The sequence below is a fragment of the Ipomoea nil genome, unplaced genomic scaffold (assembly GCF_001879475.1).
Source record: "Ipomoea nil cultivar Tokyo-kokei standard unplaced genomic scaffold, Asagao_1.1 scaffold1125, whole genome shotgun sequence".
In the NCBI taxonomy this organism is placed as follows: Eukaryota; Viridiplantae; Streptophyta; class Magnoliopsida; order Solanales; family Convolvulaceae; genus Ipomoea; species Ipomoea nil.
In genome coordinates, this window is record NW_017617553.1 from 977,384 (window position 1) to 1,049,244 (window position 71,861).

At 34.7% G+C, this 71,861-nt stretch overlaps 6 protein-coding genes and 1 long non-coding RNA gene across 7 annotated transcripts; 3 read left to right on the forward strand and 4 right to left on the reverse strand.

Moving 5' to 3' along the window:
- The first annotated feature begins 1,555 nt into the window (after positions 1-1,555).
- LOC109183396 lies at positions 1,556-5,133 on the forward strand. The gene is made up of 14 exons (XM_019333475.1): positions 1,556-1,577; positions 1,953-1,976; positions 2,051-2,106; positions 2,254-2,337; positions 2,838-2,910; positions 3,107-3,162; positions 3,243-3,348; positions 3,434-3,502; positions 3,613-3,699; positions 3,791-4,015; positions 4,123-4,251; positions 4,521-4,583; positions 4,687-4,756; positions 4,868-5,133. Exons 4-14 carry the CDS (start codon positions 2,303-2,305, stop codon positions 5,131-5,133), a joined length of 1,179 nt encoding a protein of 392 aa, XP_019189020.1. The 5' UTR covers positions 1,556-1,577; positions 1,953-1,976; positions 2,051-2,106; positions 2,254-2,302.
- Positions 5,134-5,330: 197 nt separating this feature from the next.
- Positions 5,331-6,147, forward strand: LOC109183436. The gene is made up of 3 exons (XR_002054545.1): positions 5,331-5,367; positions 5,472-5,493; positions 6,030-6,147. It is a non-coding gene; the product is annotated as an uncharacterized LOC109183436 (long non-coding RNA).
- Positions 6,148-6,490: 343 nt separating this feature from the next.
- LOC109183397 lies at positions 6,491-10,523 on the forward strand. Its single transcript, XM_019333476.1, has 14 exons — positions 6,491-6,666; positions 6,805-6,982; positions 7,081-7,189; positions 7,278-7,372; positions 7,503-7,601; positions 7,761-7,827; positions 7,987-8,072; positions 8,173-8,454; positions 8,546-8,749; positions 8,844-8,958; positions 9,143-9,353; positions 9,441-9,626; positions 9,709-10,029; positions 10,128-10,523. Exons 2-14 carry the CDS (start codon positions 6,854-6,856, stop codon positions 10,357-10,359), a joined length of 2,136 nt encoding a protein of 711 aa, XP_019189021.1. The 5' UTR covers positions 6,491-6,666; positions 6,805-6,853; the 3' UTR covers positions 10,360-10,523.
- Positions 10,524-14,550: 4,027 nt separating this feature from the next.
- LOC109183398 lies at positions 14,551-15,858 on the reverse strand. Its single transcript, XM_019333478.1, has one exon. It carries the CDS (start codon positions 15,856-15,858, stop codon positions 14,551-14,553), a length of 1,308 nt encoding a protein of 435 aa, XP_019189023.1.
- An 11,571-nt stretch (positions 15,859-27,429) lies between these two features.
- LOC109183435 lies at positions 27,430-37,632 on the reverse strand. Its single transcript, XM_019333527.1, has 25 exons — positions 37,556-37,632; positions 37,308-37,436; positions 36,837-36,918; positions 36,719-36,753; positions 35,887-35,956; positions 35,597-35,779; positions 35,287-35,445; positions 35,113-35,134; positions 34,920-35,034; positions 34,720-34,839; positions 34,218-34,538; positions 34,012-34,118; positions 33,279-33,456; positions 33,066-33,174; positions 32,848-32,942; positions 31,545-31,643; positions 31,005-31,071; positions 30,596-30,681; positions 30,219-30,500; positions 29,957-30,146; positions 29,308-29,424; positions 28,615-28,825; positions 28,340-28,525; positions 27,873-28,193; positions 27,430-27,763 (listed from the first exon to the last, which is right to left on the reverse strand). The coding sequence occupies exons 3-25, from the start codon at positions 36,901-36,903 to the stop codon at positions 27,526-27,528; spliced, it is 3,378 nt and encodes a 1,125-aa protein (XP_019189072.1). The 5' UTR covers positions 36,904-36,918; positions 37,308-37,436; positions 37,556-37,632; the 3' UTR covers positions 27,430-27,525.
- LOC109183399 lies at positions 37,147-45,551 on the reverse strand. Its single transcript, XM_019333479.1, has 16 exons — positions 45,440-45,551; positions 44,777-45,247; positions 44,645-44,674; positions 44,438-44,524; positions 44,306-44,361; positions 43,289-43,372; positions 42,298-42,370; positions 39,695-39,750; positions 39,509-39,614; positions 39,355-39,423; positions 38,750-38,836; positions 38,457-38,507; positions 37,721-37,844; positions 37,556-37,608; positions 37,291-37,436; positions 37,147-37,153 (listed from the first exon to the last, which is right to left on the reverse strand). Exons 2-16 carry the CDS (start codon positions 45,245-45,247, stop codon positions 37,147-37,149), a joined length of 1,500 nt encoding a protein of 499 aa, XP_019189024.1. The 5' UTR covers positions 45,440-45,551.
- Positions 45,552-69,123: 23,572 nt separating this feature from the next.
- Positions 69,124-70,376, reverse strand: LOC109183400 (protein RKD2-like). The gene is made up of 3 exons (XM_019333480.1): positions 70,255-70,376; positions 69,704-70,172; positions 69,124-69,282 (listed from the first exon to the last, which is right to left on the reverse strand). The coding sequence occupies exons 1-3, from the start codon at positions 70,374-70,376 to the stop codon at positions 69,124-69,126; spliced, it is 750 nt and encodes a 249-aa protein (XP_019189025.1).
- Positions 70,377-71,861: the final 1,485 nt, after the last annotated feature.

The following is a 71,861-nucleotide window of genomic DNA, read 5'->3' on the forward strand; positions in this document are numbered from 1 at the left end:
TAATAAAGAGAACTAACATGTAATTTTATTATTCAAGCATCTATTCCAACATATAATTTCTCTCCCTCTTATAAACTTTTTTAATTGAATGATTAAATTACATATTAGTCATATTTATTAAATGATAGAATAATAAAATCTTAAAAAGAGCACTAATTGTGAGTTTGTGAAAAATTAATAAAAGTTAAGAATGTAATGTGAAAAAAATTTAAAAAGCATGATTAAATATTAGGTGGCATACTGTAATAAGTAACGACTAATTGTAAACACACAAAAAAGAGAAGAAAAAATGGTCAAATAAGTCATCGAATTTACCTAAGAAGTCAATTAGGTTCTTAAACTTTTTAAAGTAGTAATTAAACAATCAACATTGTATTTTGATGCAATAAGGTCCAAAAACCAATCAGTGACCTGCTATGCCGGAGTTGACTAAAATGTTGACCAAAACCCTAATGACCGGTGATAACAGATCACTAACCGATTTTTGGATTTTATTATACCAAAATATTGATAACATCAGAAAACATAATCGGTGTAACTCAATTTTTCAATTATATTATATAATATTCGATGTTATAATTTATACAATTGTATATCAATTTAAATATTTTAAAAATTTTATAACAAATTCATTCCGTGCAACGCACGTGCACAAATACTAGTTGTAGATAAAAATACAATGTTGATAAGTTTAATTGTTACTTTAAAAATTTTAGTAGCTTAATTAATTTTTTTAGATAAAGTCGGATGGTTTAATGGACCCTTTTTCCCAAAAAAAGAAAAAATCACCAACATATACACAACACATTACACCCCGCACCCGATGCATTTACGATACCGGCGCACAATAGCCTGAGCCGTAATATATATATATATCTCATGCATGTCTGTCCATTTTCCACCATTCCCCTCTCCCTCTTCTCTGCTAAAATAGCAAACTCAGAACTCCAAAAAAAGCCCTTTCGATCCTCTCCAGCAACAAAAACCTCTCTTGTTTTAGCACTCCACCAGTTTCATTACCGTTGAAAGTTGGAAAATTTTTCTTCACATTTTATACCGAAGCATAAAAGGTAAAAATGGTCTCGCATTTATATGCTTTCTTATTTCTTAAGCTGTATATATATATATATATGTATGTATGTATTTTCTCGTTTTTTCTTGTGTTGTTCAGAGAGGAAACTGGAGGTTTAGTTGAAGTTACTGGTTTTTGAACGCGCAGATGGACTTAAGAACTCCTTCTCCAAATGGAGCCCGCAAAAGGCCTTTCTCAGATGTTTACTCTGAACCACCGCCCAAAAAGAGGATTAGCGATGAAGATGGAGGTGCGAGTGGTGGTTATAAGAAACAAGTTTACTCAGAAATGGACAAAAGGAAGCAACACATGGAGGATACGAGCGGTGTTCAGAAAGGTCAAACATTTAGTTTCCGAGTTCTTCTTCCAAACGGTACCACTTTGGAGATGAAAATCCGCGAACCCGGTAGTGCTATGTCCTTTGATCAGCTTCTGGAAGCTATACAGGGAGAGTATTTAGCCTTGAAGTGCAGAACTGAGTCGCACAGGAAGCAGATTAATTGGAAGAGCCCCAACTTGTATATTTTGGATCCTTTTGACAAGAAGGTTTTTGACTTGGATTTCAGCAAGTACAATCCCAGAGAATCCTATTTGTTAAGGCTTCGGGTCAGTTTTTTGCCTTTCTGTTTACATATTTCTGTTCTTTTCGTTTTGCTCATTTTGATAAATTCCATTTCAATACAGGATGGCACAGTTGAAGCAAAAACATTTGAGGTTTGTTGCTATTTTATTTTATTTTGCTATTTTAAGAATGTGAATCTTTGCTCAGTCTGCCTGATTCAAATAGCAAGTGACTTCTCCTTTTTGGGTTTTGTAGAATATGTGGGATCTTACTCCAGATACTGATTTGTTAAAGGAGTTACCTGAAGAATACTCATTTGAATCTGCCCTTGCTGACTTAATTGTAAGCATTTCACTTTCGGTTCATATACAATATAATAATTTTGTAGTGACTCACTTTATGTATGTGCTTATCAGGATAATTCATTGCAAGCTGTATGGTCTAATCATGAGAATGAGAGGAGATTAATCAGGTATGAACTTTTGAAGTTGATTAATTTGTTGGTTTTTCAAGTGAACTATCAAATTTTTGGTGGCATTTTCCATTTTCGCTTAAACTGTCACTTGATTATTTGCTTCAATAAATTTTAAAATTGACCTATACTTCACTCTATTTGCAGTGTGAAGTTGTTCAAGGACAGGATTAGAATATTTGATTCAGGCCCTGGAATGGATGGGAGTGCTGAAAATTCTATAGCAAAGTGGTATAAGTTATTTGGTTTGTTGATTTTACTTGGAATGTAAAGAATTTTATTGAAGTGGTGTCTTCCAAGGTGGTTAATACAATTTTCTAGTTACTGTCTCAAGGAAATGAAGTTACTCAAATAAACTACTTAAGTGGTTTAAAGAGTCTTAATTGTGTTGTAAAGTGCCATAGTGAGTGATAGCAAATGAAAAAAATGTCATTTCCATTTAATGTTAGGGTTAACTCTTAGGGTTTCCTTAATAAGTGATAAATTTATTAGGTGCTAGGAAATTTATGGATCTCTGAAAGTTAGTGGTTGGTTCTTTTTACTGTTTACTCCCCTTATAAGGGAATATATAGACAACATTGCTTTGTATTAATATTGTACCTTAAACGCTTTTGCATTGCATAGTAATCTTGACAGTTCATTATTATAGTACTTCTTAAGTGCTCATTACTATACCTTCATGACAGATTTATCTTCTTTTGTCTCTTTATATGTTTTCGTTTACTTTTCAGGGGAAAAATGGGGGCATCTCTACACCGGTCATCAAAAGGAAAGGCCATAGGATGCAAACCTCCTTACCTTAAGGTGATTGATTTTATTTTATGGTAGCATCTTATCAGATTATACAAATGTATTAACGAATTAACATTATGGGAGGATAAAGACTTACATTTTGAAACTTTTAAGATTATCGAAATGTGGCATCTAGAGAATGTGTTCAGGTTTTGTGGCCAAGTGATATTCACTATGTTACCTCTAATATACTTAATTGCGATTGCAGCCTTGTTTCGGGATGTTTGGGTATGGAGGGCCTATTGCATCTATGCATTTGGGAAGGTATGAATTGTTAAAGAAATTCTGTGTCTTATCTTCAGCTAAATAAGGGAATAATACTCATGTATGCTGTGGTATTACAGGCGAGCTGTTGTTTCCTCAAAGACAAAAGCATCGAAGAAAGTGTATATATTACATCTAGAGAGAGAGGATTTACTCAGCTGTTCCTCTTCTGACAAAACTTGGAGGGTGTGGATTATTCTTCTCTCTCTCCCCCCTCGTCTCATCCCTATCATTGTCTCATGTTTTTGTGTTTTCCATCTTACTATTGCAGACTAGAGGTGGTCTTAGAGACCCCTTGGATTCTGAAATTCAAGAATCACCCCATGGAAGTTTTACCAAAGTAACATTTTTTCCATTCTCTTCAGTTTAAATCACTTCTTTCATATGCTCTTTTATTTTTATATGACTTTATAAAGCATTAGTGTGGCTTTGAATTTTTTATACTGACAGGTTGAGATTTTTGAACCAAAAATGAGGTTTCAAGAAATAAAGAAACTACAAGGCAAACTGAAAGACATTTACTTTCCTTACATTCAGGTATGTTGGAAGTTTTCATACATAAAAATCGATTCTTGTGATTACTTCTAACCCTTTCTCATCTACTGATTGCTTCCATTTCCATGGGCAGTGTGATGAAATATCTGAAACAGGACGAACGACAATGCCTACTGAATTTCAGGTCAATGAAACTAATTTGGCTGAAGTCTTGGGAGGAGAAGTGGCGATTACAAACCTATTCTCTTGTAATGGTCCAGACTTCACATTGCAACTGCGTTTCACTTCAGATTCTTCAGGAATAGGAAATCAAGAAGCAAATGCTCGCCTTAAATGTGTTTATTTTCCAGTTACTCAGGTATTATCTTATTGTTTTTCTCCATCTTCTTTGCCAAATGGAATTTGGAAATGCTTTTTTAATGAAAACTAACATTCATGTCTCTGCTCCAATGCTGTTGAGAGTAGGGTAAAGAAAACATTGAAAGGATAATTGAGAACTTAAAGGATGATGGTTATGAGAAGCTAGAGAACTTTGAAAGTTTTAGCCGTGTTACTGTCCGACGCTTGGGTCGCTTGCTTCCAGATGATCACTGGGTTTGTCAATTTGAACTGTTCTTTAATTAATACTAATTATTAATTGTAGATTTTTTTTTTTAAATTTATTTGGAGCCAATCACACAATCTTGTTTTCATTTTAGCCTTGGCTTCCGTTTATGGAACCCAAACAAAGAAAAGGAGAAACCCTTAAAAGATGCTGCTTTAGAGTAAAGTGTTTTGTAGGTACGACCATTGTTTATTAACAACTAGTACCACAGCGTTAGTGTAACAATTATTTGCTTCCTAAAATGATGTTTAATTTGCAGATACTGATGCTGGTTTCAACCCAACGCGAGCAAAGGTATGAATTATTGGCACTTATCGTTTTGGTTTCAAATTGTTCCAATAATGCAAATGCAATTAATATGGATCAGATTTTTCATGCTACGTATTTCTTCTCGCTTTGACTGATCTCTAAATTTCATTACCTAGACAAATTTAGCGCATTGCAGTCCTTTTACCGTTGCGCTAAAGAACTTTGGCAACAAAACCCCCGAGAAAGGTACTAGATTTTCATCTATCAATTGTTCAATTTTTTTTTTTTTTTTAAATAAAATAAATTAAACGGTAAATTGTTTTGTTGCTCATTGTGGTGGACAATACTTCTCTGTAGATGTACATGTTGAAATTTACAAGGATGGAAATGAGTTGCCTTTTTCACAACTAGAAAAGCAATATCATGAATGGATCTTTAAGATGCATGAAAAATATGATTTGGAAATTGAATCAGGCGACGATCAACCTACCCTTGTACTAGGCTGTGAGAACAGAAAAGAGCTTGGTACATCATCTGATGGTAAGCATTGCAATTTGCATACATATTTAGTGGAGGTTATTCCTTATATCATTTGTCTTGTTTTGTATCACACAACTGCTTGACATATATTCTCACATTAAAATCATTTATTTTCAATACTAATGTTGTTTTTTGTTCCTATGGTTCGACTTTTTTAGTTTTGAGGGTTCATAAAACTCTCAAGAGGAAAGGGATTACCTGGAAATCAGGTCAGAAAATCAAAATTCTGAAGGGAGCATGTGCAGGCTTTCACCGGGCACACACTTTTGCCACTCTAGAGTTTATCATCCTTGAAGGATGTGAAGGCGATGTTGGTGGTAGGTTCAGAACTTAATGGTTAATATATTAGTGTTTAAGTATTAGCTCCATTAACATTCTTGTTCTTTTGCTAAACTAATAAGTTTTCTTTAATTATATGTAGGTAATGCTAGGATTATCTGCAGGTAAGTTTGTTACTTGAAGTTTCAATATATTTCTACCAGGATCTAAAGCTTCTTTCTTTCATTTGTGTTGCACGTTTAGGCCACTGGGAGTCCCCACTGAGGATGGTTGCAAACTTTCTTTTGATAAAGGAATTGCTAACATAGATCTACGTGGGTCTAAATCTTTACCATTTAGTGTCATTGATTCCAAGAAGGTAATTTTACTTCATTTTCTGAAGATTGATGGTTCAGTGTTGAGCATATAGCCATTAATGTGCAATCCAACTATTAGCTTAAGCTTTTACACAACTGAAAATTATGGAATTTCAGACCACATGAAAGTGATCTTAAATCAAGTTGATACCAAAAAGTGGTCGAAAATAGCAACAAAGGTTTTTCCGGATACCAAAAGTGGTCGGAACAAGGCTTTCAACTTGATTTAACATCACTTTTAGGTGGTCGGAAATTCCATAATTTCCAGTAGTGTTAGTTGAGATGGAGTACATGCTTCAATTGTCATGAGAAGTTATTAAATAATTATGTGTCACTTAATGCAGTGTATACCAGTTAACGATGCTGAGTGGGAATCCCAGCTTCAGAAACGCCGTCATGAAACCACCCCATCGTCAATTGAATTATTGGATGCCAATCATTCTCTAGACTTATCACAGATGTTACCTGGTGATATAGTTAATGCTGGACATAACCCTCCAAAAGAAATCCTTGCCGTTGTTCGTCCTGCTTCATACAATTCTGCTGTGGCTTCTATGAAATTGGACCAGAAGTACATACTCAAAGAAAGTTTTGAAATGAGTCTGAACATCAAATTTTCGGCTTCAGATGGAAATGCCAATCATGTTTATTCGAATACAATAAAACCATCATTGCATAAAGGGTTAGTTGGGGTTTACATATTCCCATTGAGAAGTAAGTTGCCGAAGCTATTTCACAAAGCTGGAGTATATTCTTTCCTATTTTCACTTGTAAGTAGCATTATATTAACTCGTGTTTGGTGTTTGTAACTGCATTCCTAGTAAGCTGTATAACCCATTTCTAACCATTGATTTCATAAAATATAATTCTATAGAAACAAACTTCTTGTGCAACTTACGAAAAAAAAGTGCGTGTACAAGCTTTGTCTGAGGCAGTGAGTTGGGGACTTTCAAGTGAAAACAGCATAGAGTATAGAACACGGTAAGGCTTCTTCTGTTTCATACATATTTTTTGCTTCCATGTAAGTTAATTTTCTCTGTTAACTTGTTAGAAATACCAGTTTTTCTCTAGTTTCACATATAAATAGCTAATATGGTATACATTTAATTGTTTGGACAGGGTTGGTGAACCTCTTCCATGTATCAATATTGGCTGTTATGATAGATACATGAACCGCATACCGTTCAAATCTATTGATGATGTTGTAATCAAGATTCGTTCTGAAAGTGTTGGTTTTTCTTACGACCATGCTATGGGTGCAAATACATCACAAGATAAATTTTCTTTACGTATTAAGGTCTATTTTATATATATATATACATATGGTAATACACTGATGACTATTCTTTGCTTCCCATATAAACAGTTTACCTCTTGAAATATCAAATTCTGTAGGGCCTCGTTATTGAAACCAGTGAACTAGACAAGATTGGACCAAACTATGAAACTACTTTGTCTATATGTTCAGATGACGAATTATTTTCTGTAGCCATTCCAGTTCAAGGTACATTTTTTTAGCACTGGAATGCAAACAAATTTCTATTGTATAGCTTCTTGAAAGAATTTCTTAATTTTCTTTTTCCTTTACTTAGTTTTGCCTGGACCACTGCACCATATCAGTGTTCATCCACTAAATTATGGACAGAAATTGTTACCTGGACTTGTGGTTAAGGAGCTTAAATTGGAGGTATGTAATAAAATATATCTATGGTATGTTTGATGTTTTCCATAAGAAAAGAAGGGAGTTAGATGAAATGAATCAATAAAAGATATTTCCTGTTATTCAACAGTTTCTTACATTAATTATATCTCTATAGATGTTGGATGCATATAATAATCATATCCAAAAAGATGAGAAAATCAAACTGCAGATGGATGGATTCTGTGCTTATGATCAAGGTTGCCTTATGTGTAAGGTATTTACCTTTTCTAGATCTTATCAAATTCTCCTTTCGTTTTCAATTTGTTGGCATTTAGAATATAGCAATTGCTTGTGAATGGACCGAAAGCAATGCTCATTGTTCTCCAAGCCAAGCATGAGTAAGAGTTTCTAATCAGTGCTTGTTCCAACACAGGTAGATGAAAATGGTTTTGTAAACCTTGGTGGAGTACTGAAAGTTACAGCAGGATATGGTAAAAAAGGTGCGTTTTTCATACAATTTATCCATTCTGTCACGTATGTGCTTTTCCATGGAAAAAAATAAAAGAAAAAAATAGAAAATATCCATGGCCCTTCATATCCCTACTTTATTCACTTCTAACATTGATTTTCCAGTAACTACTTATTTTTATCATCTACAGCTTCCCTCTCTGTTTTTTCTGGTGATAAAGCCGTTTTCAAACAAGAATTTCAAATTGAGGCAAGAGAGCTGCGAATTGTATCAGAGGTATGTAACTATGTCTCTATTTTATTTTTTTATTTTTGAAAATACAAGGAATTTAAATTGCCTTAAATTGTTGATCCATTATTTTATTGATTGATATCAGATACCTGAAGATTGTGTTCCTGGTTCTCATTTGGAGAACATCATCTTTGAGGTCATAAATTGTGAAGGAGAGGTTGATGAAAGTATCCATGATGATGAAAAAAGTGGTCAGCCCCACACTCTTACTATAAAATCTGAGTTGTTGAAGATAGATGAGAGTGTGAGATACAGCTTCTGTCACGGTCGCTGCACTGTTCGTAGCATCACTCTCCCAGAAGATGAAGGGAAGTTCCATTTTGTAGCACTTCATTCCCGTTACATGGAGTTGCAGTTGCGTATAGAGGTTAGTTGTCATTTCCCCGATATTTCCTTTTTGGTTTTTTTTTTTTTTTGATGTGTATGATGCTAACCATATAATTCTAATTCATATATAGGTGAATACAAAAAAAGCTGTAGAACCAGACTCTGGATATTTCCAATCTCAAAGTCCAGAGAGGCAGATATTAAACCAAGAGGTTGACAATTTCCAATACCCAAGTGCACAGAAGCAGATCTTTCCGTATGAGAATTCACCCCCCTACAAAGTTCCAAAATTGGAGCATGATGAAAGCGAAGCTGATCATATAGTTAATCATAAGGTGAGCTATTTGGACCTTCTTCTAATAATCCAGCTGGTTTATACTGCTTTTGCTAATATTTAATTTAATATATTTGGAATGTTTTTCTGCCCAGATTTTGGAGGATGAAGTTTTCCATTATTCTCAACTCCGTCATCAGTGTGAAATCCAACTGAAAATTCTTGATTCCAAGAAATCAAACATTCAGACAGAAATTTTCAACTTGGAAGGTCAGATATTAATAAGTGTTGTTTGTTGAGCATATAACCATTAATGTGCAGTCTAACTATCAGCTTAGGCTTTTAGTTGAGATGGAGCACATGTTTCAATTTGGTATCAGAGCCATGTCAAAGGTCATCTTTTGAGTTAGTGAGTTTATACCCCAATGACAACTCTTTTTCATTCATGGTGCAGACTCTATTGGACTTTCTTCTTCTCAGAATCGTTGCTGCACTCAAGAATCAATTATGGGGCAGATTAGTGGCATGGGTCACTCAGCAGCTGCCATTGCCTGCAAACTGATCGAAACACCTTCATCATCTGTAGAGCTACATCATGAATTTGCCAAAGAGATACTAGGTGTGGTTGCACTACTTGGATTTGCTGAAAGCATTGAGCTTAGCAGGTTAACACTCTCTTTTCTTTATTTGATGCTTATTTTAAAAACATGTAAATTTTGATTTCACTAGAATTTGGTATATTCTTGGTTTAGGATTTTAGCGGAGTACCTTGGTGAGAAACAAATGCTCGCTGTGGTTTGCAATGCCCATGCATCATCTGTTGGTGCCTCAAAAATGCATGGACACTTGAGCAGTGCAGATGCTCTTAGTACATTGGCTAATAATCTTGGAACCTCTATTAATGGAGGATATGATATGATATGCCTCAATGATATAAGGTAAACTATAATATACACAGACGAGTAGTGAGTACCATTTCTACATGCATTCAAGATTCTTGAAGTGTTAGTTGTTTTGCAGGCCTTACACAGGTGAGTTGAGCATTGGTCCCCAAAGAAGGCTAGCACTAATGAATCCTGCTTTACCAAATGGGGAGAGCCCTCCAGGGTTTTTGGGCTATGCTGTCAATATGATTCACATATCTGCAAAACATTTGCAATATAGAACGGCCTCGGGTCATGGTCTTCGCGAGACTCTATTTTATCGTCTTCTGGGAGAGCTCCAAGTCTACGCAAACAGAGATTGCATGAGCATGGCTAGTTCCTGCTTTAACAACAACCCCGCTGTTTCTTTGGATGGTGTCATCATGAGAGGAAATGGTGTCACAACCCACGCGTTTGGGTAAGTGTCTACTACATACTATATGAGATCGAACGAGCACACTTTCTTAATTATTTATTTTATTTGGTGCAATCTTATTTATGCGCTTTCCTCTTCAGGGATCCATTCATTATGTTTCCAGTCTTCTCAAATGAGCAGCTGATGAATCTGATGAGAGTGAATCCAGATGTAATAAATCTGCTCAAATATAAGAAGATACAACTCGGGGAGGTTCAAAATCATATTGAAAACGAAACAATGGCATATGAGGAAATCAATAAAAAGTTTATCGGTTATCGTGATGCATATGTCAACTTAACTCAGGGAAGTAGTAGTGTGCAAGATACATAGAGTTAGGCCAGGCCAGGTTAAATATGAAAAATATTGAAAATATATAGATAGTGAATGATGGTTTATATCAATTTTTGTTGGGGTTAAAAACTATTATGTAATGACATTAGTGCAAAAGTTCACCTCACCTTCGGGCTCCATGCATGCGGGATGTGTATAGTTTTTGTACGTTGTCTATATTAATTTCATAAATTTGAACCCTTTAACAATTGACATAATGATATTTCTTCATGTCGATCAGATGACAAATAACATTTTAATTCATATTGCAAGTCTTTAAGTATGAACTCTATAATTATATGAACTATGACTAATGAATTTTTTTAGTGTAGAGTATTTTAAAATCTTATTTATTGTTTTCAAAAAAAAAAAAAAAAAAAAAAAGGCTAAAGTATCATCCAGCACCCTGAACTATAATGAATTTTCCATGCCGCACCCTGACCTTTCATAAGTGATATTTAAATCCACAAACCATTAAATTTTTTTCATCTAGAAACTTTTTATAGAATCGAATCGAATCGTGCACTGTTGAACCGGAACCGGGAAAACCGAAAAAAAAAACAAAAAAAAAAAAACTAAAGTATGTTTGATACATTACATCATGCCCAAAAATTGAAAAGCATAGTTTTATTATTATTATTATTATTATTATTATTATTATTATTAAACAAGTTTACTGAGCAAGACCAAAGCCTGTATAATAGCTATATGTATATCCAGATGCATATGAACAGATTCAAGTTAAACATTCAGTGCAGGTATTTTTTAGTTCAGTTAAAGACTATATAATAGTTATGCATACTTTACAAAACATTATTGGTCTCAAACTATCTAGTTCCTTATTAAGTTAAAAGGATACACATCATCTTTGGCCTCTATATCAAACTGAACCACTATTTAAACAAGTCTAGAATAATCAAGTGACAGTTTTATGTGAAAATGGAAAATGCCACAAAAAATTTGATAGTTGACTTGAAAAACCAACAAATTAATCAACTTCAAAAGTTGATACCTGATTAATCTCCTCTCATTTTCATGATTAAACCATACAGCTTGCAATGAATTATCCTGATAAGCACATACATAAAGTGAGTCACTACAAAATTATTATATTGTATATGAACCGAAAGTGAAATGCTTACAATTAAGTCAGCAAGGGCAGATTCAAATGAGTATTCTTCAGGTAACTCCTTTAACAAATCAGTATCTGGAGTAAGATCCCACATATTCTACAAAACCCAAAAAGGAGAAGTCACTTGCTATTTGAATCAGGCAGACTGAGCAAAGATTCACATTCTTAAAATAGCAAAATAAAATAAAATAGCAACAAACCTCAAATGTTTTTGCTTCAACTGTGCCATCCTGTATTGAAATGGAATTTAATTATCAAAATGAGCAAAACGAAAAGAACAGAAATATGTAAACAGAAAGGCAAAAAACTGACCCGAAGCCTTAACAAATAGGATTCTCTGGGATTGTACTTGCTGAAATCCAAGTCAAAAACCTTCTTGTCAAAAGGATCCAAAATATACAAGTTGGGGCACTTCCAATTAATCTGCTTCCTGTGCGACTCAGTTCTGCACTTCAAGGCTAAATACTCTCCCTGTATAGCTTCCAGAAGCTGATCAAAGGACATAGCACTACCGGGTTCGCGGATTTTCATCTCCAAAGTGGTACCGTTTGGAAGAAGAACTCGAAAACTAAATGTTTGACCTTTCTAAACATCGCTCAGCTCGTATCTTCTTCATCCAATAATTAAACTCATCAGCATTGTATTTCTATCTACAACTAGTATTTGCGCACGTGCGTTGCACGGAATGAGAGAATACGTGCCTTCAAAAACTATTTTAGCATGGAAGAGAAGAGGGAGAGGGGAATGGTGGAAAATGGACAGACATGCATGATATATATATATATATATATATATATATATATATATATATATATATATATATATTACGGCTCAGGCTATTGTGCGCCGGTATGCGTAAAGCCATCGGCTGCGGGGTGTAATGTAATTTGTTGTGTGGAATGCGTGCTCATATCCCTTTTCCGTACGATGCGTAAGTTAGCATTGCCTTATATTGTAAGTGGTAACGCTCTTGCTAAATTGTGCTGCGATGTGCTATTGGATGGTTGCCAGTTGCCACGCTGCACTTGCATCGCACGTGTAATATAATAATAATAATAATAATAATAATAATAATAATAATAATAAAACAAAATCCTCCTAACTAAATTTTTCCCTCAAAACTTAAGGACATTTATGTAAATTCATATATATTTCGTGTGTAAAGTTTATGAAAAGAATATTATAATAATTAATAATTAATAATTAAATTCATAAATATGCAGTGTGAAGTTTAGCTGTAATTGTAAGGAATATTCCTAAATAATATCAATAACAATATATCAATAATAACAATTTTTACGTGAATTATAAATAAATTAGATAGTAGTGTAATAATTAAATATGGTAATAACTAACAATTTGCTATTTAAACCCACCATTCTGCTAAACCCAAAGCTGTCAGCTACAAACGTATTTTTGCATTTGTACTCTCCTCTTTACACTGACTCTCAATGGCGGCTGAATTTCACACCGAGATTCTTGATAATCAACTTCGTATCTGACTGCGGTGGAATTCAATACGATTTAGAGTGCTTCGTGTCGTTCGTCTTCCAGAGGCAATAGGTTCTCAAACAATTAATTCTATAGAGTGTGTAGTACATGATGTAGAGGTATTTTTTTTACTGTAATATTATTCTTAATATTTTGTATTTCTAAAATTTTAGTTGATGCATATGTTTTTTTTTGTTTATAGTTTTAGGGAACTTTTATACATATGCATATTCCACGATTGTATGTTCAAAAGTGGTTCAACAAATTTAAAGAAGGCAAAATTTATCGAATAAATAGATTTGAGATGGTTTATAATGAGTATAGAAACAAAACTACTAATCTCAGGTATATGTTGATGTTTTGTGATATAACTTCTGTGGGAGTATTGAAAGATGCATATTTCCCAACACATGTTTATGACAGAGAAGATTATGATTTCGTTGAAGAGGTTGTCTATTGCTTACTTACATTGTTGTTGTTGTTGTTATTTTTTATTTTTTATTTTTTTATATAACTTTATTCACGTATTTAAATTTTCCTAACTTTCACGATTCTCTGGATGGACATGTGCCTGAACCTCCGGTTAGAAATTTGGATAATGAGGATTCAAATAATGAGAATTCTGCTTAGAGATGAATAACAACGAATATGTCAAGAAATTTACGTTTGTTATGTTATTTGTTATTATTTTTATTCCTACAATTTAATGAATTACGTTATAATATTTAACTTTTTTTTTTGAATTACTGTGTATTCCGTAAATATACCGTGTGTGACTAATTAGTTATGGAAAGAAAGAATATTATGATAATTAATTAATTAATTAATTAATAAAATTTATTCTATGTGAAGTTTAGTTGACTAAAACTTAATTCATTATAGAAATTATATATTCATAACCGTGTGTATATAATTACTCTATATATATTTCATAAATATTCCGTGTGTGAATAATTAGTTATGGAAAGAAAGAATATTATGGTAATTAGTTAATTAATTAGTTTATAAAATTTATTATGTATGAAGTTTAGTTGACTAAAATTTAATTAATTACATAAATTATATATTCATAATCGTGTGTATATAATAACTCTCTCTCTCTCTCTCTCTATATATATATATATATATATATATATATATATATATATATATATATATATTAAATATTTTTATTTACGTATTACCGTACATATTACGTATTCCCATACTTATTATTTTAACAACCATATATATATATATATATATATATATATATATATATATTACACAGAATATTTTAAATATATACTAATTAATTATGGAAAGCATATTATGGTAATATTAGGGTATTCCGTATATGTTATTATTTATTAGCATAATATATATACAACCAAAAATAATATAATCATAACATTTCCTTGTGTGACTAATTAGTTAGAGAAAGAATGAATATTATGATAATTAATTAGTTTATAAAATTTATTCTGCCTGAAGTTTAGTTGACTAAAATTTAATTAATTATAGAAATAATATTTTCATAACCGTGTGTATATTTTTTTTTTAAAAAAAAAACCAATCTTCCGATTGTATTAATTGATCAAAGCTATAATAGAGTCGGACGGGATAGAATCCCAATACATAGAATGATCCTGAGTGAATGCTAAAGAAGCTAAAGTATGAGCATGCAAATTAATCTGTCTATGAACATAGTTTAACGAAATAGAACTAAACAACGACATAATAGTTCTGCATTGGTCAATCACGACCCCAACATATGAGTAAATGGGTGTGGTGTGCTGTTGCATGGTACTCCGCAAAACCATACAATCCGTGAGACAACTTGCTGTTGTGATATTCCTTTCTGCAAGCCAAGAAAGTGCCTCCTTATAGGCTAGAGCCTCGGCAATGAGTGGTGAGTTACAAAACTGCAATTTGCTGTTTTTTGCCGCTACGAAGGTCCCCTTGGGTGAAATTAGAACAATTCCATACGTGGCCTCCCCGGTTCCTTGGCGAAACCCCGCGTCCACATGGCAACGCAACGTGGCGCCGTTCTCGTGCTGATCTTGGCCCGTACTCGGCGTCGGTTCAGGCAGTGGGTGGCGGTAATGTGCTGTGCCGAACGCCCTCTCCGCCACTGCCGCACAGTGGACCACAACGGTCGGCCGCACCATGGTCCGTTCCCACACAGCCGCATTGCGGCTTCTCCAAATACTGTATAGGACCGCTATCATGAGCCGTGTTTGCTCCTTCGTTAGGACCATCATAGCCGCCGTTAACCATGTTGAAAAGGAATCTGTAACAATATTTGTTATAGGCAATTGTGTTATATTCCATACTAGTGTAGAATATTCGCAGAACACTAAAGCATGCAACACATCTTCATGATCTAAAGCACACATTGGGCAAAGAGGGTCCACTTCCACCCTTTTAATAATCAAATTCGTGGTAGTGGGTAAGATATCACATATGGCTCTCCACAAAAAGGTCTTCCATTCGGGTGGGACTTTCAACTTCCACATCTTCACCCATTTATCAAAAGTTCCTGGATTACTTTCATATTCACCCACAATTCGCCTATAAGCATTCTTAACCGTATATGTCCCTTTCGGGTCCCCCATCCAATACCATGAGTCATCATAGTCAGGGCTTACAGGGATCTTAAGTATTCGGTTCACATCCTCCGGGATAAAAAGATCAGATAAGATATGTGGATCCCATGTGCTTGATTGTGGATCAATTAGACCTGCCACTCGCGCCTCTCTTAACTCTTCCAGCATACTTGTTTGTATCAAGGGGCTAGGATCATCCGGCAGCCATGGATGACCCCATATCAGAGTTGACTGCCCATTCCCAATTCTGTGTCGCACCCCAGCCGTGACTATAGGGTGAGCTGCCATTATACTCCTCCAACAGAAACTCGGGCATCTCTCAATAGTAGCATCAATAAAACCTGTAGTGGGGTAATAGCGGGCCTTATATATTCTTGCGGCAAGTGATCCTGGATTGGTAAGAAAACGTCATGCCTGTTTTCCCAACATAGCCAGGTTAAAAGCTCTTAATTCCTTAAAACCCAAGCCGCCATACTTTTTAGGGACACACAACCTATCCCATGCCTTCCAATGTATTCCCCTGTCTCTTCCACTTCCCCACCAGAATTTATTCATGGTTCGCTCAATGGACTGACAAACTGTTTCAGGCAACAAAAAGACACTCATTGAAAACGTAGGCATAGATTGTGCTACGCTTTTCAATAACACTTCCTTACCCGCCTGAGATAACATCTTTTTACTCCATGATCCAATCATGTGCCTGATTTTTTCCTCCACATAAGCAAACACAGCTCTCTTATTCCTGCCCACAAAAGATGTCAGGCCAAGGTACTTTCCAAAGTTGTCAGCCTGCTCAACCTCCAGGCGTCCTGCAATTTGCATTCTATCCACCCTTGCAGTATTCCGGCTAAAACATATATTGGACTTATTATAATTTACCACCTGCCCAGACAACTTTTCATACCTTATCAAACATTGCTTTATGGCACCAGCTTCCTGAGTATTTGCTTTGAAAAAAAGCAGACTATCATTTGCCAAAAACAGATGTGATACTGGAGGTGCCCCTTGGCCACTCTACACCCGTGAATTGATCCTGTCCCCTGTTCCTTTTGCAACAACATCGAAAGCGCCTCAGCACAGATAATGAATAAATAAGGGGAGAGAGGATCCCCTTGTCTTAGACCACGAGTCGGCTTGACCCGCCCCCCTACCTCACCATTAACCATCACAGTATAATTCACAGTTGTCACACATAGCATTATGAGCCGGATCCACTTGTCACTAAACCCCAATACAACCAACATCCTCTCCGGGAAACTCCACTCCATTCTGTCATAAGATTTTGACATGTCTAATTTCAATGCACTCCAGCCCACAGCTCCACACTGTTTCCTGTTCAAGTAATGCCCCACCTCCGCGCCCGACCAAGATGTTATCCATTATTAGCCTGCCAGGAATAAAAGCACTTTGGGACTCAGAAATAAGATCACCCATAAGTGATTTCATTCTATTGGTCAACATCTTAGCCATAATTCTATATATGACATTACTTAGGGCAATCGGTCTTAAATCTGCAACTGTTTCAGGCACTTCCTTCTTGGGTATTAAGATTATGTTGGTGTCATTTAGCCCCTCTGGGAATTCACCTGTATTTAATGCATGTGTTATAAACCGAGTCACATCCTCTCCAACTACTGACCAAAATTGCTGATAAAGGCCCGGATTCATCCCATCCGGGCCCGGCGCTTTATCCGGAAACATTGAGAAAAGAACTGCTTTATCCTCCTTATTAAACGGCCGATCCAACATCACATTTTACTCATCAGTCACACGTGGGGCAAAATTATCAAAAAGGGGATCATCACAACATAAATTATTAGAAGCAAAAATACCCGTAAAATAACTCAAAACCGCTGCATGCATGTCGGTGCCCTCAACCCAATCACCAACATCATTCTTTATACTAGCAATATAGTTCTTTTTTCTACGCGTAGAGGCATACCTGTGATAGAACTTAGTGTTGGCGTCTGCACCACGGATCCAATGTTGCTTTGCTCGTTGTCTCCAAAACACATCCTCCTGGGCCTCCAACTATTTAAGCTGATTCTCAAGTAGTTGATATTCGGCCAGGGCTACTGAGTCACGCGTGTTTTGAAAACTCTCCTGCTTCCTCCGTAACTGTCTGATCCGATCACCAAACTTATGGAACTGATCCCCTCCCCACCGCATCAACTTCATACCACAATAATTCTGACAGTGTAATAAACCATCCGTCCTCCCCTCCTGCCAGGCTGTCTCAACCACCTCCCTACAGCCCTCATCCAACAACCATGCTATCTCAAACTTGATCTTCCTCGGTCCCATATCCCTACGCGTGCAAATTGCAGTGATACTTAGGAAAAGAGCCGAATGATCCGAAGCTCGAGTCTGTAAATTTTCCACCCATGCATTCTCATTCATATCACCCCAGCCATCCGTTACTAAGACCTTATCAAGCCTCTCCTGTATCCAATTCAGTGTGCCTTTTCCTTTATCCCATGTAAATTGCCGGCCCCTCATCGGCATCTGCATCAGACCACATCCATCTACGGCCTCCCCAAACCCCCGTAGGAGCCTATTAGGGTACGGGTCCCCCCCCCCCTTTCTCATGCTGATAAAGGAGATTATTAAGATCCCCAATCACCACCCATGGCAACGCAGATCTATCCTTCAAACTAACAAGCAGGTCCCAGGATTCCTCCCTCCTGTTCCGATCCGGACAACTGTAAAAGCACGTCATGCGCCAAACCTTATTCGAAAAACTGACCTCCACATCAATATGGTTCTGCGAGTAACTTAACAATCTGACCGTGTTATTTTTCTTCCAGAAGAGAGCCATGCCCCCACTTAATCCTTCATTATTTACATAAAACAAGCCATCATACCCAAGCCTGACACGGATCCGCTTCGCATGTATCCGTCCCACCTTGGTTTCCATCAAGAACACAAACTCGGGCTTCTTACAGGACACAAAGTCCACCACCTGTCGAACTGTGCAAGCCACGACAGTTCCAGCTTAACGTACTCATGAGGATGGGCGGGGCTGGACACCAGCTCCCGCCATAGGCAAATTTTTTGAACTCTCGGTCATTGCAACATCTCCTCCTCCTACCCCACCCCCGCCCTGCATTCCCTGCCTCCGGCGTTTCGCCGAAGCCACCAGTGTTTCCACCTCCGACAAGCCACCCGGCCGCGTCCCACTCGCCCCAATTATACCATCCTCCACTCTTTCGGTCACCACTGCCCTAGTTTCCATTGGACGTGGTTTCCCGCCAACCGGCACGAGCCAGCTATCCCCAACCGCTCTAGGAGCGCTCCGAGATCCACCAGCTCGCATATCCGGCCCATACGGGTACCTTTCCAACGGGATTCCTGCTTCCCTAGCTCTTAGGCAGAAAGTATGCAAATGCCCATAAAACCACAGAAGTAGCAAAACTTATGCAACCGCTCATACCTGAAATTAACCCATGCCGTGGTTTTGTCCCTTTTCATCAACTTCATCCTCCTCCTGAGTGGCCTATCAATCGGAACCGATACTCTAATTCGATGAAACGTTAGCCATGGTGCCCCCTCAAAACGATCATCATGCTTAACAAACGAACCCAGAAAATTTCCAGCCTGTTCCAGAATCGCCTTAGATGTATACCCTTTCGGCATATCATGCAGTTGTACCCACATATCCAACGTATCAAGCTTCACATCCCCCGGGTTCACCCCATCCACCACCTCGCGGCATACTATGGCATTGTTCTCAAATGCCCATGGACCACCATTCAAGACATACTCCATATCTGTCTTGTGAAAGAAAAACCGTGTGTATATAATTACTCTAATTATATAAATACTATATTTTTATAACTGTGTGTATATAATTATTGCAATCTATCTATATATCTATATATCTATATATATAATTAAAAGTAAAATCCTCCAAACCGAAATTTCCCCCCACCATTAGGTATGCATAAATGCACAACACAGTGTTCATAAATACACTACATTTCTATAAATCAAACTTCATCTAGAGCACACATTCGAATAGTGACCGTAAATATTTCTATAAATCAAAGAAGAACAAACTTGAGTGTAGTAAGGGTGCAATTGTAACATCCCCTAATTTCCATGCTAAATTAAGCCTTAGACATGCAGATAACTTGTCATAACATCATACACAGCGGAAGACTAAACAGGGAATAAATGAATAGGAAATAAAGGGTGCTATGCCACGCCTACTCAAAGGTGAACACACAGGCAAAACATCTGCATAAATTCACAATCTAAATTCAATCAGGAACAGGAGTACTAATGTATAACATTGGCACACAGGCCACAACATCTCAAAATAAAGGGATCTAAGCTAACAGGTTCTAGACCACGCTCTCGTCTACTCATCACCTGAAAGAAACACATAAGATATGGGACGACGCCTGGTTAGTGAATGATGCTGGTAACCCACCAATACATGTGAAATATCATATGTAGATAGTTTATATGTATACAAAATCATTCACGAAATAGGATATAGTATATATCAATTTCGAAAGCCAAGATAGAGATCAACACAAGACTCTATGCACTCACAAAAGATAAGGGAACACATCCCAATACGACAAGAAGCAATAACGACTCACAAGAACGGCCCAAGGTATAATCTACCATCACACAGTAGATTAACACCCGACATGCATAACACAAAGAATAGGGACACACCCATTGGCAACACATGCCTTTGTGACATCACATGTCACAAATAAAGAAATACACAACAATGGCTACACAAGCCTTCGTGACATCACCCATCACGAATTGATATGCTTTCCTTATGCCCGGTTCCAACCTTATGGCTACCCCCAACCTTATAGCTAGTTCCAACCTTTACCTCCAGGACCCCTGTACACCAAGTCCAACCTTTTCCCTCCGAGGACCGTCGTCCCCATCCGCCTACAAACCGCCAACAAAACCACCAATTCATAGTACACGAGGGTACTGATCACACACATGGCAACACATGCCTTGGCAACACATGCCTCCCAAGAAATACGTGAACCCGACACACAGGTCACAAACTCCATAATCGCGTCATGACCACCACGAGGACCACTGTCGTACCTTGGTGACTAATATCCCATACCATTAATCGTGCAATCCAGGTACAGCCACACACACAACACCATCACAGGAATCAATCAACAGATCACAACGAAGATATGAAACCATACTCAACAAGGAATGGATCACAGTCCAACAACAACGATGATTAACACAAGTCATCATCCACCAAAGGAAAGTACGAACAACACACATGCTAGCATTTAAACACCAAACTAGCATATATGCTTATCAAACAGGGTAAACCAAACATAGTTCCGAAGAACACACAAGACTCATCACGGTTCAACGAATCACAATGTTGAACACTTAGCACGATTCAAGACACCAAAACCTACATGGATTCCTACCATATAGTTCTAGACATACGAAACATCAAGAAGACGCTCAAATAGTTCCACAAAAGAACATCGGGAAGTTAAAAGACCAAATACCGAGTCCAAAGAATCACGGGGAACAAATCCCCGCACAACCAACATATGTACCCCGCGGGTGGGCCCACGGGTGGACCCCACCCGTGGTTCCGCCTGCGGGAACACCACGCCAAACCACCTTGTACCCCGCGGGTGGGGCGGCGGGTGGTGCACTACCCGCCGTTCCGCCCACGGGTACATCACCAGTACCAAAATTAATCGCTTCGGGGATTTTCAACTCCAAGCTCAAATTCAAGTCCAAAACATGCCAAATCTCACCAAACACAACAAAATGACTTGAATCAAAGGAATAGCCAAGCAATGGCATACATGAACCCTAAACACAAGCTCTAGATATGCATTTTCACAAGACAATGCATGAACACTCATATTTCATAGCAAAACACATGTAGAATCCAAGAAATCATCATATAGGTAAACAAAATAGATTTTGTAGAGCATGGGTTACCTCTTGAAGACTCAACTTTCACTTTAAACACTTCACAAAGCTCTCAACAAGGTTCCCTTTCCACACCCACTTCAAGAACACACCAAAACAACATAAAGATTTCACCTTTATAAAAAGATACCTTAGAAAACACTAAAAACACAAGAGGAGCTTAGATCTTACCCTCCTAGATGCTCAAAAGTATGAAAGGTAGAATCTTGAAGGCAAACTTGAAAGATCTTGGTAGCCCTAGGTGTGGCTTGGAGAGAAAGCTAACTAGCTTTTAGAGAGAAGAGAGAGAGCTTATGATTTTTCTCTTGGGGAGTGTTTGAAGAAATGAAATGTGTCTTCCTAGGTTAGCTTGAAAGACTATTGCCAAGGAAATGTCTTATTTGCCCTTACTAAGATGAAATGTGTAAGAAAACAAGGGAACAACTCACAAAGCTTAAGGTACAATTTTTGATTTTGGGTTGACTAGTCAATTACTAGTCCCCGACTATTGAATTTTTAGAAATTTAAGGAATTAAATTATCAATTGGATTAAGATTAATTACTTAATTAATCCCTTAATTGAATTTTGGATTATGGGGTGTCACAGCAATTGCTAAGCTGGAATTATTCATTTCAATTTATGAACATATATTAATTTTTATGAGTTTAATAAATTGCAACTTGATTTTAAATATTCCTGTTAGTGATCGAAGGCCGCGAGATCAGTGGATATGGCATTGGGATCAGAAGGGTGCTTACACTGTTAAGTCTTGTTACAAGCATCTCACTTTGGTGGCAGCAGATGACCGCCCATGGAATAAGATATGGAACCTACATATCCCCCCGAAGGTGAAGAATTTTTGTTGGCAGTTGGCTTCTATTTATCTCCCTACACGGGATATTCTGCAGTTAAGAAATGTTGAATGCGATTTGTATTGTCATATGTGCAGTTGTGTGCAGGAATCAGCCCTTCATTTGTTTGTCTACTGTGCTAAAGTGGCTCAACTGTGGAACAAGCTGGGGTGGCCACAAATCAGTGACTTTGCTGGTAATAGTATAAGTGATTGGTTTTTTTGGGCTATTAATTTGTTAGATGTTGAAACTCTGCCTAAGTTTCTAATGACTTGTTGGGGTGTGTGGGGAAGCAGGAATGATAGTGTGTCGAAGGGTGTGGTTTTTGATATGAATGTGGTGCTGCGTAGGTCTATGGTGTTCCTGGATTGTTGGAGGAGTGCGAATGAGGGAACTCAAAGGGGTCAAGAACATTTGAATGTTGTGTCATGGTCAAAGCCAGCGCATGGGAGACTAAAGTTGAACACAGATGTAGCACTGAGGCAGGAGAGTAATGAAATGGGGCTAGGCTGGGTTCTGAGAGATGATAATGGCGTTTTTCTAACGGCCAAGAATATGAGGATTCCGGGGCTTTATATGGCTAAGGAGGCGGAGGCTCTGAGCATACGAGAGGCTTTGAGTTGGTTAAAGTCTACTGGGATGGGAGATGTTGATGTGGAGACAGACTGTCAAACCGTTTTTAATGCTTTACGTTCACTGTCTTTTAATTCTAGTTTTGGTTTTTTAATTGAGGACATTAAAGTTTTAGCTTCTGAGTTTGTAGATGTTAAATTCTACTGTGTAAAGCGATCTGCGAATAGTGTCGCTCATATTGTTGCTAGGGAGGCCTTTTCTGTGTCAGGTTGCGGAGAATGGTTTGATTCTCCTCCATCATTCCTTGTGAACTCTCTTATTCATGATTTAATGAATTAGTTTTTCTTTCTCAAAAAATAAATTGCAATTTATAGAGAATTAGGTCAATTGAAATATTAAAATGAGCATCTATGATCATAGAAACCACATAATGTTACTGCATTAAATTGACACAAGTTGATTCATAAAGAACCCATGAAAAATTGACTAGTAAATAATATAGCATTCATGTCGTATTCACGGAGTTGTAGTAGTTAGTGTGCATTTATGAAAAATGTACCGTGCATTACTGAAGAAGTTTGCATGTTCTCATATATATATATATATATATATATATATATATATATATATATATATATATATATATATATATATATATATATATATATATATATATAAAAGCTTATGATCCCATGAGAACACACTCCTAGGAGAAAACTAAGAACAAATTTTAGCTTTGCATCTGTAAAAATCGGACAGAGTATATCATATTTTAAAAAAAATACGGAGACATTTTCGTAATTATCGTTAATTTCACTTTGCAAACTTGGAAACTTAAATATGCAATTGTAACAACTAAATATGCAAACCCAGATAAATTTTAAAAAAATTAATGAAAAGACTAAATTTTAAATATAAACCTTAAATGCTAGACCTTAAGCAGTAAAAAGTGAACCTCTAAACCAAATAACTAAAAAAAATAAAATAAAATAAAATACTCAGTCATAAACTCTAAAATCCAAACCCTAAGTGCAATGCACTTTCGCATTTTTGTCAGTGCAATCTTTTAATACTAAATGTGCAAACCTGAAAAATTTTGAGAAGTGCATATTTTAGTGTTTAAGATTGCATAGTAAAATTGGTGATAATCATGAAAAATGCCACCGCATTTTTTTAAAAATTGATTCGATCCGTTCAATTTTTCCAGATGTAAGAATGAGATTGGTTCTTAGTTTAATTTTCTCCTAATAACTTGTTCTCATATGATCCAACAACATCTCAAAGCTAGAGTTTGGACCTTTAGGCTAGACTGACTGATTGGGTGACTTGCTATAGCGCTTAGAGTTAGTCTAGTGTAAGTAGAGAAACCTAATGTGTAAAAATAAAAACAAAAATAAAAGAAGAAGAGTGTTCATAAATATTATTAACAAGAATTGAACCCTAATCAATAAAAATAATAACATTTTTAATACATATCATGTTGTATAGAAATACTAGTGTGATATCCCTACGATGCACGGACTACTTATTAGTAATATTATAGTGAAATTTTATATGAAATAAAATATATATTTTTTAATTTGAAATTTATATGTTAAAATGTAATTTTATAAAAGTTGAATAATTTAATTTAAAAAAATTGACATCCAAATGCAAGACAATTAATACGCAATTACCACATCTGTTCATAGTGAAATGCAAAGTATTATAAATTTACAAATTATTGAAAATTTCATTCTTCCAAAAGGCTGAACTCCAACCCTAAGGGCCCCCCACACCCCGACCCGACAGAGCATTTGGAAGGATTATTGAAAATTTCATGGTACTATGGTTAATTGTTAATGGAGAACTTGTACTTGGGTCCTTCGTCGTAATTAATATTTTAAGACCATCTGGATTGTTGATCCAAGAAGCAGCAACGTACAACTGATCATGTACAAAAACTGATTTCTTTAGTAGCAACCCAACATGTGATAGTAACCGCACCGAAAGAAATGATCATTAAAGTATAAAAAATAATTATTCGAAAAAAATATTATAACATTATTGTTAGTAACCACACTGAAAGGTGTACAAAGTGATCCATGGAATACACTAAATACATTACTTTGATTTCATTTTTTAAGAAAAATTACTTATAGAGGAGGTTCTAACATTTTGAGTAGATGTTAGATCTTCATTCTTTGCAATAAAAAATATATAATGTTATATACATATATCTAATATCAAGTATAGTTGGCATATCAACAATGACATAGCAATTATGTGACAAGTTGATGACATTAGGGATGGGCAGTTCGCCAACTAGCATGTGGTGTGATGGCATCTCATTTACTATTCTAAATCGGTGGTTATAGATTCGAACTTCAATGGTGGACGGTTTGGACGGTTCAGTTCAATATAATACCGTCAATACCATCATTAGGATAGATACAACAAAACACAACAAGTGAGCCAACTGGAGAGTCGGTTGAACAAAAAAGGGAATACTCAAGCAGTACACTCTCACCAAAAATAATTACTAGGTATGAGGTATGGACTCACTTGTACATGTAATTATTGTGGTAGAGAATTTAAGTGTCCAACAACTAGTAGAACTAGTTGTTTGAAAGCTCATAATCAAATTTGTGCTATATTTAAGAACCATCTAGAAAAGGTTGTAGTAGTAATCTTATGGTGATAGAGTTTAATCAAGATTCTTGTAGAAGGGCAAATGTTAAGATGATTATTTTGGATGAATTACCTTTTTCTTTTGTGGATGGAGCGGGGTTTAAAAAATTTTGTGGTGTTGTTTGTCCAAAATATATTATCCCTTCAAGAAGAACAATTACAAGAGATGTAGTTAACTGTACATGAATTAAAAAACTTTACTGAAGAGCATGACTAGTCAGTTAAGAGTTTCTTTTACTACTGATATATGAATTGCAAGTACTACTACTGTTAGTTATATGCTTATCACTGCTCATTATATTGATGTGAACTGGCAGTTGCATAGAAAAATTATCAACTTTAAATCAATTTATGATTGGGATATCAAAAAAGTGTTTACTATCACAGTTGATAATGTATCTGTCAATGATAGTGCAATTAAGATCTTGAAAAAAGAACTGAAGTGCTAGAGAGATGATTCATTAATATTTGGTGGAGAGTTTATGCATGTGCATTGTTGTGCAATTATTTTGAACTTTATTTTGAACTTGATTGTAAATGATGGTTTGACAGCGGTTGGTAGTAGTGTAGTTAGTGTTCGTAATGCATTGAAGTATGGGAGATCATCAAACTCTAGATTTTAAACATTTAACGTACGTGCAAAGCAAGATAAATTAACCAGAGGAAGTTTAATTTCAGATTGCAATACTAGATGAAATTATACTTATCTCATGTTGTCAGCAGCTTTTAAGTATATGCCAACATTTGATTGGATGACTGATGAAGACAAATTGTATGATGCTTACTTTCAAGAAGATGAAAATGAAAAGAAAAGGATTAAGCCGCCATTATCAAGTGATTGGGAGAATGTTCGACGATTGCCACAGTTCTTGAAGCTTTTTCTATGATGTGACTTTGACTTTTTCTTTATAAAAAAAATGTGATATCTAATCATTGTTTTAATGATATATGCTCAATTGAGGCAAATTTGAATGCTTTCATTAATAGTAGAGATGTCAACATGTGTAACCTGACTTTTAAAATGAATAAAAGTATGATAAATATTGGAAGGGTCTTGGGATAAAAAAAATTATTGGTTATTAGTAGTGTGTTTGATCCAAGAAGCAAGATGAATTTTGTGATTATTTGTTTTGAAAAATTGTATATATGGCAAAGATACACCAAAATGTATTTGAAATGAAAGAAACAGTGGAGGTGTTGTATAAGTATGAGATATACAATTCATTGTATGCTAAACCAAATGCAACTACAAATCAAAGTGAGAGTGAAAGTCAATCTTGTTAAACTAGTGAATTGAAATTTTTAGATGTTGATGTTGCTGTTGGTAATGTCCCACCAATGCAAGACTTTTTTTCATATACTCGGAAATGGTATGTGAAAAATGAGATGCAAAAAATAAACATCAAATAAGTTAGATATGTACTTGATGGAAAAGATCGAATAGTAAGTTCATAAAAAGCACGCAACAATATAATAACATGACAAAAATATACTTTGAAAAAATAAATTTAACACTCCTTTAATTTAATAAATAAGATTTTAAAATACTCTACACTAAAACAAAAATAATCATTACTCATAGTTCACATAATTATAAAGTTCATACTTAAAGACTTGCAATATGAGGTAAAATGTCATTTGTCATCTAATCGACATGATAAAGTATCATTATGTCAATTGTCAAAGGGTTCAAAAATTAATGTAGGCTTGAATATATGAAAACCCTACTAGTTTACATCTGTTCTGTCCTGCACTTAATATAGACAACGTACAAAAACTATACACATCCCGCATGCATGGAGCCCGGAGGTGAGGTGAATTTTGCACTAATGTCATTACATAATAGTTTTTAACCCCAACAAAAATTGATATAAACCATCATTCACTATCTATATATTTTCATATTTAACCTGGCCTGGCCTAACTGTATGTATTTTGCACACTACTACTTCCCTGAGTTAAATTGACATATGCATCACGAAAACCAATAAACTTGTTATTGATTTCCTCATATGCCATTCTTTCGTTTTCAATATCATTTTGAACCTCCCTGAGTTGTACCTTCTTATATTTGAGCAGATTTAGTACATCTGGATTCACTGTCATCAGATTCATCTGCTGCTCTTTTGAGAAGACTGGAAACATAATGAATGGATCCCTGAAGAGGAAAGAGCATATATAGAAAATACCATAATAAGATTGCACCAAATAAAATAAATAATTAAGAAAGTGTGCTCGATCTCATATAGTATGTAGTAGACGCTTACCCAAATGCGTGGGTTGTGACACCATTTCCTCTCATGATGACACCATCCAAAGAAACAGCGGGGTTGTTGTTAAAGCAGGAACTAGCCATGCACATGCAATCTCTGTTTGCGTAGACCTGGAGCTCACCCAGAAGACGATAAAATAGAGTCTCGCGAAGACCATGACCCGAGGCGGTTCTGTATTGCAAATGTTTTGCAGATATGTGAATCATATTGACAGCATAGCCCAAAAACCCTGGAGGGCTCTCCCCATTTGGTAAAGCAGGTTTCACTATTGCTAGCCTTCTTTGGGGACCAATGCTCAACTCACCTGTGTAAGGCCTGCAAAACAACTAACACTTCAAGAATCTTGAGTGCATGTAGAAATGGTACTCACTACTCAGTGCAGTTTTTTTTTGTTTTGTTTTTTCTTTGAATGTGTACTAAAGATGAAAGATTAACTAGGTTGAGCATGTATTATAGCTTACCTTATATCATTGAGGCATATCATATCATATCCTCCATTAATAGAGGTTCCAAGATTATTAGCCAATGTACTAAGAGCATCTGCACTGCTCAAGTACCCATGCATTTTGGAGGCACCAACAGATGATGCATGGGCATTGCAAACCACAGCGAGCATTTGTTTCTCACCAAGGTACTCCGCTAAAATCCTAAATCAAGAATATACCAAATTCTAGTGAAATCAAAATTTACATGTTTTTAAAATAATCATCAAGAATAAACAAAAGAGAGTGTTAACCTGCTAAGCTCATAGCTTTCAGCAAATCCAAGTAGTGCAACCACAACTAGTATCTCTTTGGCAAATTCATGATGTAGCTCTACAGATGATGAAGGTGTTTCAATCAGTTTGCAGGCAATGGCAGCTGCTGAGTCACCCATGCCACTAATCTGCTCCATAATTGATTCTTGAGTGCAGCAACAATTCTGAGAAGAAGAAAGTCCAATAGATTCTGCACCATGAATAAAACAGAGTTGTCAAGGATACCATTGGGGTATAAACTCACTAACTCAAAAGATTTTAATTTTTCAGCACAACTCAGTGAATTGGAGATTTGTTTATTATAATTCTATTATCAGGATTTAAGTAACAAGCTGAAGGATTCTGTTCTGTACTGTAATCGCTATGAGCATAAGGGAACTATTCATCAGAAAAGTTGCACAGAAAAGAGTAAATCTGCCCATTCTTAAAATTATGAATAGAAAATTGTATCACACTCTATTACAAGAAATGCAGAAGTTTTTTTTTTTTTTTTTTTTGTTGTTGTTGCTTTGATTTAAGAAAGGAAAGTGAATAACTATAGAGATCAGACTCTTGTTTTAATTAAGCCCACAACAAATTCATTAATGAGAGACGGTGCAATTGAGAGCCGAGTATATAGGAGTAGGCTGCTCACTGCATAGAATGTTTGAACAACACTTATTAATATCTGACCTTCCAAGTTGAAAATTTCTGTCTGAATGTTTGATTTCTTGGAATCAAGAATTTGCAGTTCGATTTCACACTGACGACTGAGTTGAGCATAATGGATAACTTCATCCTCCAACATCTGGGCAGAAAAACATTCCAAATATATTAAATATTAGCAAAAGCAGTATAAACCAGCTGGATTATTAGAAGAAGGTACAAAGTTTATGATTAAGCTTGACCAAGCCAAGAAACCTAATCCTTAAAGGACTGCCTGGAATTATAATCGAGCTCCTTCAGGGAGATGAATATGGAATGGAATTTATGAGGTATTAACTATCAGTTGCTGCTAATATGCCCCCAAAAAATCTAACAGTCAATATAACATAGATATTTCTGCAGTTCTAGTTTTAAAAAATGTATAGGCCCCATCCTTACAGATAAATAGCTGCACTCATTGTCAAAAGGTCTTTGGCTCCAATTAAAAGAATAAAGCTAATGGCTGGTGAAAACAACTTGAACACCCATATATTTAATGTGTGCAACACAAAATATTAACTATAGCCATGCCCACACATCTAACAACAGTCATATTCAGAAAACGTTGGATTTTTATATTACATCACAGAAATGTCTTCATGCTTGTGAAGTTAATAGCTCACCTTATGATTAACTATATGATCAGCTTCGCTTTCATCATGCTCCAATTTTGGAGCTTTGTAGGGGGATGAATTCTCATATGGAAAGATCTGCTTCTGTGCACTTCGATATTGGAAATTTTCAACCTCTTTGTTTAATATCTGCCTCTCTGGACTTTGAGATTGGAAATATCCAGAGTCTGCTTCTACAGCTTTTTTTGTATTCACCTATATATGAATTATTTGGTTAGCATCATACACGTCAAAAAACCAAAAATGAAATATCGGGGAAATGACAACCTCTATACGCAACTGCAACTCCATGTAACGGGAATGAACTGCTACAAAATGGAACTTCCCTTCATCTTCTGGGAGAGTGATGCTACGAACAGTGCAGCGACCGTGACAGAAGCTGTATCTCACAGTCTCATCTATCTTCAACAACTCAGATTTTATAGTAAGAGTGTGGGGCTGACCACTTTTTTCATCATCATGGATACTTTCATCAACCTCTCCTTCAGAATTTATGACCTCAAAGATGATGTTCTCCAAATGAGAACCAGGAACACAATCTTCAGGTATCTGATATCAATAAAATAATGGATCAACAATTTAAGGCAATTTAAATTCCTTTTATTTTCAAAAACAAAAAATAAAATAGAGACATAGTTACATACCTCTGATGCAATTCGCAGCTCTCTTGCCTCAATTTGAAATTCTTGTTTGAAAACTGATTTATCACCAGAAAAAACAGAGAGGGAAGCTGTAGATGATAAAAATAAGTGGTTACTGGAAAATCAAAATGCAGCTATTTAACTTACAGCTGAAAAGACCAGGTCTGGCACGCTACCAAATTCCAATCAGCATAAGGAATAAATTACAGCTAACATGAAGAATGCAGAGTATTACATGGAATGATAAACTGTTTACTCATAAACCATTTACTAAAAATGGTAGGGAAGTCTATTCTGACATGAGAGCTAACAATAGAAAAAGCAAGGCATAATATTCTCTACTTCTTTCTTTTATTTTTTCCATTGAAAAGCAAAGACGTGACAGGATGGATAAATTGTATGAAAAACGCACCTTTTTTACCATATCCTGCTGTAACTTTCAGTACTCCACCAAGGTTTATAAAACCATTTTTATCTACCTGTGTTGGAACAAGCACTGATTAGAAACTCTTACTAATGCTTGGCTTGGAGAACAATGAGCATTGCTTTTGGTCCATTCACAAGCAATCACTATATTCTAAATGACAACAAAGTGAAACGAAAGGAGAATTTGATAAGATTTATTTACCAGTTGCAAAAATTTATCATCCATCACACTTCATGCCAACTAATTGTCATAGAGATAAAGCAAAAGTTTCAAAAGAAAAAAAACCAATTAATTTCAAGAATATCTTAGATTTCTCAGTAGCCAGAGATTAATCTATATATTGTTTGACTAAATTTCACACATCTCAAACATCATAAATTCCTCCATAATTAAATATGATGCCAAGATGCACATACATAGACAGTAAAAATATCTTGGAGTGAGACTCATTTTAAGAAAGAAAAATAGTAAAACGCTAAATTCAAATCACTTCACAGAACAAATGTCTATAGAAAAGGTAAATACCTTACACATAAGACAACCTTGATCATAAGCACAGAATCCATCCATCTGCAGTTTGATTTCCTCATCTTTTTGGATATGATTATTATATTCATCCAACATCTATAGAGAGATAATTAATGTCAGAAACTGTTGAATAACAGGAAATATCTTTTATTGATTCATCTAACTCCCTTCTTATGGAAACATAGCATAGATATATACAGGTAAACAATGACCCTTACACTATCCCTATTTAGAAGACTCTTAAACTCACAGAACATGAAGGGAAGGAAGTTGAAACATATTTCAAGATATTTCAATAGTCAATAGAAACATAAATGGCAATAGATATAAAATAATACCACAAAAATACTTGTTATAGTAACTACCAAAGTCATAGATAGCTTCCATATTTATTTTGACAGGATGATAGTATGATACCTCATCAATAGAATGAATCTAATGCTATAATTAAGTGTAAATATGTAAAGTAACTGATTGTTTAATTGGTGTAATTCCTTAGTGCCTTGTCCCCTGCTTGTCAGTTCTGACTATAATTTTATCAACCTTAAGCATGATAACATTCAAAGAAGATGAATAATGATCTGGGGGTAACCCCAGCCAAGATGGCAAGAGATCCACGCTTGTAACAACAAGGTCACGAGTTCAAATCCTTGCCCCCTTGGTTTGAGCCAGTCAGCTATGGGTAACCTAGGCTGGTTTACGTCCTTGTGGTCCTTTGCTGGCTAGGCTAGGGTCACAAGACAGGGGGGTTTACTCACACCCAAAAGGGTTGTGAGGTTTCCTCGTCATCAAAAAAAAAAAAAAAAGATCAATAATGATCTCAAATCATCAATCCAGAAACAAAAAATTCATCCTCAGAAGTCAATGCTGTTATTTTCTAGTTACTGGATTCTAATTTGATATTTGTAAGCTGAAAAGGTTTGACCTAGTGCAAGGTCTTTGCATAATGCAGGGACGAAAAGGTGAATAATCTTACCCTTGTTTTCATATAGACTGTTTCTACTTTCTAGTGCTTGAACCAGTGACCTAATGATCTATGGGTCAGCACATGGCTAAAGAAAATGTCACTGATCTATGAATCAGTTACCCAATCTTCTGAATTGTTAAAAGAAAATGTCTCCAAGACAATCCAGATGAACTAAAATGTACTTTAGTAGAATTTACTGTTCCTAACTTTATCCTGTGATTCCTAGAATTGCTTTAGCCATATTTCAAATCTAGTTGTTGCAGATGGCCACATGGATTATATGTCTCATATGAATCTCAAATAACAGACTTAAAAAAATATTGTATTACATACCTCCAATTTAAGCTCCTTAACCATAAGTCCAGGTAACAATTTCTGTCCATAATTTAGTGGATGAACACTGATATGGTGCAGTGGCCCAGGCAAAACTAAGTAAAGGAAAAAGAAATTTAAGAAATTCTTTCAAGAAACTATACAATAGAAATTTGTTTGCATTCCAGTGCAGTAAAAACGTAGATTGAGATGTCAGTTCAGTTAAACATGCAATGTACCTTGAACTGGAATGGCTACAGAAAATAATTCGTCCTCTGAACATATAGACAAAGTAGTTCCATAGTTTGGTCCAATCTTGTCTAGTTCACTGGTTACAATAAGGAGGCCCTACATAATTTGATATTTGAAGAGGTAAACTGTTTATATGGGAAGCCCTAAGAATATTCATCAGTATATATATTATATAATAAAGACAAATATAAAATAAAGACCTTAATACGTAAAGAAAATTTATCTTGTGATGTATACACATCCATAGCATGGTCGTAAGCAAAACCATCATGTTCAGAATGAAACTTGATTACAACATCAGCAATAGGTTTGAACGGTATGCGGTTCATGTATCTATCATAACAGGCAATATTGATACATGGAAGAGGTTCACCAACCCTGTCCAAACAATTACATTTATACCATATTAGCTATTTATATGTGAAACTAGAGAAAAACTGGTATTTCTAACAAGTTAAACAGAGAAAATTAACTTACATGGAAGCAAAAAAGAAAAGCTTTGGGTTTCACAAATATTTAGATTGTATATTATATGCAACATGAAGTATGAAGGACATATTTTACTTTAAAACTTAAGTAGAACAAGTAATCATCACTTTGACCAAAGTACAATGCAAGCCATCACAAAAAAAAAAAAAAAAAAAAAAAAAAGACTCATAGGCGCAGGGTATCATGTTTAGTACTTAAATATAATCTGCTGAGCATATAATGTGTAAAATATAAATATGTAGTATCACTATTAACTTAAACTTTTTGTTGAGCTGTTACACTTGAGGGGTGTGTCAAACATATAATATAAAAAATATAAACGTATAGTCTCCCTATTAGCTTAAACTTATAGTTGAGACGGAACACATCCTTCAATTTTATCAACATGGTAGAAGCTGCTGGATTGAAATCCAAAAAATATGTATGAAACAGAAGAAGCCTTACCGTGTTCTATACTCTATGCTGTTTTCACTTGAAAGTCCCCAACTCACTGCCTCAGACAAAGCTTGCACACGCACTTTTTTTTCATAAGTTGCACAAGAAGTTTTTTTCTAAAGAATTATATTTTATGAAATCAATGGTTAGAAATGGGTTATACAACTTACTAGGAATGCAGTTACAAACACCAAACATGAGTTAATGCTACTTACAAGTGAAAATAGAAAAGAATATACTCCAGCTTTGTGAAATAGCTTCGGCAACTTACTTCTCAATGGGAATATGTAAACCCCAACTAACCCTTTATGCAATGATGGTTTTATTCGATTTGAATAAACATGACTGGCATTTTCGTCATTTCCATCTGAAGCCGAAAATTTGATGTTCAGACTCATTTCAAAACTTTCTTTAAGTATGTACTTCTGGTCCAATTTCATAGAAGCCACAGCAGAATTGTATGAAGCAGGACGAACAATGGCAAGGATTTCTTCTGGAGGGTTATGTCCAGCATCAACTATATCACCAGGTAACATCTGTGATAAGGCCATAATTGAACAAAACATGTTAGTCAAAAGCAATGGTTCACAGTTTGCCTTGGAGATATAGTTCATGAAGATACGTGGTTGGTTAAATTTTAAAAAACTCAACATTCACTAATTACTTACCAAATAAGACAATCTCAGAAGAAATATGAAACTGCATTTGTAAACTGACCTCACTAACATCTAAGTCTAGAGAATGATTGGCATCCAATAATTCAATTGACGATGGGGTGGTTTCATGACGGTGCTTCAGAAGCTGGGATTCCCACTCAGCATCATTAACTGGTATACACTGCATTAAGTGACACATAATTATTTAATAACTTCTCATGACACTGAACCATCAATCTTCAGAAAATGAAGTAAAATTACCTTCTTGGAATCAATGACACTAAATGGTAAAGATTTAGAGCCACGTAGATCTATGTTAGCAATTCCTTTATCAAAAGAAAGTTTGCAACCATCCTCAGTGGGGACTCCCAGTGGCCTAAGTGTGCAACACAATGAAAGAAAGAAGCTTCAGATCCTGGTAGAAATATCTTGAAACTTCAAGTAATAAATTTACCTGCAGATAATCCTAGCATTACCTACATATAATTAAAGAAAACTTATTAGTTTAGCAAAACAACAAGAATGTTAACGGAGCTAATACTTAAACAGTAATAAATGACACATGCTAGCTCCTAATACGTACGTAGAGTTTTCTAAACATATATTAACCATTAAGTTCTGAACCTACCACCAACATCGCCTTCACATCCTTCAAGGATAATAAACTCTAGAGAGGCAAAAGTGTTTGCCCGGTGAAAGCCTGCACATGCTCCCTTCAGAATTTTGATTCTCTGTCCTGATTTCCAGGTAATTCCTTTCCTCTTGAGAGTTTTATGAACCCTCAAAACTAAAAAAGTCGAACCATAGGAACAAAAAACAACAATAGTATTGTTAATAAATGATTTTAATGTGAGAATCTATGTCAAGCAGTTGTGTGATACAAAACAAGACAAATGATATAAGGAATAAACTCCACTAAATATGTATGCAATGCTTACCATCAGATGATGTACCAAGCTCTTTTCTGTTCTCATAGCCTAGTACAAGGGTAGGTTGATCGTCGCCTGATTCAATTTCCAAATCATATCTTTCATGCATCTTAGAGATCCATTCATGATATTGCTTTTCTAGTTGTGAAAAAGACAACTCTTTTCCATCCTTGTAAATTTCAACATGTACATCTACAGGGAAGTATTGTCCACCACAATGAGCAACAAAACAATTTACTATTTATTTTTAAAAAAAAAAAAAAAAAAAGTTGAACAATTGATAGATGAAAATCTAGTACCTTCCTCAGGGGTTTTGTTGCCAAAGTTCTTTAGTGCAATGGTAAAAGGACTGCCATGCGCTAAATTTGTCTAGGTAATGAAATTCAGAGATCAGTAAAAGCGAGAAGAAATACGTAACATGAAAAATCTTATCCATATTAATTGCATTTGCATTATTGGAACAATTTGAAACCAAAACGATAAGTGCCAATACTAGAACTTTATAAATCTGCAAATATGGGAGCACTTTCCAGATAAATTATCATTTTCAATATTTCACCAGACACCAAATCTTTTCATTGTTATATAACACCCTTGTGAGCATCTCGATCTAATTTTGTTACCAGGATCTGTGTCATCCATTTGATACATAATTCCCTATAACAGTAGTAATATCTGAATTCATTGAAAGATGTGACTTTTTTTATAGTGCAGTTAACATCAAGGAGAGAGACTGTACTTAGAATAACACACCAGGATCTGACTCTGCTGGATGAAAAAATACCACAAATATTTAGTAAAGACTAAAGAGACCAATTATGTTAGATTTTAGAGTAAATTAAACAAGTTGCTGCAGGTCATAACTATTAACACCACCACCTAAAGGGAACACAAATTTGCTATTAAATTTTAAGTGGAACACAAATTTAACTTATATTCAAGGTAATTGAAGTTCCTAGAAAAAAGGGAATTTATCTTCAAAATAAAAAGGGAACCAAACAAATAAAGGCAACATGCAGGCTAGCCTATGAATGACAGAGCCACCATGGATATATCAAAGGTCTTAAGATATTAAGACATTCCTCAGGAATTGAATGTGAACTGAATGGAAATTTTAGGCACAATTCATACCTTTGCTCGCGTTGGGTTGAAACCAGCATCAGTATCTACAAATTAAACATCATTTTAGGAAGCAAATAATTGTTACACTAACACTGTGGTAGTAGTTGTTAATAAACAATGGTCGTACCTACAAAACATTTTACTCTAAAGCAGCATCTTTTAAGGGTTTCTCCTTTTCTTTGTTTGGGTTCCATAAATGGAAGCCAAGGCTGAAATTCCAGAGGAAATGCTGATATTATATTGTTCAACACTTAGCATGCATAAACACATGCACAGACACAAGTAGAGCTGGAGTTTATACAATAATTTATGGGTTAAAGATGTGGCAGACATCCACCAAGTATTTATGTATATATATATATATATATATATATATATATATATATATATATATATATATATATATATATAGATAGATAGATGGAACAATAGTAGGATCAAATTCTAAATGATTTTCAGAAATTTCAAATGGAAATACAGTGATTTTTAAATTCAGGAGCGACTAAAATGAAAACAAGATTGTGTGATTGGCTCCAAATAAAAAAAATCTACAATTAATAGTTACTATGTAATTAAAGAACAGTTCAAATTGACAAACCCAGTGATCATCTGGAAGCAGGCGACCCAAGCGTCGGACAGTAACACGGCTAAAACTTTCAAAGTTCTCTAGGTTCTCATAACCATCATCCTTTAAGTTCTCAAGTATCCTTTCAATGTTTTCTTTACCCTACACTCAACAGCATTGGAGCAGAGACATGAATGTAAATTTAGAATGTTAGTTTTCATTAAAAAAGCATTTCCAAATTCCATTTGGCAAAGAAGATGGAGAAAACAATAAGATAATACCTGAGTAACTGGAAAATAAACACATTTAAGGCGAGCATTTGCTTCTTGATGTCCTATTCATGAAGATTTCAAGTTTTACATTAGAAAGGCGTTCAGATGCCTGTATTCAAGTACAAAATTATTAGTCAACTTGTCATAATAGATCAATTAGAGCATTATGTGGACCTTGTTTTGAACAGGAATCTGAAGTGAAATGCAGTTGCAATGTGAAGTCTGGACCATTGCAAGAGAATAGGTTTGTAATAGCCACTTCTCCACCCAAGACTTCAGCCAAATTAGTTTCATTGACCTGTGAAATGTCAACAAAGAGTAATACTGTTCAAGTATATGAAATTATTATAACTTAAAATTACATTAAACATCATTTGAAATTCCTCAATATTTATGCAACTCTAAATAAAATGTGTTCTATTATCCATACAAACACATCATTAAATTACAAAACCAAAGTTCAATGTTAAATATCTAAAGAAACTGACACAAGGGCATGAATGTGCCAAGCAGTGTGAAAGAGAACAGGAATTAATGCAGTATATTCATCTAACTACATCCAGTTTATGTAGGTTTCTATACAGCTATAGTATTTCCATGCAACAAATAGATCAAAGAATAACGAAAGACCAGATAGCAGTTGTAAATTAGGGCCCTATTCACAAGTAGCACTAATATCAAGAAGTGCATTACTTGTGGCAACTTCATACTTAAGTTGAAAAAAAAATAATAATAAAGCCTCCTAAACACAAGCATTTAGAATGGTGCATTGAAGGAAGAATGTGTGTGTGTCTAAAGCTTGTAAAAAATCCACTTCTTTCTACTCAGAAGAGTAAAAGCTAAACCAAATAAAGGACGTCCTCTGTGAAAAATATATAAAAAATGTGATGCAGTTCAAAGGGTATCAAACCTGAAATTCAGTAGGCATTGTCGTTCGTCCTGTTTCAGATATTTCATCACACTGCCCATGGAAATGGAAGCAATCAGTAGATGAGACAGGATGTCAAAATAGAATTCATTATGGTGGGTTAGTTAGTTGACATATCATATATACACAATTTCCTCAACCCCTTTCCCTAAAATATGAAAGCATACAAACAACACATTCAGGATTTAGATGAACACAAAAAGAAAGAGAGAAAGGGTTAGAACTTAGAAGTAATCACAAGAATCGATTTTTACGTATGAAAATTTCTAACATACCTGAATGTAAGGAAAGTAAATGTCTTTCAGTTTGCCTTGTAGTTTCTTTATTTCTTGATACCTCATTTTTGGTTCAAAAATCTCAACCTGTCAGTATAAAAAATTCAAAGCCGCACTAATGCTTTATAAAAGGGAAAGAATTTTAATGCATTTTTATGACCTTTTTCTGTTTTTGATATATATAAAGTTTTAAGCATTTATGTAACTGAAGTACTTCCTATGATTAGCACCTTCTCCAAAGTAATAATTACATGGAACTGCTATTCAACTTGAGAATAAAACATTTAACTTTTTGAAAAAGCTGGACCCTGCTATGCAGATATCCCTGACCACATTACTTATCTTTCTTCCCCATCTGGCACAATTGAGATTATCAAAAGTAGGTCAACAAGTGAAATTATTTTCATAAGTTTGAGGTATAATTTTAGTGTGTAATTCAATGAACACTTCACCAGAACAAATAGATAAACATATAGCAAATTCCAGTTTCAAATATTATTCAGGCTTTATAGAAGTATTTGAAAAGACAAAGTCATATAAAAATAAAAGACCATATGAAAGAACTGATTTAAACTGAAGAGAATGGAAAAAATGTTACTCCGTACTTTGGTAAAACTTCCATGGGGTGATTCTTGAATTTCAGAATCCAAGGGGTCTCTAAGACCACCTCTAGTCTGCAATAGTAAGATGGAAAACACAAAAACATGAGACGGTGACAGGGATGAAACAAGGGGGGAGAGAGAGAAGAATAATCCCCACCCTCCAAGTTTTTTCAGAAGAGGAACAACTGAGTAAATCCTCTCTCTCTAGATGTAATATATACACTTTCTTTGATGCTTTTGTCTTTGAGGAAACAACAGCTCGCCTGTAATACCACAGCATACATGAGAATTATTCCCTTATTTAGCTGAAGATAAGACTCAGAATTTCTTTAACAATTCATACCTTCCCAAATGCATAGATGCAATAGGCCCTCCATACCCAAACATCCCAAAATAAGGCTGCAATCGCAAGTATATTAGAGGTAACATAGTGAATATCATCCTGGAATATGCAAATTTACACTAGCCTATTTTATAAATATAGCATTCACTTCACCACTGAGCAAAGTGTCAAATTATCACTGATTGCACCAACATCTTTAGTTTGGATTCAGTTGCTTGTACAATTTTAATTAATAAAAACCAAATTATCTCATGCAGTTACTTCAGGAGCAAAGAAAGTCAATTAACACTACATATAAAAGTTGAAAATGATCAACTTCAAGACAGCTTCTGAAATAAGTGAAACACATCTTGTAGTGAGCACAAATAAACATTCCTTCAAATTATTGTTTATTTATTAGTAATTTTTACTTTGGTTTAAAAAATAGATGAATATCTCGAACCATCACTCTACGTGGAACTCAACAACATTCAACATTGCCACCAATCATTATTTCCCAAATCTGGTATTCCGGGGGAACATTCGAAGGAATATCAACTTTGGGAAACACTTCAGGACAATCAGGCTACCTTTCTTTCCACTTAATGTCCTACCATACCAGCATCAAACTACTCCAACTCAACCTAATTTATCACCTACATCATCCAGTTCTCTATTACCTCTTCAATCAGATGTGAGTCCAGAAAACATGGTCAACCACCCGTCATCCTCTCTACCTACAATCAACCCATCCTCAGAAAACACTCCACAAAATTCACCTCCTCTAGCACCACTTGAAGACAACAACAAAGAACTTCTTGATTATAGGAGAAAACTTGAAAATATAGAGGCCAACATGCACAACAAGGACTGTTCAAACACACATCCGAGCTCGCTTGACCTTGAAAATCATGAAGGTAAGGACTCTATGACACATGAGTTAGTACCTGTTGCTATTGATGATCTTGATTTGCCTATTGCTCATCAGAAGGGTGTGAACTTCTTGTTTATAATAGGAGAAAACTTGAAAATATAAAGACCAACATGCAACGCAAGGACTGTTCAAACACACATCTGAGCTCACATGACCTTGAAAATCATGAAGGTAAGGACTATATGACCCATGAGTTGGTACCTTCTGCTATTGATGATCTTGATTTGTCTATTGCTCATCGGAAGGGTGTTAGAACTTGCACTAGTCACCCTATAGAAAGGTATGTTGCTTATGGGAAATTAAATCCTATGCATTGAGCCTTTGTCTCTTCTCTGGATCTTGTCCAGATTCCCACAGGCATCCACAAGGCACTAAGAAATCCCAAATGGAAGATTGTTGTTGATGAGGAAATCAATGCTCTCGAGAAAAATGGCACATGGGTTCTTGTTGAGTTGCCTCAAGCAAAACATGCAATTGGATGCAAGTGGATTTTCACTATCAAGTACAATCCAACTGGGAGTATCAATAGATTCAAGGCTCAGTTGGTTGCCAACGGGTTCACTCAATCATATGGTGTTGACTATCAGGAGACCTTTGCTCCTGTCACCAAACTCAATACAGTAAGAGTTGTATTATCACTTGCTATGAATTGTGATTGGCCTTTATACCAGTTGGATGTAAAAAAAAAATGCATTTTTAAGTGGAGAATTGGAAGAAGAAGAAGTCTATATGGAAATTCCACCAGGTTTGAAGAACTCCAATGGACGACTGGTATGCAAACTACAAAAATCTCCCTATAGCTTCAAACAATCACCTCGGGCATAGTTTGATAGGTTTGCAAAATCAATTGTAAAAATTGGATACACTCAGTGCCAGCATACCTTGTTTGTGAAAATCTCTTCAATAAGAAAGCCGGAAAAGCTCATTGTCTATGTGGATGACATAACCCTAATGGGAGACGATTCAGGTGAGATTCCAAACCTCAAGAGATTTCTTACATCAGAATTTGAGATCAAAGATCTAGTATCCCTCAAATACTTTCCTGGGATGTGGATTAAAAGGTTGTTGAATTAGTTTGAAAATTGAGGCTCTTGCATCTTTCAAAGTGTATATTCAAGCTGTCATCAGCATTGCTAAGAACCCGATTCATTACGATAGAACAAAGCACATTGAAATAGACAGGCACTTCATTTATGAGAAGGTGAATTCAAGGATCATTGAACTCAACTACAATCCTACAAAGAAACAGATTGCCGACATGCGACATCCTTACAAAGCGTCAACCTAGAACAAGCTTTGAAGAATTCAATTCCAAGTTGGGCTTGTATGATATATACAACTCAACTTGAGGGGGAGTGTAGAAATATTAGAATTGATATGCATATGCTTTAGATCTGTAATTAGTGATACTAATTTTGTTCTTTCCTAGTTTAGTTATCCTTTTATTTACTTTCCTAGATTATAGGATTTTCTTCCCTATAATTAGTTAAGTTTTTTTTCAGGCTTGAACAAATTATCTAAGTCTCAGCAGGTAAGCACTTTGGCCACAAAACCTGAACAAATTATCTAGATGCCACATTTAGATAATCTTAAAATTTTCAAAAACTAAGTCTTTATCCTCCCATAATGTTAATTCCTTAATACATTTGTATAATTTGATAAGATGCTACCATAAAATAAAATCAATCACCTTAAGGTAAGGAGGTTTGCATCCTATGGCCTTTCCTTTTGATGACCGGTGTACAGATGCCCCCATCTTTCCCCTGAAAGTAAATGAAAACGTATAAAGAGACAAAAGAAGATAAATCTGTCATGAAGGTAATGAGCACGTAAGAAGTACTATAATAATGAACTGTCAAGATTACTATGCAATGCAAAAGCATTTAAGGTACAATATGGAAGGGCATTAATACAAAGCAGTGTTGTCTATACAATCTGTAATGATAATTTTCTCAACATCGCAGCTCTAGCAGCCTTTTTATCAAACTTTCAGCCAATTTTAAGAAACTGCAGTACACTATTTAAATATTCCCTTATAAGTGGAGTAAATAGTAAAAAGAACCAACCAAATCATGACCATTAACTTTCTGAGATCCATAAATTTCCTAGCACCTAATAAATTTATCTCTTATTAAGGTAAACAAAAAAAAAAAAAGATTAACCATTTTTAGTATCATAAGTAACATGGAAATTGCCAATTGAAGATACCAGAGAAATAGATTTAATGATTAATCATACCAGAACCAAATTTTTATCGTTTTCTATGTGGTACCCTTTCTCCTACTGCCATTCACTATTTACAAAACAAGTCCCTTCCCAATGTAAATTACTCTAAAACCTTATATAAATATATTAATTAGAAATGTAGACATGTTGGCATCTCTTTCGACATCATAAGATCTTCAAAACATTAAGATTTGGAAGACTATTGAAACCCTATAAGTTAACCCTAACATTAAATGGAAATGACATTTTTTTCATTTGCTATCACTCACTATGGCACTTTACAACACAATTGAGACTCTTTAAACCACTTAAGTAGTTTATTTGAGTAACTTCACAAAGCTGCAGAATTTCCTTGAGACAGTAACTAGAAAATTGTATTAACCACCCTTGGAAGACACCACTTCAAAAAAATTCTCTACATTCCAAGTAAAATCAACAAACCAAATAACTTATACCACTTGGCTATAGAATTTTCAGCACTCCCATCCATTCCAAGGCCTGAATCAAATATTGTAATCTTGTCCTTGAACAACTTCACACTGCAAATAAAGGGAAGTATAGGTCAATTTTAAAATTTATTGAAGCAAATCATTAAATCCAACCAATTAACAAAATAAAAAGGAAAGAAAATAAAAATGGAGTATTACATTATGTATAACCTTAATAAAGTTTTGAGGTTAGAACTTGCGGCCAAGAAAATTAAAAAGAAGAAGAAGAAGAAGAAGAAAAAAAAAAAAAAAAAACACTTGTAAAATAGGTAGGCGGATGGTGTAACAAGCATTGCTCTAACTGTCAGGACCATCATGATGAGATAGAAAATACCATTATGCTAATCTAACATGGATATGTTAACTTTATTATTGACCAAATGCAAAAAGCAAATGAGGAAATTTTTGCATATAGTTCCATCAGGATAAAATCATTGCATTTTGCAGTGAGCATCTCCCCTATTTTCCATTCAATCACTGTTCTAATTCCATCACTACCAGTCACAACTTCATCCTTTACTTGGTTGCCATGATAATTACACTGTAAAATTTTTGCATATAGTTCCATTGGAATGAAGACATTTTGTAGTGAGCTTCTTGTCCTTTTTCATTCATGCCTTGATGTGTAAGTTTCAAATTTCTTTTAGCTATCTCTTAAACAGATAAACAAGTTTACTGAGCAAGACCAAAGCCTGTATAATATGTATATCCAGAAGCATATGAAGAGATCAGTGCAGGTTTTTTTAGTTTAGTTAAAGACTATATAATAGTTATGCATACTTTACAAAACATTATTGGTCACAAACTAGTTCCTTATTAAGTTAAAATGATACATCATCTTTGGCCGCTATATCAAATTGAACCACTATTAAAACAAGTCTAGAATAATCAAGTGACAGTTTTAAGTGAAAATGGAAAATGCCACAAAAAATTTGATAGTTCACTTGAAAAACCAACAAATTAATCAACTTCAAAAGTTGATACCTGATTAATCTCCTCTCATTTTCATGATTAGACCATACAGCTTGCAATGAATTATCCTGATAAGCATATAAAGTGAGTCACTACCAAATTATTGTATATCAACTGAAAGTGAAATGCATGATGTAGGCTTACAATTAAGTCAGCAAGGGCAGATTCAAATGAGTATTCTTCAGGTAACTCTTTTAACAAGTCAGTATCTGGAGTAAGATCCCACATATTCTACACAAGCCAAAAAGGAGAAGTCACTTGCTATTTGAATCAGGCAGAGCAAAGATTCACATTATTAAGAAGTATTGGTTCATAGAAAAATAAATTTTAAAAAATAAAATAGCAACAAACCTCAAATATTTCTGCTTCAATTGAGCCATCCTGTATTGAAATGGAATTATCAAAATGAGCAAAACGAAAAGAACAGAACAGAACAGAACAGAAATATGTAAACACAAAAGATAATGCAGGCAAAAAACTCACATGAAGCCTTAACAAATAGGATTTTCTCGGATTCAACCTCCTGAAATCCAAGCCCTTAAGCTTCCTGTCAAAAGGATCCAAAATATACAAGTTCTGGCTCTTCCAATTAATCTCCCTCATGTGCGACTCTGTTCTGCACTTTAAGGCTAAGTACTCTGCCCGTATAGCTGCCACAAGCTTATCAACGGACATATCATTACCCGGTTCGCGTATTTTCATCTCCAGAGTGGTACCGTTTGGCAGAAGAACTCGAAAACTAAATGTTTGACCTTTCTGAACACCGCTCGTATCTTCTTCATCCTCCATGCTGCAAATCCTTTTCGCCATTTTTGAGTAAACTTGTTTCTTATAACCACCACTCGCCGCACCTACATCTTCATCGCTAATCCTCTTTTTGGGCGGTGGTTCAGAGTAAACATCTGACAAAGGCCTTTTGCGGACTCGATTTGGAGAAGGAGTTCTTAAGTCCATCTGCGCGTTCAAAAACCACTAACTTCAACTACACCTCCATTTTCCTCTCTGAACAACACAAGAAAAAAACGAGAAAATACATATACATACACATATATATATTGATAAACGATCGAGGTTTTTTGGATAAAGATATGACTACATATAACAGATGGTAATAACAATTGTTTCTATATGCGAGACCATTTTTACCTTTTATGCTTCGGTATAACAAAATGTGAAGAAAAATTTTCCAACTTTCAAAGGTTAATGAAACTGGAGTGCTAAAACAAGAGAGACTTTTGTTGCTTGAGAGGAAGGGCTTTTTTTTGGAGTTCTGAGTTTGCTATTTTAGTAGGGAGAAAGAGAGAGAGAAGAATGGTGGAAGATGGACAGAAATGCATGATATATATATATATATATATATATATATATATAAAATTACGGCTGAGGCTATTGTGCGCCGGTATGCGTAAATGCGCACTTCTTTGTTTTCTGGTAGCCAACGTTAAGGCACCGGGTGCGGGGTGCATGACTATGTGTGTAATGTGTGCGCTGCGCATATCCCTTTTCCGTACGATGCGTAAGTTAGCATTGCCTTGTATGGGAAGATAGTAGGGTTTTTGACTGAAATAGGAAGTGGCGTTGGGTTATGAACAATATTAGGAAGTTTTTTTTTTTTTTTTACAATATTAGGAAAATCGAGTTTGGGAAACGCGGTTGTGGTCAAAACCGCATTTCCCAAACTCGGGTGGGTCGCATATATACGGTACTGACAACCGCATTTGGGAAATGCGGTTGTCGTATAATATACGACAACCACATTTCCCAAACGCGGTTGTCGTATACACAAAGTGATACGATAGCCGCATTTGGGAAATGCGGTTATGCTATTAACATCGCCGGCGACCTGTGTTTTTGTCCTCGGCGGTCCCAAACTTGTTTTTGTGGTTTGAACGATTGAAGCTTTACAGTACTGTTAGAGTTCTTGGTGGTTTTGTAAACGGCAAAAGTCCGAGTATGACATACAACTATTTTGTTCGTATCTCTCTTGGAATTTCCGATAGCGACAAAAGCACCAGTAGATGTGTGTGTTTCCGACGCTCGCTGCTCGCTTCTCCGGTGGGTGTTCTCGCCTGGGAGCTTCTCCGACGCCACAGTTTCGCCTACCTGGGGAGTCCGACGGTCACCTCTGGAATCCGGTTGACTTTACGGCGGTGGGAGTGGTTCCAGGCGGATCTAGAAGATATGTAAGTTTTTCCCATGGTGGATCTAGAAGCATTAGCAGTGGGGCAACGCTAAAGTTCAAATACAATTTATTATTTTCATCTTTTTTAAACACTGCTAATTACTTATCTATTTATTGATCTATTTTATATATCGAATTATAGATAGACAAAGCAGGTCATCGGCGATGTTAATAGCATAGCCGCATTTCCCAAATGCGGCTATCGTATCACTTTGTGTATACGACAACCGCATTTGGGAAATGCGGCAGCATTTCTCAAATGCGGTTGTCAGTACCGTATATATGCGACCCACCTGAGTTTGGGAAATGTGATTTTGACTACAGTCGCGTTTCCCAAACTCAGTTTTCCTAATATTGTCAAAAGAAAAAAAAAAAAAAAAAAAAAAAAAAAAAAAAACTTCCTAATATTGTCCATAACCCAATGTCACTTCCCCTTTCAGTCAAAAACCCAAGATAGTAACGCTCTTGCTAAACTGCGCGGGGATGTGCAATGGGCTACCACGCTGCACTTGTGTCAGAGTGGGGCCAGGGCCTTAGAATCGTAGGTGATTTTTTTGTTTACAATTTGTTTTTTTTTTGGAAAACTTTACAATTAGTCCTTAAGAAGAAGATTTTTTACGAGTTATGTAAGAAAAAGAAGTAAGTGAAAGAGGAAAAAAAAAAAAAACTAATAAATGTTGACCAAAAAAAAAAAAATCTAAAGAAAATGGTCAAATAAGCCCCTAAACTTTACCCCAAAGGTCAATTAGGCCCCTAAATTTTAAAAAAGTTCAATTAAACACTCAAACATGTCAAATTGGGTCAATGAAGCCCAAAAACCGATAAATGACCTGTTATTACAGGTCATTTCAATTCCGGCGACGGATTTCGACCACTAGTGACGAATTCCGGCCACCGGCAACATTTTTCGGCCACCGGCGACATTTCCGGCAACCGCGCAACTTTTTCCGGCCGTCTGGTCGTCTTTCACTGGAGAAGACGACCGGACGGCCGCCTTCTCCATTGGAGAAAACGACCAGATCTGGCCGTCTTCTCCATTGGAGAAGACGGCCGTCTAGTCGTCTTCTCCACTGGAGAAGGCGGCAGACGGCCGCCTTCCGCCTTCTCCAATGGAGAAGGCAACCGTCCGGTCGTCTTCTCCAGTGGAAGACGACCGGGCAACCGAAAAATGTCACCGGTGGTCGGAATCCGTCGCCGGAATTGAAATGACCTGTAATAACAGGTCATTTGTCGGTTTTTGGGCTTCATTAACCCAATTTGACATGTTTGAGTGTTTAATTGAACTTTTTTAAAATTTAGGGGCCTAATTAACCTTTAGGGTAAAGTTTATGGGTCTATTTGACCATTTTTTTTCAAAAAACTAAAAGCATTATGCGCTAAGAGAATAGACTCCATCCAAAAATTATATTTGCAAGAAAAAAATTTAGTCAAAAAAACTCCTTTTCCATTAGAGGCATCCACATTTTGAGTTTTTGTTAGGGTTTTTTCGGAAAAAAAAAAAATTGATTGCTTACCTAAAGAACATATGGGAACACTAATAAAAGAATTAAGCAACGGAAAAATTATTCTTACACGTCAAAAAAAAAAAAAAAAGTAAGCAATGGTAAAATGTTAGAGGGCTAGCTGGCAGCCACTCTAATTGTCAGAATAATTTTTTTCTTTTTCTTTTTTTTTTTTATTTCATTTTTTTTTTCCTCCCCTCCCTCCTAAATGACACCTCAAAAACCATGAAAAATTTAGAGCTGATGAGAATGCTCTTAGATAAAAATCAATTCCTATTTTTTTCTTCCTCAAAAACTACTATTGTGGTTGCTCTTATGATAGTACAATATTTAATCATGCTTCTTAATTTTGTTCAATTTACATTCTTAACTTTTATTTATTTGTCACAATTAATGCTCTTTTATTTTATTATTCTATCATTTAATAAATATATGACTAATATGTAATTTTTTTTTTTTTGAATGTGACTAATATGTAATTTAATCATTCAATTATAATAAAAGTTTATAAGTGGGAGAGAAATTATATGTTGGAATAGATGTTTGAATAATAAAAATATGTGTTAGTTTTCTTTATTAAATGATGAAATAACAAAATTTTAAATAATGAACTAGTTGTGACAAACAAATAAAAATCAGTGATATAATATGACAAAATTAAAAGAATCTAACTAAATGTGACAATACAACAATAGTCATAGCTAAAAGTAAAATTTTCTATATTTTTTTTATAACCTAGTCTCTTATAAACTCACTCAAAGTCTTAAAAAGGAAAAGATAAATTTTGAATTGTGCAAATAATTCTAAATTCACTCATCTCTATTTATATTTTACGTACAAGAGGTCTTTTGAGCAGCATAGTCCGGAATTTTTAAGATTCAGTGCATTATCTTATTATTTTTATCTGTTCAAATATCAGTTAATAAATAAAAATAAAATCAATATACCTATCCGTCTCTAAAATTTTATAAGAATACTAGTTTTTTACGCGCATTGCGCGATTGGAATAATGTCCAATGTTTTTTTTTTTTAAATAAGTACTTTAAAGTATATTAAGACAGGATTATATTGAAATTGTTCATGCATAAATAATTGAAGGTTGAATTTGCGTATTTAAATAGGTAATTCTTCTTCCAAAGGTTGAGTCCCCAACCCCAATGGCCCCCCACACTCCGACCCGACAGAGCATTGTGGGAAGTTGTAAATCACGGTGACTCAATGGTTCAGCAGACAGGGCCAAATGCTGATACGCACAAGGAATCTGCCCACTTTGGACTTAATTCCCGCACTGCCGCCGCCGAGGTTCATACCTTCGTCTCTTCTCCCAAATACTACCCACTAAACCATTGAGCTAAGCCCGTGCGGGTTAAATAGGTAATTCTAAGTTTACAAATGCAAGATAATATAGTCAAGATTGATTATAATTGTCAATAAAATAATTGTATAGGTATGGTTGAAACCAAATACGGGACATAAGGGAGAACAAATAAAAATTAGGACATAAAATATTAAATATATACTAATATTGTTTGAGGAGATTCCGACATTAGGATTTGTGGTTAAGTTCTATTAAGACTTTAATATTAGAATTAGATTAGTGGTGTAGTTATAATTCTATATTAGACTTTAATATTAGAATTAGACTAACGGTGAATTAACGGAAAAGTTAAATGAATAATCATATAATTAAGGATAAATTAGAAAATCTTAAAAGAAAAAATTAAAACCTGAACAATATGAACCATTCATTTGATTTGATAATTTGGCGGTCATTTTTCTACCAAATGTTAATAATTAAATAAATTCGCTGGTCAAATCCGCTAGTATAATCCACTAACGCTAACCGCTAACTGCTGATTGTCAAACAAGGACATTGTGAGGTAGTTCTCACTTCAATTTGTTGTGTTATTTGAATACTCTCGTTGTCACAAAATCTCTCAAGTAGTTAATATGGTTGGCTTTATTAATTATATTTTTTTTTAATTTTTTCATGGTATTAATAAAATACTTGGTAAATAAATATATAGCATTATTTTGTATTATAACTTTGATATTTAATTAGAAAAATAGTGCACAAAAAAGATAATAGATAATGTAGTGAATATAATTAATTGATGAATTTGAATGTAAAAATTTTTACATTTGAGAAAAATAAAGACAATATAACTAATGAAAATATTTCTTTTAATTAATTTATTGATAATTAATAATTTTTTTTTTCACTGAATAAAGACATTGTAAGGATAATGTAGCGAATATAATCAATTAATAAATTTGAATATAAAGAATTTTTATATTGAAGAAAAATAAAGACAATATAACTAATAAAATTATTTCTCTTATTTAATTGATTGATAATGAATAATTTTTTTTTTTGTTGAATAAAGGCATTGTGGACACATAATTCTAAATTAAAGAAATACATATGTATTATTTTTTGTTGTAACTACTAAATTATTATTTATATAATTTAATAAGAGTAAAATAGAGTACTAATTATGCCAACTTTGATTGGGATGAGGTTCGAACCTAAGACCTTTTTTATTGAAATCAATGAGTAAGTTAACGGTGAACTAACGGCAATTCTTAAAATTTTAACGGAATTAGTAACGGTGTGTGGGTATTTTAAGAAATTTTAGTGTAAAATTTAAATCTGATCAATCTTTTAATTAATCTGAGTCATTCATTTGATTAAAATCTGTGACCGCCATTTTTTCTACCCATTATAGGCCTAACTCTCTTGGGCTCTTATTAGTATACTAGTTTTTTACGCGCATTGCGCGATTGAGATAATGCCCAATGCTTTTTTTTAAATAAGTACTTTAAAGTATATTAAGACAGGATTATATTGAAATTGTTCATGCACAGATAATTGAAGGTTGAATTTGCGTATTTAAATAGGTAATTCTTCTCCCAAAGGTTGAGTCCCCAACCCCAAGGGCCCCCACACTCCGACCCGACAGAGCATTGTGGGAAGTTGTAAATCACGGTGACTCAATGGTTCAGCAGACAGGGCGAAATGCTGATACGCACAAGGAATCTGCCCACTTTGGACATAATTCCCGCACTGCCGCCGCCGAGGTTCAAACCTTTGTCTCTTCTCCCAAATACTACCCACTAAACCATTGAGCTAAGCCCGTGTGGGTTAAATAGGTAATTCTAAGTTTACAAATGCAAGATAATATAGTCAAGATTGATTATAATTGTCAATAAAATAATTGTATAGGTATCGTTGAAACCAAATACGGGACATAAGGGAGAACAAATAAAAATTAGGACATAAAATATTAAATATATACTAATATTGTTTGAGGAGATTCCGACATTAGGATTTGTGGTTAAGTTCTATTAAGACTTTAATATTAGAATTAGATTAATGGTGTAGTTATAATTCTATATTAAACTTTAATATTAAAATTAGACTAACGGTGAATTAACGGAAAAGTTAAATGGATAATCATATAATTAAAGATAAATTAGAAAATCTTAAAAGAAAAAATTAAAACCTGAACAATATGAACCATTCATTTGATTTAATAATTTGGCGGTCATTTTTTCTACCCAATGTTAATAATTAAATAAATTCGCTGGTCAAATCCGCTAGTATAATTCGCTAACTGCTGATTGTCAAACAAGGACATTATTGCGAGGTAGTTCTCACTTCAATTTGTTGTGTGATTTGAATACTCTCGTTGTCACAAAATCTCTCAAGTAGTTAATATGGTTGACTTTATTAATTATATTTTTTTAATTTTTTCATGGTATTAATAAAATACTTGGTAAATAAATATATAGCATTATTTTGCATTATAACTTTGATATTTAATTAGAAAAATAGTGCACAAAAAAGATAATAGATAATGTAGTGAATATAATCAATTGATGAATTTGAATGTAAAAATTTTTACATTTGAGAAAAATAAAGACAATATAACTAATGAAAATATTTTTTTTAATTAATTTATTGATAATTAATAAAAAAAAAATTCACTGAATAAAGACATTGTAAGGATAATGTAGCGAATATAATCAATTAATAAATTTGAATATAAAGAATTTTTATATTGAAGAAAAATAAAGACAATATAACTAATAAAATTATTTCTCTTATTTAATTGATTGATAATGAATAATTTTTTTTTAATAAAGGCATTGTGGACACATAATTCTAAATTAAAGAAATGCATATGTATTATTTTTTGTTGTAACTAGTTAACTACTAAATTATTATTTATATAATTTAATAAGAGTAAAATAGAGTACTAATTATGCCAACTTTGATTGGGATGAGGTTCGAACCTAAGACCTTTTTTTATTGAAATCAATGAGTAAGTTAACGGTGAACTAACGGCAATTCTTAAAATTTTAAAGGAATTAGTAACGGTGTGTGGGTGTTTTAGGAAATTTTAGTGTAAAATTTAAATCTAATCAATCTTTTAATTAATATGAGCCATTCATTTGATTAAAATCTGTGACCGCCATTTTTTCTACCCATTATAGGCCTAACTTTCTTGGGCTCTTATTAGTATAGTAGATAGATCTGTGACCGCCATTTTTTCGGCAAATTATGCTGTGCATCCGTATGCACCAAGCATGGTGCATACGGATGCAAAAACGACGTCGTTTTTATAAAACGCGCGTCTCCCCTTAAAAAAAAAAAATTAGGTTCGAAACTATAATTCCATAATCGATGAACTATAATTCCATAATCGATGAACTATAATTCCATAATCTATGAACTATAATTCCATAATCTAATCTATGAACTAAAATTTTCAGAATGAATGAACTAAAATTCCATAATCTATGAACTAAAATTCCAGAATCGATGAACTATAATTCCAGAATCGATGAACTATAGTTCCATAATCGATGAACTATAATTCCATAATCCATGAACTAAAATTTCATAATGAATGAACAAAATAATGTTGTTACTAGGAATCGAACCTGAATTTTTTTTTTAAAGGGGAAACGCGTGTTTTTAATAAAACGACGTCGTTTTTGCATCTGTATGCACCATGCATGGTGCATACAGATGCACAGCATAACTATTCCATTTTTTCTATCCATTATAGGCCTAACTCTCTTGGGCTCTTATTAGTATAGTATATATATATATATATATATATATATATATATATATAGTAGATATAGTAGATATATGACGATTTTAATTCTAACATAACTCATTGCCACAATAACACCACACGAAGTTCGGCACAATCATACAAATGCGTATTAGTGTAGAAATTCTTTAGAAAATTCTTTTTTTTTTAATTGCTATAAAATGCAGATAATTTATAAATAAACTTGATTATTTATGTTTTCAAAAACTTGATTATTTATAAAATAAAAAATATAATTTAATTTAAAAATATAATGATATTTTGGGATAAAAGCTAAGATTTTGTGAATTAGATTTCATATGATTTGTTTTTTTTTTTTTTTTTGGTTCTGGTTTAAAAGTGACTAAAATTTAAATTATTTAAATAAATTCACAATATAAAGTTGTTGCATTGCAAAAGGCAGTTACACAGCCACAATTCACGATTCACGAACATGGTCACATGGCGTTCCGTACAGCTTATTTACTACTTAGAAATGATTATACTCTGTAATTGTCACGTCTGCTTGACATTTAAGGCAAATTATATCATAGGGCGCCTTGGCCTCGTTTTGTGCTTTTTTCTTTTTTTTTTTGAAAATTCAATTTTTGGTCTCTGATGTTAATTTCTTTAAAAAAAAAAAAAATTCATGTTTCGAATATATATAATTATATAACAGAATACACATACACTTTTTTGAAAGGTAATACACATAATCTAACATAATACATAAAACACATAAACTCTTAACATAATACATATACAACACGTTTGGTTCACGGAATGAATTTTGAGGTAATAGGAATGCTATTCCATAAGAAATGGAATAGGCAAGGAATAGAATAGGAATTGTATTCTATTGTTTGGTTCGCGGAAGGAATAGACTTTAAGAATTATATTACAGTGTTTGGTTGATTTAAGGAATAGAAATGAAATATGTTTTAAAAGACATAAATACCCTTATAAAAATATGTAATGGTGGCGATGGTGGCGGTGGCGGTGGCGGTGGCGGTGGCGGTGGTGGTGCTGTGGTGGTAGTGGTGGTGGTGGCGATGGCAGTGGTGGGGGCGACGGTGGTGGTGTTGACGGTGACGGTGGTGGCGGTGGTGCTGCTGGGTGGTGGTTCTGGTGGCAGTGGTGGTGGTGGCAGCGGCGGCGATGGTGGTAGCGGTGGCGGTGATGGTGGTGGTGGCGGTGGCGGCGGCGGTGGCAGTGGTGGGGGCGGCGGTGGCAGTGGTGGGGGCGGCGGTGGTGGGGGTGGCGACGACGATGGTGGTGGTGGTGGCGGCGATGGCGGTGGTGATGGCGGTGATGGTGGTGGTGGCGGCGGCGGTGATGGTGGTGGCGGCGACAATGGTGGTGGTGGCGGCGGCGACGACGACGACGGTGGTGAAATAGGATAAATTTATATATATGATAAAAAAAATTAGGTTAAAGAAAGGGGTTAAAAAGGAAATAGATTCTAAAATCTATTCCTGAGCGTTCAGTAATAGGCTAATACCAGGGGGGGCCCTAGTAATAGCTATTACCTTATTTGAGGTAATAGGCTATTACCAGGAATATTATTCCTGGTAATAGAAATGGTTACCAAACAACGGAATAGGCCTATTACTGGGAATGCTATGCCATTCCCCGCCTATTCCGTGAACCAAACGGGCCAATAAACTCTTAACTCTTTAAAAAATCTCATATTTTGAATGTACATAATTGTATAGTAGAATGTACATAATTGTATAACAGAATACACATACACTTCGTCGCGTCAATTCCTCATACAACTTAACAAAATGACGTCGTTTTGGGAGGGCGGGGCGCATATTGCTATTTGCGCCGTGGTGCACGTACGGTATAGCGATTGGACATTTAGGCCTTGTTTGGCAAATAGCATTTAGCGGTTAGTGTTAGCAGATTGTGTTAGCGGTTAACAAATAGCGGATTGTGTTAGTGGGTTTGACTAGCGGATTATATCAGCAGTCTGTAAAAAGATGTTTGGTAAAATTAGCGGTTTAGATTAGCGGTTAACATGTAAAATGACCAAAAGGGTATACATATTATAATAATAATAATAATAATAATAATAATAATAATAATAATAATAATAATTATTATTATTATTATTATTATTAATTAAGAATAATAATAATAATAATAATCAAAATTATTAAAATTAAAAAAGAAAAATGAGAGAGAGAGAAATGTGATGTGGGATCAAATCTGATCCCACATCGAGAACAAATAAATAAAAAAGGGCGTTGAGCTCCCTCATTAAAAGGGGAGCTCAACGCCCCAATTTGCATCCCAGGGCAGGGATTTAGAAGCCTCAGGCTTCATTATTAATGAAGTCTGAGGCTTCTCATTTTAATTAACAACAACAACGTTAATTTTTTTTTTTAATATATAAGGGCGTTTTGGGCTTTTGTCCAAAACGCCAAAGAGTAGCGGTTTGGAGCAATCCGCTGCTCCAAACCGCTGTTAACCAAACAATGGCTTTGGCGTTTTGACCGTGGTCAAAACGCCAAAGTCGGTGGATCCGCCAAAATTTTGGCAGATCCGCCAATAACCAAACATGCCCTTAATATGTACTGTCTTCACATTCTTGAAAATAAAAAATATTTGAAAAATATTTCTTGGATTCTAAAAATTTACTCTCAACTTTTAATTTCACTTGTGTTCAAAATTTATTGGATGAAAAAAAAAAAAGAGTAGATAAAATTCACGACACCCATATATTTAACAATCAAAGCATAACATATCATAATGAGTAAAAAAATGAGAGTACATGTAGAATTACTCCTTGGGAATTTACTATAGGGATAAAGTACAAATAAGCCACTGTACTATTTGGGAAAAAGCAATTAAGCCATCGAACTCAAATAACCCTCAAATAAGCCATTGAACCCGGGAAAAAAGAGCAAATAAGCCATTGAACCCTGAAAAAAAGAGCAAATAACATTTTTTATAGGTTAACTCCAGGTTTTTGCTGATTGGATTGCCAAATGTTTATTTTATTTACGTTTATTATTATTATTATTATAATCCACCTACATAGTAATATATTTTAAAGTAATTATAATCAAAGTAGTTTTGTTTTGTCTAGATCTAATTTATTTATTTATTATTATTTTTTAAACAAAAGATCCAGTGAAATAATAATAATAATAATAATAATAATAATAATAATAATAATAATAATAAATAAATAAATAAATCAAATCTCGACAAGACAAAACTATTTTGATTATAATTACTTTAAAATATAATACTATGTAGGTGGATTATTATAATTAAAAATATATATATAAATAAAATAAACATTTGGCAATCCAATCAGCAAAAACCTGGAATTAACCTGTAAAAAATGTTAATTGCTCTTTTTTTTTCAGGGTTCAATGTCTTATTTGCTCTTTTTTTCCGAGTTCAATGACTTATTTGGGGGTTATTTGAGTTCGATGGCTTAATTGCTTTTTCCCAAATAGTACAGTGGCTTATTTGTACTTTATTCATTTACTATATAGATGTGACTTCTCAAAATCAATTATATATATATAGACTTTTGCTCAAATGTGGCCGTGAACCAAACGTGTTGTAAAAGTGAAAATTTCTCACAATAGATATATGCAATTAAGGCCCATTAAACTCCAACCCTTAAATTTGAATGGGCAAATTATAATGTGCACCAGGACGCACAATAATGCATTGTACGCCCTAGCCAAAACGACGTCGCCGTTTTTGTCGTTAACTTCTAAAAATAAAAATAAAAAATTTCATGTTTCGGATGTACAGAATTGTATAGTAGAATACACATAAACTCCTAACATAATACGCATAATCTAACATAATACATCTACTATACTAATAAGAGCCCAAGAGAGTTAGGCCTATAATGGGTAGAAAAAATGGCGGTCACAGATTTTAATCAAATGAATGGCTCAGATTAATTAAAAGATTGATAAGATTTAAATTTTACACTAAAATTTCCTAAAATACCCACATATCGTTACTAATTCCGTTAAAATTTTAAGAATTGCCGTTAGTTCACTGTTAACTTATTGATTTCAATAAAAAAAAAAAGGTCTTAGGTTCGAACCTCATTCCAATCAAAGTTGGCATAATTAGTACTCTATTTTACTCTTATTAAAATATATAAAGAATAATTTAGTAGCTACAACAAAAAATTATAGATATGCATTTCTTTAATTTAGAATTATGTGTCCACAATGCCTTTATTCAAAAAAAAAATTATTCATTATCAATAAATTAAATAAGATAAATAATTGTATTAGTTATATTGTCTTTATTTTTCTACAATATAAAAATTCTTTATATTCAAATTTATTAATTGATTATATTCGCTACATTGTCCTTACAATGTCTTAATTCAGTGAAAAAAAATTATTCATTATCAATAAATTAATTAAGAGAAATATTTTCATTAGTTATATTGTCTTTATTTTTCTCAAATGTAAAAATTTTTACATTCAAATTCATCAATTGATTATATTCACTACATTGTCTATTATCTTTTTTGTGCACTATTTTTCTAATTAAATATCAAAGTTATAATACAAAATAATGCTATATATTTATTAACAAGTATTTTATTAATACCATGAAAAAATTAAAAAAAAATATAATTAATTAAAGCCAATCATTAACTACTTGAGAGATTTTGTGACAAAGAGAGTATTCAAATCACACAACAAATTAATAGAGTCAGTAGCATTCAAAAAAAAAAAAATCACACAACAAATTGAAGTGAGAACTACCTTGCAATGTCATTGTTTGACAATCAGTAGTTTGCGGATTTGACCAACGAATTTATTTAATTATTAACATTGGGTTGAAAAAATGACCGTCAAATTATTAAATCAAATGAATGGTTCAAATTGTTCAGGTTTTAATTTTTTTTAATGTTTTCTAATTTATCCTTAATTATATGATTATCCATTTATCTTTTCCGTTAATTCACCGTTAGTCTAATTCTAATATTAACGTCTAATATAGAATTATAATTACACCATTAGTCTAATTCTAATATTAACGTCTAATATAGAATTATAATTACACCATTAATCTAATTCTAATATTAAAGTCTTAATAGAACTTAATCACAAATCCTAATGTCGAAATCTCCTCAAACAATATTAGTATATATTTAATATTTTATGCCCTAATTTTTATTTGTTCTCCCTTATGTCCCGTATTTGGTTTCAACCATACCTATACAATTATTTTATTGACAATTATAATCAATCTTGACTATATTATCTTGCATTTGTAAACTTAGAATTACCTATTTAACCCGCACGGGCTTAGCTCAATGGTTTAGTGGGCAGTATTTGGGAGAAGAGACCAAGGTTTGAACTTCGGCGGCGGCAGTGCGGGACTCAACCTTTGCGAGAAGAATTACCTATTTAAATACGCAAATTCAACCTTCAATTATCTATGCATGAACAATTTCAATATAATCTTGCCTTAATATACTTTAAAGTACTTATTTAAAAAAAAACATTGGGCATTATCCCAATCGCGCAATGCACGTAAAAAACTAGTAATACACATAAACTCTTACATAATACACATAAACTCTTATGGCACGTTTGGTTCGCGGAATAAGCCTGAAATTGAATAACATTCTCAGTAATAGGCATATTCCTTTGTTTGGTAAAAATATATATTCCTAGGAACATTGTTCCTGGGAATAACCTATTTCCCATTGTAAGGGGAATATAGATTCCTGGGGCCCCTTGATATTAGGTTATTCCTGAGTTCTCAGGAATAACCTAAAGTTGTTATTTCCAATTTTACCCCAATTAAATTTATTTCTTATTTTACCACCGGGATTTATTTTAAATCCAAAATCCTAAATTTTCGAGTACATTGCGTACCAAGTTTTTTATCCAAAAATCAATCTGAGTGAAACCGGGAGAAATCTGAGTAACCTAAACTAAGTGATTGTCTAGGAAGTATTTTTGAGAAAATGCTTTTTGACCCCAAAACTCTTTTAAACTATGATTTTAGACTTTGGTCCATAAAGCTTGGTGAACCACTAGATTCCACACTCTCATGCCTGATATTTTAAGGAGCCAAGCCAAATTACCACATTGCCATCCACCAATCATTAGTGGTCTACCTAGGGTTTTGCACCCATATAAATAGAACATGTCCTCCTTGCTTCTCCTGATCTCTTTTTTGCCCCTTTCACATTGTGTTCTCTGCAAAGTAGAAGAACAAAGCAGTAAGATTTCATCTCATTCCTTCATTTCTTTTTCCTTAAGGTTTCCATCCCTTTTGCCATTAATCTCTGAGGTTGTCTTAAGCTTAGTATGTATCTATTTTTGCTTGAGGAAATAGGTGGTGAAGGAGAGTAACATCTGGGAAAGAAAGGAAAGGGATCCACACAAGAAAAAGAAGAAGAAACAACAAAGTTATAACTCAATGGACTCTCAAAGCTATTTTAGAATCTGTGAAGTCTTGTTTTAGTGTTTGAAATTAGCAAAAATGCTAGAATAATGTGTGTTTGAGCTAGTAAGTGATCTATTGGTGATCTATGATGTGTTGTTGATGATTTGGGAGTGTTATTTGGCCTGTTTTTGCCTTACAGATGAAGAAGAAGCTCACTGGTGCACAGCACAGTGTGAACCAGATGAGACACGAAACTAGCCAACGGGCCTAGGGAGGAGCCGTTGGCTAGGCCCATGGAGGAGCGACCCTAGGGCACGGCTCTAGGCTAGAGCCGTGGCCCTAGGCCGCCGCTTGGCGGTTCCAGGCGACGGCAGGGCTCCTCAAACCCCGCCACAAGCCCCGCTAAGCAGAAGTTGTGCAGTGGCCGGGCCCTTGTGGCTCAGCTACGTGTCGTTTCGGAACAGGACTCGCGGGCCCTTGAGGCTCGGACACTCGGGGCCGTCACGACGCACGAGTAAAAATTGATTTCATTAAATTTGGAGTAGAAATGAGTATTTTGTGATAGAAATTGTGAAGAAGAATGCTACAGAAATTGTCTGAGAGTAGTTGCAGTGATTTGAAAATGTTAGTGTTGACTCTTGGCTATTTATTTGAGAAGCATGACAATTGTATGATTGTTAGATAATGAAATAGAGAAAATTACACTTTTGGTCCTGTGACTATTGTTGTCTTGTTAATTTGAGTATTTGACTTTAAAAACTATCAATTTAGTCCCATAACTATGCAATTTTTATCACATTTGGTCCTCCTGGCCAAATGTTGCCGGAAAAACAAAATTCCTTTAAAATTGTTTATTCATGGGGGCAAAATAGTAATTTCAAGTCATTTTCTTCTCCTCCTCTAGTTAGCCGGAATTGCAGCGAGACCAACTGTTGGCCGGAATTGCAGTGAGAATTTCTTCATTCAGAGCTTCGAGTATTGCGACAAAACTGTTGCATATTCAGATACGCGGGCACCAAACCATAGGGATGGAAGTGGGTAATGTTCCACTTATGAAATAATGATATAGACACTGTAAAACCCACGTTGCTATGTTGATGTGCTGCCACCTTGTGTTGCAAAATTCAATACACTTCAAAAAGACAAAACTCCACTACAAATCAATCCTTTAAATTGTAGGGAAATTAATTGTTGAAGTATCACTGCTTCTTCAATTATGTCGACATAAGTTGGAGTGCGAAGAGGTCTGCTGAAGCTCAGGCCCAAACAGAGGAGATCAGAGACGAGTTTCCACCAACATTCTTAGACCCACCACACATTCTCGCCCTAGAAATGATGCTAGCAAGAAGAAAGAAGAATACAAGCAAGAAAGATTCAAGAAGAAGAAGAAGAAGAAGAAGAAGAATGACCGAAGAGATTGAAGCAGACTGTGATTCAGGAATCCGTCGAGTTCATATGCTTCGGGAGCCAAGGGAGCCTACCTGAGAATCAAGTGAGAGAGATCGCCGGAGAATCAACTTTCCCCTTTTTTGTTAGCTTAAAATAACCATTTTGCCCCATGAATAAACAATTTTAAAGGAATTATGTTTTTCCGGCAACATTTGGCCGGTAATTTGGCCGGGAGGACCAAATGTGTTAAAAATTGTATAGTTACGGGACTAAATTGATAGTTTTTAAAGTCAAATACTCAAATTAACAAGACCATAATAGTCACAGGACCAAAAGTGTAATTTTCTCTAATGAAATATGACCAATATTTGTTAAGTTTTGCTAAAAAAAAAAAAGCATGCATAGATGTCTATTATGACTTGTTGAGATTATTGCCAAGTATATTAAATGTTGAAGTGTACAGAGCATATTTCCTTGAATGCTAAATTACAGTAAATGAGAATATGTTGAGCACCTTGAGTTCAAGTGCATGTTGAATACTTGCTAAGTGTTTGCAAATGAAGATTTGCTAAATTATGACTTAAGAGCATGTTTATAAAATTGTTGAGAATCCACAGTGAAAGGAGAATTGAAGTATATTCTACAGTAAAGTGCATATTTGAGCATGCCATGTTTTAAAATGCATAAGTGGCCAAAGTGAGCCTAAGTATTATTTTCAAAAAAAAACTCTTATCTATTTTGGAAAGTCATTATCTTGTTGCATTGAGAAGTTATGTGCATAAATTTGCATAAGTAAAGTGTTGCATGAGTTGAAATGCATGAGCTATATCTATATGTATTAGTGTGAGTAATCCGAGGTTTTGGAGGACCGTTAGGACTATGTCCTTTCGGAAGAAAAGAGATAAGATCGGAAAGAACCGACAAAACAGTGAAAAGAGAAAATAAAGAAAGAAACGGGCATTGCGATCCGATATGAAGTAACGAGGTAGATATTCCCGAGTTACTAGGTTGGAAACTGCCCGCCAGGCTTGGAATCCTGGTCAGGGGGTGTGCACACTGATAGTTCGATACCTGATTCCACAGAGTTTGAGAAAAGAACCAAGAGAGTGGTTCTGTGGGCGAGATGAGTATTAGGCAGGCTAGATGCCGAGCCCAGATAGATACATTCACGTTATGGTGAAGTCCTACCTTGCCCACGAGTAAAGAAAGAAAGCGAGTCAAGAGACTCAAGAGAAAGAAAGCGGGTCAAGAGACTCAAGAGAAAGAAAGTGAGTCAAGAGACTCAAGAGACAGAAAGCGAGTCATTGTGACTCTAAGAAACCTCCACAGAAAAGTATTCTTTTTACAAAAGAGTGTATATGTATATCTATCTATACTTATACTAAAGCATCATGTTCATTTTATTGCATGATCAAGTCAAGTGCACAAGATTGCATGTCGAGTATATGATTGCACGAGATTGCATATAGAGTATATGATTGCACGAGATTGCATATTGAGTATATGATTGCACGAGATTGCATATTGAGTATATAATTGCACGAGATTGCATATTGAGTATATGATAGCATGAGATTGCTTAGAAATTATTTGATAGCATGAGATTGCTTATAGATTATATGATTGCACGAGATTGCATATTGAGTATATGATAGTATGAGATTGCTTAGAGATTATACGATTGCACGAGATTGCATATTTAGTATATGATAGCATGAGATTGCTTATAGTTTATATGATTGCACGAAATTGCATATTGAGTATATGATAGCATGAGATTGCTTATAGATTATATGATTGCACGAGATTGCATGTTGAGTATATGATAGCATGAGATTGCTTAGAGATTACATGATTGCACGGGATTGCATGTTGAGTATATGATAACATGAGATTGCTTAGAGATTACATGATTGCACAAGATTGCTTATTGAGTTATATGATAGCATGAGATTGCTTATTGAGTTGTATGATAACATAAGATTGCTTATTGAGTATATGATAACATGAGATTGCTTATTGAGTATATGATAGCATGAGATAGCTTATTGAGTATATGATAGCATGAGATTGCTTAATTAGTTATATGATAGTATGAGATCGCTTAATGTGATATATGATGGCATGATAATGCTCATTGAGATATATGATGATATGAGATTGTTTGTTGAGGAGTACGTTAGCATGAGATTGCTTGTTAAAGCTTAAGTATATTATTACCCATCAGTTGAACATGATTAATGTATATCGCCATGATAAGTTAAGTATGTGCAAGCATGAGATTGTTGATAAATTGAATAATTGAGAAAGAATGCCTATTTGATAATTAGGTTGCAAGCATATAGAAACCCTGATGAGCATGATTAATTGTTGCTTAAGCGATTGAGAATACTCGATCTAAGTATGTGAAACTAACAAATGTTTTCCAAAAGTATATACTGTAGTACTTTACCGGGTTGAGTGGCGTTATACTTAGCTTCGTGCTAAGCTAACGGGTTTGTTTTCTACTTGTTGTTTGTTAACCCCTTTTAGGTGGGCCCAGTTCGTGAGAGAGTACGAGTTAGACTAGACTACCATAGTTAGTTGTTGTAGTCTAAACTCTTGATGTTGATTTCTTTTGAGACTTGTAGTTGACTACCCTTGTTTTTTATTGATGCTAGTAAACCTTTAATGATTTAGTTTGTTTATCTTTAACCTGTGCAATCATCGTTAAGGGTGATTGTGGCAGTAACACCTCTATTAAGTTGTTTAGTAAGTTTATTCCGCTGCCTTAGCTTATCTTTCAAGGTTAAGTCTGCTAAATAAGTTTAAGAAAAGTGGGGTGTTACAACCACCACCACCACAAGCAAGTGTACATTCCTCACTTGTGTCACTAACTTGATTAGCTTGGCACTTGGTACCTAGTAAAATCAAACAAGGAATCGAAGAATAATTCTTTCATTTCTTTGTAATGGCACGCAGGATAAGAAAAGAGTGAAAGACAACTAAAACTCAAAGAGATCCATGATATGGTTCCTACAAATAGTATAGTTATCCACCACAATATCTGCAGAGTGTCAGAGTTAACTAGTTTAATAATGAAGGATATTCAAGCCAAAAAGTTTTACTAGCTAGTATATCTAGTATCATAGTATGGATAAGTGGCTAGTCCAAAAAGATATATATTCAAGTTAAATCATGAATTATATATAGTTTAAATTGGCCGGGATGATTCTTTGATTTAGAAAAAACATCAAAAGTTCAAGTGAATTTAATATCAAAAAAGATTTCTGATATTCTCTAAAGTAGATGTATATTCCTAAATGGAGAAGGTGTATTGGTATAAATTATTCTTCAAATTGGATGGTATTTCTAATTGAAGGAGCGAAGTTTTATTTCAATTTTAAAGAAATTAATTATTTACTTTCCTAGCCTTTTCTAAATTAGGAATTTAATCCTCTTATAGTGTTTTCTTCCCTCAAAAGGTTTATCCAACCTAAGGGTTCCTCATATCCCGATCCAATAGAATATTTAGGGCGAATTATTGTGTGGACTATGAATATTAGGTACATTTTTAATATATTAAAAGCACATTATTTTTGTACTGAAAGTACATTATATAAAATAATATACTCTTAATATATTAAAAATGTACTTTCAAAAAATGTACCTTATGTACATAAATAATGTACCCTTAGTATATTAAAAATGTATTTTTTATTTATGGTCCACACAATTGTGTGGACCATGGTTCATGCAATAATGATTGAATATTTAAAAAGATGTAAATCACAATGACTCAATAACTCGGTAGATATGCCAAATGCATGTTGTAGTGTTTTAGCTAGGTAGTCAATCAACGGTCTTTGCGGATCAGAGGATTTGGTCGATAATTTGTAAGTGTAATTTTAGGGATTTGTAAGGCATTAACATGATTAACAACAATTTGTAAGTGTAATTTTATCCTTTTTTTGATTTCTCAAATCTTAATTAGTTGTGTTGGTTAGTCGACAATTACTCAAAAGTCATACAATTAAAAGTTACAAAATTTAAATTATTAATAACTTGAGTTGATAAAAAAATAATAATAACTTGAGTGGATTTTTATTAGGTTAGTGTTTGGAAACGTGGAAAATGAGTTCTGGAAATCATTTTCTAAGTTTTCATTGTTTGGATGTGTCTGGAAAATCAAGTCAACGGAAATCATTTTCCGTTGACTTTGGAAAATAGGCTTGTTTTGGAGGAAAATAACTTCCCCTTTTTTTGGGGGAAGTCATTTTCCAACTTTTACACCAATATCATCAACACCATACCACCATCACTACCACCGCAACCACTACCACCACCAACACCACCAACACCATCAACACCATACCACCACCATACCACCGCAACCATCGTCGCCGCCACCACCACCACCATCACACCACCACCACCGCTGCTGCCACCACCACTACCGCCGCTGTCGCCGCCACCACTACTGCCGCTGCCGCTGCCACCACTACTGCCGCTGCCGCCGCCACCACTACTGCCGATGCCGTCGCCACCACCACCATACCACCGCAACCACCGTCGCCGCCACTACCACCACCAACACCATACTACCGTCACCGCCACCACCACCATACTACCGCCACCACCGCCACCACCACGCCACCACCACCGCCGCCACCACCACCGCCACACCACCACCGCCACCACCACCACACCACCACCGTCGCCGCCACCACCACGAACATACCATCGCAACCACCACCGCCACCACCACCACCACCATACCACTGCAATCACTGTCGCTGCCACCACCACCACCACCATACCACTGCAACCACCGCCACCACCATCACCACTGCCACCACCGTCATACCACTACCAGTTATTATTATTATTATTATTATTATTATTATTATTATTATTATTATTATTATTATATAACAAATAACACCACTACCACTACACCACCACCACCACCATAATATTTTTGATATATTATTAGTTATTTTTTTATTATATTTAAAATTATTATTATATTATTATATATTATTATAATAATATATAATAATATATTATATATTATTCTGAATAAAATATTCTGAATAAAATAATTAAAATGTTTAATTATACAATTCTACTCATTTTCCAGAAAATGAGCCAAACACACAAAAATAGTTTTTCAGAATGCAACCAAACACTGAAAAGGAAAATGTTTTCCGGAAAATGACTCATTTTTCAGAAAACATTTTCCTGCTTTCCAAACGGACCCTTAATTGAATTGTACACCTAGAATAGATTGAGACGAAGAGAGTAGGGGTGAGCATAATTACCGAAAAACCGACAAAACCGATAACCGAACACTGAACGGACCGATGATTTCGGTTATCGATCGGTTATCGGTTATAAGACTAAAAAAGATTTCGGTTAATCGATTATTCGGTTATTTATCGGTTATGAAAGTGTAATAACCGCGGTCACCGAATAACCGACACTATTATTTATATTATTATAATATATATATATATATATATATATATATATATATATATATATATATATATATTACTTGTGAATGCTCGGTTATTTGGTTAACCGACCGAAACCGACATAATCGGTTTCGGTCGGTTAAAAGTATATACTCGGTCGGTTATGGGGATTTAAAAAATGTCATCGGTTATTCGGTTATCGGTCGGTTATTAACCGTAACCGATCGATGCTCACTCCTAGAAGAGAGTATACAACCATACTCAGGGATACATTTATTGCATTGTGTGATGGTTGAGTACGTCATCAATTCAATGCTACTGATGTCTTATCTCTGATAATCCTAAGACTCCAACATATTTATCATATTTAATCATTTAGATGAGATTAAGAGTGGAAAATAATTATTTGTGTTGAGCGAAGTATTCCATCACCATTTAAATTTAATCCCACCCGATTTAGATGTGAATTAAAAACAAAATCATGGAAGTTGCATTCAAACAAGAACTTTAATAATCATATCATATCCTAATTTAATTTAAAGTAGCATATATCCTGGGGCGGAGCTACAGTGGGACAACTGCTCCCCTCTCCACTCCCACACCCACCCCTATATAACCCTTATATATATATATATATATATATATATATATATATATATATATATATATATATATATATATATATAGAGTTTAGGTTTTAGTATTAGGATAAGAAAATAAACAAATAAATAAATATTAATAAAAGATGAGTTTGCTCAATTGGCTGGGCGTGCATTTGACTTTTTAAGAGGTATTGCTCAATGTAGTTTTTATGACATTTTATTAACTATTATTAATAGTGAACCTATTGCATATATATATATATATATATATATATATATATATATATATATATATCAAATTAATTATGTTTCAATATTTTTATAAAGTTTTGATATTTTTTATATTTTATTCATATCCAATAATATTTATATATGGCTAAATGTTTCATTTTTAAAAAATTTTCAAACTATCTTTTTTGTTATATAATGTTTTGTATTCTAATTATTTTATCAAATTAATTATGTTTCAATATTTTTATAAAATTTTGATATGTTTTATTTTTTATTCATATCCAATAATATTTATGGCTAAGTCAATCGTTATACCCTACACCACGGCGCACATAGCACTGTGCGCCGCGCGCCTCTCAAAACGACGTCGTTTTGGGGTCGTTTTGGGAGGCGCGGTAGGAAGTTGCTGGGATTATGTGTATTTGTTCACACAGTTATGTGTATTTGTTCATACAGTTATGTGTATTGGTTCATACAGTTATGTACATTTTTTATACAATTATGTACATTCTTTTTATACAATTATGTACATCTGAATCAGAAAATTTGTGTGTATTATGTTAATAGTTGATGTGTATTATGTTAAAAGTTTATGTTTATTATGTATTATGTTAGATTATGTGTATTATCTTTTAAAAAGAGTATGTATATTTTGTTATATAATTTTTTTGTAAGGTGGCCAATGAGGCATATATTAAAAGTACTCAGAAATAGAGTCTGAAGGGACATCGTCCGAATACATAACTGTAGAAGAATTAAAAGCAGAAGCTGCTAAACTATGAGCTAAATAGTTCTCTGATCTAGGAATAAAATTAACTGAGCAGTAATCAAAAGAAGTAATGCGTGCTCTACAAGCATCAATGGCATAGCCTACGTAAGTCCGTATTGTGACAGCTTGATTTGTCAAATATTGTTGTAGGGTCAAACAATCTGTAAGTAAGCGTACTGAGCGTTCCCCACGATTCCATAGCCAAGACAAGGCTTCCTTACATGCTATTGTCTCAGCCATAAACGGTGAGAGACAATTTGATAAGGGTGCACTGAATGCCGATACATATTCCCCTTCCTCGTTGAATAAAATCGCGCCAACCGTAGCCTTTCCTGTAGCAGGCATAAAACCGGCATCGACATAACACTTGCGCATGGGCCCAGTAGCTTCCAACCGTAACTCCTCCTGGGTAGTCTCCTCGGGCGTCACCTGTGCGTCGACAGTGCCTTGTTGTTGCTGCTGCTGCCGTGTCACGGCAGCGGTGGTAATAGGGCATTGCACGACAGCCTGGTGGTTCAATTGGCAGTGGATGGGGTGGACCCGTTGCCATGCAAGTGTGGTGGCTTCGGCCAAGGCTAACACTTTTGTTATATAATTATGTACATTCATGTATACAATTATGTGTATTCTAGTATAACATTATGTACATTCTTGAACAACGTTTTTTTTTTTTAAGAAAAAACTACTGTCATTCACTTGGGCGGGAAATTTCAAAAAAAAAAAAAAAATTAAAACGACGTCGTTTTGCATCTGGGCGCATAGTGCAACGCGCGCCGTGGTGTAGGATATAAATTGCCTGGCTAAGTGTTTCATTTTTTTTTTCCAAAGTATCCTTTTGTTATAATATTCCGGCCCCACTGAACAAAAATTCTGGGGTTCCGCCCCTGTAAATTGTAATGGCATTAAGATAGGAAACAAGTCGATTATGTATTCCATGTGAAAGGTGATAAGATCGTGCCAATGCAAACATGATATAACGTAACTCAAGCAAGATAAGGCGCAGGATCGGAAATGAAAATGATGTGAGATAGATAGATATTGAGAAAAGATGAGAGGGCGGGCATTATATATGTATGTATGTTTTCGTTTTTTAATTTGAAGATCGAGGGGATATGATGAACACATTTGTAGATCGAAAACAAGTTTTTTAAAGATGAGATGATCGAATTGAATTAATGAGAAGCTAAGGGATATGAGGTAGAGACTTCCTTCTCTTGTAATTAGCCTTGAAGCAAGCTTGCCGCAATTTCTTGGTTCTTTCAGTCAGCTCCATCTCTGGTATACACTCCACCATTCTCTTGTGCTCTTCTAGCATCTCAATCTCATTGCCCATCCCCAACTCCTACATTATATATACATTTCAACTTAATGCTCACCAATATAAATATAAATATAAAATAATAATTGATTACATGCATATGCATATGGATCAATGTTGCAGAAGGCACAGGCACCTAGGCCCCCGAGTAATCCGAATATATTATCTCCACTTTTCTCACTCAGGGATGATTGAGAAATTGTTATAATTCTCAAAATAGTTAATGAGATGGTTAATTGAGTACATAACTGAAAAAAATATAAGAGTGGAGTTTGGCTGAGTTGAGTGCCAACTTGATCCAGTTGGGCACCAACTTAGCCGAATTAGACACCCAATTCATTGACTGGCTGACTAAGAGTCGTCTAGAGCTTAAATTACCTAAGTCTAGGGGGGCCTAATGCCTAGTCTGCACCTAAACTAATTTTTACAACAGTGATATGGATACCTTAATGTTATGAATGAGGGAGGCCAAGCTCTTGATCTTACGATGCGGCCAGCGCGAGATGTTGAGTTCCCGGCATCTTTTCTTCAACGCCGTGAGCCCAACCTTCAACTCCTTGGCAGCTTTCGTGATGGGCACACAAAAGTACTTCTGAATCTCATCAAACTCCAACGCAGCAGGCTTCTTGCAACACCTTTCTCCGCCCCCCACCTTCTTCTTCCTCTTCATCCCTGCACCTATCCTCATCGTCTCTGTATTATCACCATTATTGTTCGATCCTCCTGAACTCCCAGACCTTCCTTCTTCTTCTTCTTCTTCTTCTTTGAAGATTGCCGCTGAAGGGTCGTCATAGTCCCACACGTTTAAATCTCCACACATCTTGTCCAAGTCCAAGTCTCCCAGAATGTTGGAGCCGCCGCCGCAGTTGTTGAAGCTTTCACAAAACCCAGATTCTTCATCCCATGTTGTCGCCCTACACAAAATATATAATCATATATATATAAACTAAAGAAACAGATCGAACTAAAGTGCGTTCCTTATTAGCTTGTGCTTACATGAGATTAGTATAATAGTCATCGAAGAATAACCAATCTGCGGCGGCAGCAGCAGCAGCATTGGCATTCTGGTTTTCGAGTTTGGGATGAACAACAACGTTGTTGAACGGTGTTGGATCCATGGCGAGAATAATGGGGGGAATTGAAGAGGGTATAAATATGGGAGAGGAAAAGGATTGGAGTAAGTGCCGATGAAGATTGTGGGAGTTACACTATCTAGTATTGTGGATTGTATTAATTGTGAACTCATTATTACTCTTTCAATTTTTTTATTAAATTAAACCCACTATGTAATCACTAATATACTCCATTTGTAATGCTCCCAAATTTATTGGAGGGAAAAACATATTTTCTTTTTAATACTTGGGTCATACCAGTTTTGGATTAATAATTTAAGTCCACAAAATTAAAACTTGTTCCTATTTCCTAAAGTTACTGCAAATGTAAATCACAAGTCGCATAATTATTTCACCGGCATTTTTTTTTTAGGCGTGCATAGGTTGCCCATAGGTGTCTCAAATTAATTAAAAAGAACATTGTAGCAATAGTCTAACCAACTTGACTAGAGTTGCCCCAATGAAATGGTACCACTAACGTGGTCATTAATCAGTTGAAACGCAACCCCAATTTGTTTTATAATTTAACAAACATTTTTAAAATGGGTCACATTTGTGTGAGACCGTCTCGCGGATCACGATTGGTGAGACGGGTTGGTCAACATGGAAATGTAATACTTATACTGTAAAATGTAATACTAATTAAGAATAAAACGTTTGTTACTTATAAGGTGAAGTGTAATACTTTACACTTTGATATAAAAGTATTACACTTTCCCTTCTAAGTAATGATGGTAAGTGTTTGTTACTTATAAGAAAAAATGTAATACTTTCAAATTAAAATATGTATTATATTTTTATCAAAAGTATTACACTTCAAGTAATAAACATTTATTCTGGATTAGTATTACATTTTTTAATATAAATATTTCATTTTTTTTTTGTCTTAACTCGACCGGTCTCACAAATAAAAATACATGAGGTTTCACGCAAATTCTTGCCTAGTAATTTAACACAATTTGTTCCCCAATCAATCATTCATTTCATGAAAGAATCCGATGTGTATATATTTGAATAAATGTATAATAAAAAAATATGGGCGTTGGGGGTTGGGGGGGAGGGTGAATGTAGTTACCAATATAATCAAAGATTTGAGGTCCATGTACCACGCTGGCTGGCCTCATTAATTAGCATGCATCCTAACACCCTCTTCTTAATGACAATTTATATCATGGGTCAAGATCCACGTAGCATTATAAACCATGTTTCAAAACAATTATGTATAAAATTTATGTTTGTAAAGTACAATATTTTATAACACAAAATCTAAAAATTTACAATACATGATACATACACATATTATGTATTTACTTAACTTATTTTTAAATCTGATTCAGGTACATAATTTGTGTTCATATGCACAAAAATTCATAACATAAAACACAATTACTAATTTATTTTATGTACATAATTTATATTTTTAAGGTACATAATTTAATAACACAATACACAAAAGTTCAAAACATAAAACACATATATACATACACCAAG

What these genes read in the sequence shown, in the direction of transcription:
- LOC109183399 (XM_019333479.1), bottom strand. Translation starts at nt 45,247, where the DNA reads ATGGACTTAAGAACTCCTTCTCCAAATCGAGTCCGCAAAAGGCCTTTG. An exon ending in GAAAATTCTATAGCCAAGTG is followed by an intron (nt 42,371 to 43,288) that starts GTATAAGTTATT and finishes ATTTACTTTCAG; the next exon opens with GGGAAAGATGGGGGCATCTG. An exon ending in TTTATTTTCCAGTTACTCAG is followed by an intron (nt 37,437 to 37,555) that starts GTATTATCTTAT and finishes TGTTGAGTGTAG; the next exon opens with GGTAAAGAAAACATTGAAAG.
- LOC109183435 (XM_019333527.1), bottom strand. Translation starts at nt 36,903, where the DNA reads ATGGAACCCAAACAAAGAAAAGGAGAAACCCTTAAAAGATGCTGCTTT. An exon ending in TAGAGTAAAATGTTTTGTAG is followed by an intron (nt 36,754 to 36,836) that starts GTACGACCATTG and finishes TTTAATTTGTAG; the next exon opens with ATACTGATGCTGGTTTCAAC. An exon ending in ATGTGAAGGCGATGTTGGTG is followed by an intron (nt 35,135 to 35,286) that starts GTAGGTTCAGAA and finishes AATTATATGTAG; the next exon opens with GTAATGCTAGGATTATCTGC.
- LOC109183397 (XM_019333476.1), top strand. Translation starts at nt 6,854, where the DNA reads ATGAACCGCATACCGTTCAAATCTATTGATGATGTTGTAATCAAGATT. An exon ending in AATTTTCTTTACGTATTAAG is followed by an intron (nt 6,983 to 7,080) that starts GTCTATTTTATA and finishes CAAATTCTGTAG; the next exon opens with GGCCTCGTTATTGAAACCAG. An exon ending in AGTTGCAGTTGCGTATAGAG is followed by an intron (nt 8,455 to 8,545) that starts GTTAGTTGTCAT and finishes ATTCATATATAG; the next exon opens with GTGAATACAAAAAAAGCTGT.
- LOC109183400 (XM_019333480.1), bottom strand. Translation starts at nt 70,376, where the DNA reads ATGGATCCAACACCGTTCAACAACGTTGTTGTTCATCCCAAACTCGAA. An exon ending in GACTATTATACTAATCTCAT is followed by an intron (nt 70,173 to 70,254) that starts GTAAGCACAAGC and finishes TATTTTGTGTAG; the next exon opens with GGCGACAACATGGGATGAAG. An exon ending in CCCTCATTCATAACATTAAG is followed by an intron (nt 69,283 to 69,703) that starts GTATCCATATCA and finishes TATATAATGTAG; the next exon opens with GAGTTGGGGATGGGCAATGA.
- LOC109183396 (XM_019333475.1), top strand. Translation starts at nt 2,303, where the DNA reads ATGGATGGGAGTGCTGAAAATTCTATAGCAAAGTG. An exon ending in GCAAACCTCCTTACCTTAAG is followed by an intron (nt 2,911 to 3,106) that starts GTGATTGATTTT and finishes TTGCGATTGCAG; the next exon opens with CCTTGTTTCGGGATGTTTGG. An exon ending in TATTGGCACTTATCGTTTTG is followed by an intron (nt 4,584 to 4,686) that starts GTTTCAAATTGT and finishes TTCATTACCTAG; the next exon opens with ACAAATTTAGCGCATTGCAG.
- LOC109183398 (XM_019333478.1), bottom strand. Translation starts at nt 15,858, where the DNA reads ATGGCAGCTCACCCTATAGTCACGGCTGGGGTGCGACACAGAATTGGG.